This window comes from Protopterus annectens, chromosome 6.part0 (assembly GCF_019279795.1).
Source record: "Protopterus annectens isolate FY-2018-M chromosome 6.part0, PAN1.0, whole genome shotgun sequence".
Classification (NCBI taxonomy): Eukaryota; Metazoa; Chordata; order Ceratodontiformes; family Protopteridae; genus Protopterus; species Protopterus annectens.
The window spans coordinates 1962025839-1962097927 of record NC_056737.1 but is presented as its reverse complement, the minus strand read 5'-3'; positions in this window follow the sequence as shown (position 1 = coordinate 1962097927).

The window sequence follows — 72089 nt, the reverse complement described above, 5'->3', positions numbered from 1 at the left end:
TATACAATGACCGCCCCCCCCATTAATATTCCAAAACATGCATGCTGATTGGTCAGCGTGCATGTTGTAAATCAGAGTTATAGTAATGGAAAAAAGGTCCGGTCGCCCAGACTTTTTCCATTAGTATAACTTTTTTTTTTTTTTTTTTTTTTTACAGCAACGGAGAACGCAAGATCTCAGTTGCTTTTTACAACCTGTCTCACTATGTTAAGAGAGAGTATAACATAGCGAGACAGCTTTTAAAAAAAAGCAGCGGAGCATCTCTTGGGTCTTCTTGGTAGGGTCTTAGATTCCTCCATGGCACACACAAAATCTTCTCTGGTTCACTGGCCACATATCTGTTGGCATCTTTTTCTGGAAGGTTCTCTGCCCAGATAAAGATAGGGAATTTAGGAAACAAAGTGAAGAGAGATGCAAAGAGAGAAGCTTTAGAGACATTCTTTGTTAAGATGTCGAGGTCTTCACCTTGGAATTATTTCTAATGTGAAGGTACTCCCAAGAGCCACCTCAAGCATTCGATTTAAAAAAACAAAGCTCCACAGATTACATTCAGGACTTGCACTCTAGGATTTTCACAGTAATAAACCTTTATAACAGCTACTGAACACACATCACAGCATGTTTTGTATACACAAACTGGCATAGGAAGAGTATAATCGAGTTATTCTTTTTCTAGTAATATATGGGATCTGGTTGCGCTGACTGTAGGGGGTTGCATAAGATGGATAAATCCTGGAGGCATCCATATTCCCCTGCCATATACAGTATAATTACATGGTGTGAAAACCCACTGGTGAAAAGTAAAACATGTCATTAATTCTGTAACAGCAGCTCTGTAGAAGACGGTGGTGCCTGGCTGCTAGTCAACTCCCCATAAATGGCAAACCTCACCAGTGTGATTAAAATGTAGCGGGTTGTTCAAGATGGATAAATCCTGTTGGTATCCATATTCCCCCTACCATATATAATTGCACGGTATGAAAACTTGGAAAAAGTGAAAACCCACTGGTGAAAGGTAAAACATGTCATTAATTCTGTATCAGCAGCTCTGTAGAAGACGGTGGTGCCTGGCTGCTAGTCCATTCCCCATTGACTCTTCTTTAAACAGAAACATGAAGTTGGATCACATGGGTTCTGTTTCTTGCAATTGCTTTACTTTTTAATGTGAAAAAAATGTTCATATATGGCATCACTAAAGAAGTATTTGTACAAGAACACGATGGAGGGCAGGGAGACTAGAAGAAATGAGGAGTTCAAAGGCCATACTTGTTTTTAGAAGATTTTTCTATTTGCTCAGAATGTACTGTATTTGCAGGAGTTATAAATAAATACTTTTAGACAGTCTTCTGTGTGTCGACATGCGTGAATGGGCGTTCCTTCGTTGAAGGCTGTGCGTTCGGCCCGGCAAGCCAGCACGTAAAAATCGACTGCCAATCATTAGTAGATCGGAGTTCTGCTGTGGTGACCCCTAACCGGGAAAAGCCGAAAGAAAGACAGACATCTAGGTTACGAAAGAATCAGCAACAAAGCCCAAAACAGTCAGATACAAAATTTTAAATCAGGGTCACTTTCTAAATGTTTTACTGGCCACATTTGATTACTGCAATCATTACTGTTTTCACAAAATCAGGAATTTTAACAAGGATGGAGCAAAAACTTAAAATCCAACATCAGGGCCAGTTGATAGGAATGGGTGCAGTCGTAGTCCCAACGTTTTGGCTCCCTGGGATGATCTGTAGCTATATCTCCTACGATAGCTCAGCAGAAACTTAGAAAATGCTGTAAAGATGACATTTTAATTCATTTTGCTACTTGCTTCTAAACTATTGCTAGAATGCAATGTATGCCTCAGTAATTCAGAAGAGCTCACTCAGGTTTGATTTGATAGGTCAAGTTACCAGCAAAATAGAACCCTGCAGCATTTCACCTACCTCTGTTTAGAAAAGCACCTTTAGTTATCCATTCTGCAAGGAAACAGCAATTCACTGCATTTTCCCCCTCTTTGTGCTTTTTACCACCATGCATGCAAAGCATAAGTATTCACTTTAATTACTAAGCCATTTAGTTTCCATACCCTTTTTCTCATAGGTAGGGACAACATTTTGAATGGAGAGGTCATCATCTAGGTTGTTATGGCAGTGTCTGGCTCCTCTGTACCATGTCTTCCCATCAACATTGCCCAGCTCAGAGAGATTCCCACACCCCAGCAGCTGGACGGTCTGACCTTATCTCTGCCAGATGGGGGTACCTGCATTTAAGGGTGGCACAACTGCCCTGGTCTATTTTAAACTGTGCAACTGGCCTACTCTTCCCTGATGTCTTGTTTGAGGTGGTGTGCAACAGGCATCCCCATATAATTCTTAAATACATCCATTCACAGCAGAACGAATAAACAAATTTCCACAATCCAAACCTCACTGGCATTCATGCTTTCACTTATGCACAGCACCAGTTACAGCATGTACACTATTTGGTGGGTACTCATTGCCAGTCCTAACACTGGAGGTCATTACTAACAATCTCATGAGTAGCCAATCATTACAGTAGACCAAGTTGTCATGCTAAACCACACTGTGGGTGGGACAGCATTAGCTGCTCACTCCCAACCTCCACATCCACTACTGGCATGTTTGAGCCACTAATGAAATGGTCTAGGACAATGGATCAAATACACTAAATATCGAATGGCTGGAAAATCAAACATGCTGGTGATAAAAATCGGGAAATTTGCCCTTTCCTCACTGTAGGAACTGGTTTCTATCACCTGTGTTTTCGATTTTCCGACTGTTCGATATTTTAGCGTATTCGATCCGTTGTCATAGACCCTAATGAAATCAGGTCAGGTGGGTTGTGGTCAGGATTTTATCCCTCTACACCACAGAGCCAGCTAAAAACATACCTCATTGGGATACCACTATCTGAAAAATAAATCTATTCACGTCTACCCCCACATTACTAAAATGTGCCAGGGAATACATAAAGGTGCACAAACTGCATTGCATTTAAAATGATGGCCTGTCATTGTATTTCTATAACCAATCACATGTAATACATTCAAATAGCTAGACACCACTTTTCTTAGCATTAAAAAGTGTAGGTTGGAATGGATTTGGGTTGTAGAAGTTTGTCTACTGGAAACTACACCATATAAAAGCACCTATCTTAATGCTGCCTTTTTTCAATATTACAGCTAGACTTTTGCTACCTATCCACTAGGTGAGCACAAATTTGAAGGTAGAATAAATAAATGTCATCATAACTGTATCCACAGTTGATTTATAAAATTATACTAAAGAACTGTACAACAGAGCAACCCTTGTGATATCCCCCCCCCCCCCAATCTTCCACAGAACGTGATTCACAGCTGCTCAGGCTGTACACTATGATATTTATTAAGCTGAAGTGTACATTTTCTAATATATTGAACATTAATGTGCAAACCTAACTGAAATGTTATCTGTTTTAATGAATCAGCCAACATGCATACCCCACATCTGTATAGGATACAAAACATAACAATGAAAATTACATCAGATAACTGAACAAAGAGGAATCTGGGTGAAGCAATGCTTCCACTGTAAAAAGGTATCTAGAAATGTCAACTTTTTATATTCATGTGTACATAATGTTGTACATTCATACCATGTCCCAGTCACCTAGCCAATTAGTGTCAATACTGAAAACAAAACACAGATACACAACCGAACAGAATTAATCCCAGTATTCATGCTGTGGTTATCATTAAGTGATAGTCTATACTAATGCAAAATGAGTTAAATCCAGTTTTGTGGTACCTTGCCACGAGCTGGTCCATAAACAACATGACAAACAAAAATGAGAACTGCCAAAGCTCTAACAAATACAATACTGCAAAATCCACATTGACAGATGCATCTTGCCTCAATAGTTTCATCATTTTGCATCATCTGGGGACCACAATAACTGAAAATGATAGTGGCCATCACAATTTTCCTTAGAAAAAAAATATATATATATATATATATTTGCATGCTCCTATTGATGTTTTTATTAATACAACAACCAGATTCTAGCAGACATGGTTTTTGAGTCCCATTACCTCCATTATACTATTATTTTGTTTTGTTTTTAAAACAGAAGCACAAATATTTCTCTTGGTTGTACTTTGATCTCTCTGGAATGATTTAAAGTCAGTGCCATATAGTATACAAAGAAATGAATATCTGAAATACTGTATGTTCTCTTTTTAAAATCAGCAGTTCTTTCATATTTGTTGTTAGCTTGGACCATGCACAATCAGAAATTATTCACTGAGCCAGCAAGAGCATTAACCTCTGTACTCTACAGTTAATCAGTTTTAAAAGCATCACCTTTGTATTCAGTTCCATAAGAGCACTAGTATCTTATGTACCACACTAGGGGCATTAGCTTGCCTAAAGCTGTCATGCTTTATAAATCAATATTTTTTGTTTTGTTTATTTTTTTTATCATGCTTCATTCTTCACTGAATGAATGTGCGTGTATATGGGGGGGGGCATGTGTCCATGCCCAAGTAACAGCCAGAAGAGAGAGAGAAATTCAGACTGTGCATTTATTTAGTTTGTCAGAAGCTTAATAAGATTTCTGTCAGCTTCTGACCCCTGGTCAGGTCCCATAATATATCCACATGTGGTGGCGGCCTGCACTATTGCTGAAATGTCAGAGGCATGATGTATGCATTTAGGACACATTTCCCACAGATAATATTCAAATGAACTATCACATTTTAAACCAAGGAAGTCAGAAAGTAATCTAATGGAGTGTCTCTCTTAAAAACACACAGCTAGAAAACAGAATATACATATAATCAGGGTAGCAGTGCTGTTTTGCTCAAACACATGTGCCCTCTTTGGTTAGAGGTGAAATCAGAAGGATAACTGCTGCTCACTCGAGAAAGCAATTAAGATGATGATGCAAGTAAAACTGGGGTCCAACAAAAAAAAAACATTAAAATCTCATTTTTATACCTTAATGGTCATTTTATTTCCTCCCGTCCATTTCACCTAGATGGTCCCATAGAATTTATCACTGCAGCAGAAAAAGTTAGTGATTATTTATTAAGAATTGCAAATAAATTTTCACCTGACAAATTTAGAATTGGAAACCCCAGCTTTTTTTTTTCTCAAAATTAACGTGATATGATATACAATTCAGCATACCATGTGCCAAGCCTGACAAATGAACTAAATGCGTCAGAGCCTATGTAGTTACCAGCATCTCATGAAAACACCTCTCTGGATTATTCTTCATATCAAAATCACCTTGTCACAATGGCATGCAACAACCTCATCACTCCTGGTGAAGGCATGCAGGATACAGCATGCAAAACCTTAGTGTTGTGCATTTGGGGACACAATTGGACAGGACCGCTAATCACTAGTTTCTATGAGCTCACACAGTTGCATAGAATGATTACACATCCCAGCCATCCCACAATCCCAAAGTGTCACTTATATCCATCAGCCACAGCCTGTTATCTCAGCACAGCAAATGTCTCACTGAATTACTGCCTAGTATATATATATATATATATATATATATATATATATATATATATATATTAATTAGACAGGGCAAAGACAGCATCCATCTTCTCAAAGATGGATGCATTCACAGCATATGTAAAAGCAGAGAAGTATAATATCTCTAAAACAACAGTCCCATACTCATGCATGAAGCAGCTGTCATGCAAACAAAAGCAAACATGTTGCTGCTATTATTTCTGCTAGAAACACGGTAAAGATTTATTATACGGGTTGTGTAGCCTTAATCACATATACATTTGTTAGAACAAGGCTAAACGATGGTTTTACTGAAGGTCTGTTACCATGACTGGCACTTTTGTCATAAGCATGCTCATATTGGTGTGTGGGTGCAGGGTACTTAAGGGCATAAATTCAGTGTGTGTACATGTGCCAGTATATGCAAGTTAGTGAAGGGTAAAGTGAGGGAACAGCTCTAGAGCAGGTTGGTACTTGTCAGTGTATCCGAGCCTATCTGGTGGTAATTTTATTTCATAGGTTCATTCATAGGTTCATACTAGGCTATCTGCCCAAGGGCATTTATAAGCCTAGCCCATAGTTATGCGGCTTTCGCCACCCCTTTAGTTTGAATAAAAACTATGCCTATCATTTTTCTGTGCCTCTGTCAAGCAGTGACACTGAAGTAATCCCTGGGGTATATCTGGCTGAATAATTACACAAAGGATTTTTAAGGTAAGGTGTAGGGTTATGGTTAGTAGCAGGGCTAGGGTTAGCACATATTATTATGATGGTGCAGTGGAGCAAAGCAAACACCTTACCCAAAGAACTTTCCATAGCACTACGATTATTCAGCCAGATTAGGGCTAGTATTATGGAGGAGTTTTATTCTAATGATCACAAATGGAAATTGTTCTCCTGTAACTTGTGTGTTAGGGGTTTTCAGTAATATGAATGTTCAATCTGTTTTTGCCAGAGTTTCTGTGACATTTAAACAGTTAGATTCATACTTCACTCTTCACAAAAATGTGGACTGTTACCTTTTTCATGTTGTCTCTTTCGGGGCAGCTTGCTTTTCCATACTGCTCACAGTGAGCGGCTCAGTTTTTTGTTTTCACATTTTCTGTTTTGGGGCAGCTTACTTGTTACTTTATTTTAAATGCACTGGTCCATACAATATGTAGGAATGAATCTTATTCTGTTAGGATACAATACTCTCAAGTTGTTAGCTGCAGTTTATGCATTTTTTTAACCCGATTTCTATACACTGGTGCCACAAAAAGTGCACACAGGCTTACTTTGATATGTATATACATCACTGCACATGATGTACTTTATCTGAGTCCTACACAAATTCTACAAACATTTACTATCTGGGGACTACACAAATTCTACAAACATTTACTATATGCTGGCATTTTACCTTTGTATTATGCACTTATGGAATCTATTGGATTGATGTGCATGGATACTATTGTGGATTTAGTTCTTGTCGTTACTCACTCGCCTCGTTACAAAGTTGTTGTACAGGTGCCAGATATAGGTAACCTGTAGGCTAAATATGCTCCCTAATCTCCGATGGACACTTTGAATAGTTTGTGCTACGCATGGTTGTCCATCTTATTAGGGCGTTATTATTATTTTCATATGTATTTGAGCGTGTTTAGATTCCATTTTTCTCTATTTACTGCTGTATGTTTGCAAATAATTATGCAATGCATTACAAACACTATGCAACTGCTGTTTTGATTAGGTTATACACACTTTTTAGAACTTTGAAATATTCCTCTGTTCTTCCATAACTTTAGTATTTTACAAGGATTGTCTAAAGATTTTGGTGTAGTGTCAGGATATTTGGGGGGGACAGCAGTGTCACAATGATACTATATTCTATCTGCCCCATTTCCATCAAGATATGCTTCACAGTTTTGCATCCGCATTAGATTTTTGGAGTCATTTACACGTTGGAGCTGTGCCCTTGTTGTTTATGTGCACTATGCTACAATGATGTCATGGAATTTTACTTTATACCTGAGGTGTATTTAATGTACATCTAAAAGAGGTCACAATATTTTAAAATGGAGGCGTAGCAAACCAGTAGACAAATTCATTGTCCAAGAAGTATCAGGTTCACAGAAATGGTCATTTAAAAATGGAAAAAGATCCAGCACTCAGAAACATGGTCATCAACATCAGCACTCAGAAACATGGCCATCAACATTATGATTTTAATAAACCAGCAAATTAGTTCTATATTACAAAAACAATGTTTTCCCACCATTTGGCTCCTCATCTACAACACACTTACCATTCCCAAGGCTGATCTAGGACAGTAAATCAGCAAGACACAAGTGATGAAAGATTAACTTAACAAGTATGCAGTGCAGCATTCTGACATGAACCTGGAGACATATCTTTCAGCCTCTTAACACAATAAATCTGTACAAAGCCAAAAATAATGGTGGAACAATGGCCTTAAATAGGGACAATTTTTAAATATTGCTTTTATTAACTTAGAAAGTTGACAGAATAACAGACTTTGTATTAGCACACATTTTCTGATGGGCATGAAGTCTGAAACTCTTTCTTTACTGACTTCAAACCTGGATAATTTACCAGAACACCACAAATTTTATGAGGAATAGACCAAAAATATCTGGACAGTTGAGAGGTATGCCAATATTAAGCAAAAATCTGGACAGTTGAGAGGTATGCCTGGACAGTAGATCAGTAATAAAAATATGCAAACATACTATACTACAGCAAGAACAATTTAATTGAAACACCACTTGCGAAGATAATTCTAAGCCATTGAGTCATATGACAAATGCAGTAAGATTCTTTCCTTTTCTGTCTTGAGTAATGCAAACTGTCCTAGAGTTAAACAAGATTAAGGTAATCATTTTACCATTTTACTGCAGATCATGGGCATTGACACTAGAAACTGAAGCACATAAAACAGCCCCTGCATAATTAAAGCATTCACAATACACAAAAACAGAACAAATTACTGCATCCATGATGTGTTTATGCAGATTGCCATTATTAAAGTAAGCCCAAAATCTTCCCATGTAACCATGGCTCATTTGCATCACAGAACTAGAATACCTCATTTGCATCACAGAACTAGAATACAGCTCATAACTATGTACATGATAAAAAGCATACAATACATCATGCACAGAATACAGAGCAAACCATTTCTGGACCAGTTTTTCAAAGTCAAAAAGAGGTGGATGATATGTATGAATTATATGATATACTGTAGAACTAAAAAGACACATAGGAAAGGCAAAGCTTGGTTTGAGGGAAGCAAACACCTACTAATACAGAAGGCAAAGGGAAGAGTCACCAGGCCTTTACTAGAGAAGAAAAAACAGTTACTTCAAGGAGGAATAGTGTATCAGTTTAAAATACTTGTTTTCCTTTCTGTTAAGTGGTCCTTTACTAAATGTTCTGCAAAACGGACTTCTGCACAATGCTGATATAAGTCTTATGGGCTCTTTAGGACTTTTATCCATTTGTTGCCATCCACAATAAAAGCCAGCACTGTCTGTGCTCTTTTTTTTTTTTGTTTAAAAAAAAAAAAACCTGCTCACACTCAATTGCCCCATCTTCAAGTGTGCAGTAAATTGATTATAGAAGTTTATTATTTAGACAAAAAAACTGATTTTACATCATTTGTGAGATTGTTACCAATATTTGAATATACTGGTTATTCATCTTAAGATGATGCCTTCCCTACAGATGCAAGCAGCTAAGTAAAAATTATGGTAGATAATTGTGTCTTAAGGAATTCATCTCAATAGCATCATTTGTTGCAGGGCTCATAATTTTATAACTTGGTATAAACTTCTTAAACTATTTCATAGGCTTAATAAATAGTCTGCACATCAAGAGAATAGTGCCACTACCTAAAACAGGAGTGCACAGCTCCAAAAATATTTGATTGCAGTACACAGTGATAAGCAATGAGGACTAATGACTCATAATTGACACTACTCACAACTTTGTTTTAGTTGTACCTTTACTTACAAGTGGAACATCTAAGCTTAACCAAATCAAGGAGCACCAGCCAAAATGAAACCAAAAACAAAACACATTATGACTGGTAACAGACCAAACCACACAAGTAAAATATCAAGAAGCCAAATTTAATAGTCCCAGTTAAGTGCTTTCATTCTAAACCATAATGACTTAATCAGAGCCTTAGTTCACTGTGCAGCATGTTGGTTGAATGTTTGAGTCTGCATTGCCCAGTGTTTCTTCTAAACCTTTTTACAGCCATGTAGTTTTTATATCCCTTTTCTCAGCAATTTGTGAACATGCTACCCCTCTGACTGATTGTCCTTATTTTATTGTATTTTTAGGTTCTTCCATTAAGTCCCAGTTTGCAGTTTGTATTCTGTGGCTTTCCTCATCTATTTCCTATGTAATGGTAAACACTCAAAATAGATGAGAAAAAAATAAATACTTATGCGGAGCATTCTTTAATTTTTTAGGCTTTTAACAGGTTGTTGGGCCTCCCTCCATTTGTTTGCTTGACTCAGACTACCCTGGAAAGCTTCAATTAGAGCGTCAACCTCAACATAATCTTCTCCAGCAACTCTAAACAAAGACATCACTTAAGAAGATTTTTCTGATTACTCTCCAGTAAGCCAGCAGAGAAGTCGGGTACAAATTTTGTGGGTCTGGGAGGGGAACCTTTTGTGTTGTATCTACTGTTTTCACGTCAGCAAGGAATTATGGCTATGCTGAAGCAGAAGTAATGGGGCAGTCAAACCACAAATTATGATGGCCTTTTACAGTATCAGTAACGAAGCAAGCAGTGATTTTCCAATGCCCCTGCTCCCCACGTTGCTCACACACTCATTTAGGACAATGTTGTATCAAAAGACTCTGATCTCAACAGAAAGAGAAAAAAAAAAAAAAAAAGATTTGGGCTTCATATAATATTGCAGTAAGATCTTAGACACAACACTAGGCAAATACACAACTTTGCCAATATGCACTTTGAATTCAATCAGAGCTTCCCACCCTAAATCCTTAAGCACCTCAAGTCTGTTATTGGAAGAATGTCAATTATCTTTGCATACTGCTCTTCTAAGAAGGGCAAATCTTCTTGTTCTAAAACATGAGGGTGAAACTGGACACTCAGATGGAATTTCCATTATCAGTAGTATAAAAGAGCCTCAGAATTACCCCAAGGTAACACATTTCATTTAGATTCAAACACATTAAGAAACTTGATACAATGTAAATGACACACTCAAAAAAGTCTGCTCCAAGGTGAATAAGGGGCTTCACTTGAACAAAATAAAACAGTTCAATAACAGAATCATGCACAAAATCTCTAAAATAAGAGTACCTGCTTTGAAGAACAGCATGCTGATGTACATAGACCACTAGGAGCTTGCATAGTCCTGAGACAGCTTTTTAGCAGCAGTAACAACAGTAGAAGGCCTGAATGTTGGATCACCAGTAAAATCAGGACAAACAGAGGGCCCAGCTTACAAGGCCTGGTTGCTAAAGTAGTAGAAGATGAAAGCGAGTTTTTGATCAAGGTTTCCATAACATGGTCACAGATTTTTGTTAATGTTGTCCCATGCATCTGCAGTATTCAACATTTCTAAAAATTCTGAATCACCAAGGCTTCCACCTTGCACCCCATTTTCCTGAGCAGACTAAACAATATCCACAACCATTATTTTTTCCAGTTTGGGAAGCAAAATCAACTCTACTACGCTCCACAATTACAACTGAAGGCCTTGAAAAAAATTATCTAAGAATTCAGCACTGTACTCTCAATTATAACTCTAGCACGGAACACAACAATACCACCTAGTGGCCACAGGAAGTCAGCATGAATACTTCCATCTGTCTCCCCTGAAAACAGGCTGCAGGTCTAGTGGCATTAACACAGTCAATAAATGTTAAATAAGGAAGTAAATATTTATTCTCATTTTGGATCAGGTATTTTATGAGAGCAATTGTTGTTTATTACTAAACACATGATAATGTTTTATTTTACAAATTGGAGCTCAGATGTTGATATGTTTTAAGTAATTATGAGTGTATTTTCTTTATGTATTATTTGTAAAGCCATTTTGATTTTTGTCTTTTGGGGTTTGATGGAGTTTAAGTTATTTATTTACTGATGTGTTCATAGGTTTATAGGTGTGTACTAGGCTAATGGCCCTGCAGCCTTCACAAGTCTAGCTCATAGAAGTGACCTGGCATTGTGCTGCCAGACGTTAGTTCTCAGTGGCTCTATCAAGTAGAGCCACTGGAGTGATCCCCAGGATGAACTTTCTATTTCTCATCCACTCATCAAGATTTCTCTTGAAGAGGCCCAATGAGGTGCTCTGGCTTGACATGCAAGGGAAGTCGATTCCAGAACATGGGCAGTCTCTGGGTTATGAACCTGTCCCTCCAGCATGTTCTTTTGATTGTGGTAATGAGATTGAGGTCTCTGGAGCATGTGGTGTGGAGGGATTGGGAATTCTTTAGATGTAGCATTTCTAACAGAGTTGGGTCAGACATGGCTTTGTAAGTCAAGCAGAGATCGCCTCCTAGTAGATAACATGAGACAGATCATAGCTGGAGGTTTTTGAGTCTATGTAGGACATGTGTTTAAGGGCTAGGATCCTCTTTGTGGCCTCTCCAGCTGTTGCAGGTGTCTAGTGAGGTACATGCCAAATATGGCATTATACTCAATGATTGGTAATGAGGGAACAGTAGAGAGAAATGATGACCTCTTTCTTCCTGGATGCAAAACCCTTGGTAATGACATGTGCCACATAGAATGACTTTCTGACCACAGTGGCAATGTGGTGGCAAAGGAGAGGTTGCTGTCAACCTGTGTCCCCAGAGCTCTTATAATGCCTTCAGTGAGCTCCCATCAATGTGGTAATTAGTGGGAACTGAGTTTTTCCCAAAGGGGATGACGATGCATTTTTTGGCATTAAGCTTAAGGCCATGGTTTCAACACCAGTCATTGGTCTCAGAGAGACCTTTCTGTCAGATGTCTGCATCACTTGGGGTGTTAATAATAGCTCCCAGCTTGCAGTCATCTGCGAACTTGGTCAGCCAGCGTCCCTCCGTGTTGGCCTGGACTTCTGAGAAGTAGATGCCAAACAGGAGTGGACCCAGGACCGATCCCTGTGTGACTCCACTCATGATTGGTCGGCAGTCTGACTTGGAGTCCACTACTTTCACACTGTGGGTTCTATCTGTGAGCCAGTTTGCAACCCACCTAATGGTATAGGGGTTGATGCCTAGTTTGGTGAGTTTATCAATAATTCCTGAGTGAGGAATGGTATCAAAGGCCTTGGCCAGATCGAGGTAGGCTGTATGAACTGCCTTACCCTCATCCACATCTCTGGTGAATGACTCAAAAAAGTCAACCAGGTAGAGCAGATATGATCTACCTTTCACAAAACCAAATTGCATGGCATCTAGAGTTTGGAGATTCCCTATATCCTTGTTAATTAGATCCATGATGATGCACTTCATAGCCTTACATATCAGACTCATCAGGCTAATGGGGCAATAATTTTCAGGGTCTGTAGTCGCTCCTCCTTTATGAAGAGGGATAACTGTAGCAATGCGCCATTTGGTAGGGACAAAGCCTGAGGTGAGGCTGTGAGTGAACAGAGCACACAGATGTGGTGCCAGTTCACTTTGTAATTCATGTAGAACACTGCCAGTGATATTATCAGGTCCCATGGAAGATGTATTCTTAGCCTTGGACAATGCAGCTTTAACCTGTGCTGCAGTAATGCTGGGTACCTGGCATTCTTCCGGTATTCAAATTGGTCCTTTGGGGAAGTAAAGCTGGAACTGAATCTGTCGGCCAGTATGTTGGCAATATCTGTTGGCTCAGTATAGGAGATACCATTGTGCAGTAGCTCAGAGCAAATGTGGGTATTGCTGTGGAGATTCTTGATATAAATATAGAAGGCTTTGTGGTTGTTTTTAGTGTCTGCAGCAATTCTGCCTTCACAACTGGCTTTGGAGGTTTTGATGGGGGAATCTCAACTTTTTGTTGAGGCTAATAAGGGAATTTTTCCAGTCTTGGGACTTCACCTTTTTCTGCAACAGTTTCTTCCTTCTGTTGTAGAGTTTATTAATGGCAGGGGACCACCAGATTGGCTTCCTTTTTTTTTTGAGGAGAGCTTCTTGGTTCTCTTGGGTATGGCTAGTTCCATGCATTTATGTACATGTTCGTACAGTGCATTGGTGTATGATTCGGCAGTCATGCATCTATTTTCCATTGGCATGGGTGCTGTGAAGTCAGCCACCTCTGTTTTTAGGAGTCCAAAGTCAGCTTTGGAGAAGTTCTTCATGGTGGATACCTTTGTGGGGGGTGTAGGTGAGATGTGGATTTCCATGGTGATTAGTTTGTAGTCGGAGCTAACCAGGGAGGAATTGACTATTGGTGTAGAGGAACCATTGCCCATGTTAGTAATAACCAGGTCAAGGATGTTGCTTCCTCTAGTGGGGGTAAGAATGAGCTGGTCCAGGACACTGGAATTGATGAGTTCCATGAAGTGTTGGGCCAGTGCATTGCTGTATGAGTAGTTTTCCCAGTTGATGGAGGAGTAGTTGAAGTCACCTAGTATGAGAGTGTTGGTTTGGATCTTAATAGATTCCAGAGTGCTTAGGAATGTGGAGTGAGAGTCTTGGGACATGGTTGGGGACCTATAGCAGGCTACAACCTGAATCACCATCTTACCCAGTGTTAGTTGCACCTGGAGTATCTCAGATGCGTTATGCTGGACTACTAGTCTGGAGGTGTGCATATCCTTTATGAATATGGTGACACCACCACCTTTGGAGCTTTGGTCCATGTTCTGGGGCCGAAAGGTGTGGAATGAGTTATAGTCTGATAGGGCAGGGGTGCTTTCTGCTTCTTTAAACCAGGTCTCTGTTACAGCACAAACCTCGATGTTCTCCATTCTGAGGAGTGCTAAAAAAGGCACTACAGGGGTGGCAAGAGCCTTTGAGAGTACCTGGAAACCCAGGAGTGACAGATGCAAGCTATCTCTGGCAAAGCATCGAGGTCTGTCAATCATGTCATCCCAAGCAGACAGATACTGGATTCCCTTAGAATGACACTAGAAACTTAGCCAATTGTTGAAGTCAATCATTTTCTGTTTGTACTACGGTATCATTCTGGATGACGGAAGGATGCTGCTCAGGGCTAGGGTCATACCTGCCTGGGCCACATAATCTGAAAACTCCACCATGTCCCATTTCATGTTGTCCAGGGTGGTGTGTCTCAGGTGATTCACACCCACATGGACAATGACAGAATCATACTTGTACTTGCTGTGGAGTGACCTGAATGAGTGTATGTGTCGGATTCTGGCACCTGAATGACAGCTGACTGTTACCTTCTCCTTATTCAACCTAGTGAGTGTGACATCAATGTGCCTCACTATTGAGTCACCTATGATTATTGTATTGGGCAAGCTGTTTTGCCTTAGGGGCTTAGGTTGAGTGGCACACTGTGTAGGTGAGCTGTGTGTCTTGTGGTTTGTGCTGTGTTGTGGTGGTTGAGTGCATTTCTGCCTTGCAGGTCTCTGCTGTTTGGGTTGATTAAGTTTAATATTATTACGAGTAGGCAATATCATCATGCATGTTTAGTAGGTGCTGGCATGCTATGATATTGTGGGACAGTTCTGATTTAAAACTTTTTCTGTCACTGCTTGCATCAGCTACAATTAGGACATAAAATGCCCTGGATTTTTCATACTCCTTGAGGGTTTTTTTTTTTTCTTTAGGCAGGACTGCTGTTAAACAGCCATAGTATTTTTGCAGGCAACATTTTAAAGTTTTGTTTAGCTGATGATAAACTATGGTTGCCACAGCAACGGGAAGTTATAAGAGGTCAGTAACCTGTCACCATGAGTCTGAAAGTGTAAATCTGCTTTTTTCATATATAGAGAAGCTTAGAGGTCCTGGTCTAATTGCACCATTTTTTAAACATGATGCCCACCAAGCAGTGGACTGTTTGTGTATTTCATAATGGAATGGGATTTGATATACAATTGTCAGCATTGCTGCTCAGATAAGGCTACAGCAGTGCAGGTGACTGTACTAAAAGGAGGTACAGGGTGGCTGAAGAGATTCAGCACAAACTGCAAGACTGCAGGATTGAAGATGCAGCTGAGAAGTTTTTTTTTTCTCATTAAAGGTGGTTAAATCAGCATAAGTCCATATAAAGAAATATGCCCAAAAAATGCTGAATGATTTATTGCAGACAGTCTGAAATTGCACTAAATTTTTCAGATTTGTATTTTTAGATTTTAGCAACAGGGAAATAGGTGTGAAACACATGTGATCTGAAAAAGCAATCTGCATTAAATCAGTTGACTCTGGATGAAGAATCTAATTTGAATTTCTGGCATGCTGAACTTGTAATTGCTAGTAAGAACATGCCCTTTCAGACTTTCTTTAACTTTACCCAATACAATTAAGCTAAGGCTGAAGCTACATCACAAGCAACAACAGTAAAACAAAACAAAGTCTTTAAGCTTACTTGTAAAAAGATTTGTGATTTTAGATTGTGCTAAACAAAGCAAGCACAAAATTATAAACTGAGCTGACAAATCCATTTATGTGACAGTGTGTTTTTTTTAATTCTCATAATGGGTTTAGAGTAAGAGTCAGTTCACAGATGAATTCAGGCATACAGCAATAAGCAAATCTAATGAAATCTCTTCATTTTATGTAACTCATTCAAAAAAAAAAAAGAATGAAATAATGCAGATTATTACATCAAGAGTTTTCTTTATGAATTTCTAGTTACACAGAAAATATGCATATTCAGAGAAAGTAGGTATGTTCCTCTAAATCCAAAGGTCAACCTTACAGAAAGGTGAGTCTGCTATATAGCACCCCTTCATCGAATATCTCCTCCTCTAGATGGTTCCCCTTCTTACAGGGATGATTTTTGTACACCTAATATTCTGCGTCAGCATGAACAAAAACACCTTTTTGTGCAGTTCTGTGTTCTGAAAGGGCTTTCTGTTCTAGATGCACTTTATTCTGTGAAAGCCCCCCCCCCCCAGATGCTTGCACATTGGGGATTTCTAAAACACTGTTTCTTTTTATTGTGTGATATATGGCTACATAGCATAGTCTTTGACAGGGCTTTTTCTCCTGGTTGCATAGCACATTCATACATACAGATTTTATAATACAGCAGTGGGAAACAGTTTCCTTGATCGGTAACTTGGAGCATTCTAAAATATCTTTAGTTAGATATTATTAACTAGTCAAAAAGGGCCCTTAGACTACATCACCCAGGTTGACAAATTAATGAACGCAAATAAAAATTACATGGATGACTATATCAAACATCATCATTTATGTGGCAAGGTATTTATGCATTTACAGCAACCCATATTATCTGCTTTGCTGTATATTATATAAGTTTTGCTCTGATTAACATTATAGGTTCATAGGTTCATAGATTAGTGCTAAACTAACTGCCCTTGCGAGCCATTTTAAGCCTAGCAAATTATCCCTTGTGAGACTCAAACCCTGCACCTTGTGTTTGTAAAATGTATATATATATATATATATATATATATATATATATATATATATATATATATATATCAATATAAAGTACTTCTACCATAATCCAAAATATGAAGATAAACTTAAAATATCCCTCAGAAGTCTTTTGATGAACAGTACATTTCATACATCGATCAAAAGACTGGGAAAAAAGCTCTGAAATGTACCTATCAAACGTACAGAACCTCCACAGTTTCTGGTGGTCCTGCTGGACCCCAGGCCCCTTGCTTAATTCAATGATTTCATCCAGAGTTACTATGACATAATCTCGGCCATACCCTCAATGATATTATATGTTTGGCCATCCCACCCTATGTCTCACTGCGGACATTTGAAAAGATGGTGAACCTTTTGGGAAGTGGTTTGTTAGTCTACATGTCTGTGGTGTTATTTCAGAAGTAAGTTATTTAAAGTCTGTACAGTAATAATACAGTTTCATTACAGCTAGTAATTTAGGAGGGCTTCATGACTAAACTTTAAGTGTGCTAACTGGGTCAATAAAGAGTAAATAAATAAATTATATCATTTGAAATTCATAGTCATGGATTTGGCTTTGGAAGTTTATCCTGCTTCATAATAAGACTGTATTATCCCAGAGGTGGGTAGGGTGAGACCAATAAAGGTATCACTCATATCGGTAAAAGACAATCAGTAAAGTGAGAAACAGAAGTCTGGCTGATAAGCTAAGTGCTTCTGACAGTTGAATTGCCTGATAGTGGTAGCATCCTGGTTTTGGTGCGCATTCTCCTGTTCTACTGTCAAGCAGTGCTGTGAGTGTTATAGCACAAATGGGCTCATTCTCCTGTTCTACTGGCAAGCAGTGCTGTGAGTGTTATAGCACAAATGGGCCCATTCTCCTGTTCTACTGGCAAGCAGTGCTGTGTGTGTTATAGCACAAATGGGCTCATTCCCCTGTTCTACTAACAAGCAGTGGTGTGAGTGTTATAGCACAAATGGGCCCATTCTCCTGTTCTACTGGCAAGCAGTGCTGTGTGTGTTATAGCACAAATGGGCCCATTCTCCTGTTCTACTGGCAAGCAGTGCTGTGTGTGTTATAGCACAAATGGGCCCATTCACCTGTTCTACTGGCAAGCAGTGCTGTGAGTGTTATAGCATAAACTGGCCCATTCTCCTGTTCTACTGGCAAGTAGTGCTGTGAGTGTTATAGCACAAATGAGCCCATTCTCCTGTTCTACTGGCAAGAAGTGCTGTGTGTGTTATAGCACAAATGGGCCCATTCTCCTGTTCTACTGGCAAGCAGTGCTGTGTGTGTTATAGCACAAATGGGCCCATTCTCCTGTTCTACTGGCAAGCAGTGCTGTGCATGTTATAGCACAAATGACTGTCACTTTTCCATAAATCATGATAACATGAGACCATTCAGTCAAGCAGGTTTGACTATATAATTATTTTTTTTATGTGGTGGGGAAAGCCTCAACAATTCCATATATGGTTCTTCACCACTGCATGTCCTTTCTTAATATAGTCTAATACACCCAGCTCTGAGGATGCACATCCTCAGAATCAGTTTTACTGCAGACAGAGAACAACGATCCTGTGACTCATTCTATGAGTGTGATATAGGATCCAGGCCTGCTGAATCTAGCTTTGTTTGTATAACTTGAGCACTAATCCAGGCATTCTTTAAAGTATTCAATTGTATATATTACTGCTTGGTAGTAACTTGATTAAAGTGTAGCTATCATTCTAAGTCTTTTGGATTAAGCACTTGGGCTTCAGACCAGTTGTTTTACATTAGGAAGGTTTGTGGCCTGCACTGTGGTGGCAGGGCAGGTAGCTTACATCCTTCTAAGTTGGGAACTGCTGATTGAGGGCTCAGTGTCTGTTATTCTAAAAGTGTATTAATTCTGGTTTAAGCACTCGGGCTTCAGGCCAGTTGTTTTACATTAAGAAGGTTTGTGGTCTGCACTGTAGTGGCAGAACAGGTAGCTTACATCCTTCTAAGTTGGGAACTGCTGATTGAGGGCTCAGTGTCTGTTATTCTAAAAGTGTATTAATTCTGGTTTAAGCACTTGGGCTTTAGGCCAGTTATTTTACATTAAAAGGGTTCGTGGTCTGCACTCTTGTGGGAGGAGAGGCTGGACTCTGCCCTTCTGAGCTGGGAATTTCTGGTTAAAGGCTTATAGTGCCTGCATATTTGAACTGCTTCTTACTGAAATTGGTACACCTTGTTTGCTGTAGCATAGACTAGATCCAGGCCTGCTGAATCTAGCTTTGTATAACTTGAGCACTAATCCAGGCATTCTTTAAAGTATTCAATTGTATTTATTACTGCTTGGTAGTAACTTGATTAAAGTGTAGCTATCATTCTAAGTCTTTTGGATTAAGTACTTGGGCTTCAGACCAGTTGTTTTACATTAGGAAGGTTTGCGGCCTGCACTGTGGTGGCAGGACAGGTAGCTTACATCCTTCTAAGTTGTGAACTGCTGATTGAGGGCTCAGTGTCTGTTATTCTAAAAGTGTATTAGTTCTGGTTTAAACACTTGGGCTTCAGGCCAGTTATTTTACATTAAGAAGGTTCGTGGTCTGCACTCTTGTGGGAGGAGAGGCTGGACTCTGCCCTTCTGAGCTGGGAATTTCTGGTTAAAGGCTTATAGTACCTGCATATTTGAACTGTTTCTTACTGAAATTGGTACACCTTGTTTGCTGTAGCATAGACTAGATCCAGGCCTGCTGAATCTAGCTTTATTTGTATGCTTGTTGTTTGTTTGCTTGTTATTTCCCTGAAATGCTAATTCCACCTAAAACGCAGCTTTTCAGCACTTCTGTGGATCCCTAGTGATATCTGCATTGCTTACTGTACTTATTTCCTTGTTTTACTTGAAAGAAAGTTACTGTTTGTCGTTTTTGCATTTAAGTTACCTGTAACACATTGCATTTAAGTTACCTGGCACTTGCTCGCTAAAGCAATTATATAGGTCAGCACTAAAATATTAAAAGCAGTACACCCTCACAAACTCCCCTTGAGTACCTCATTCCCCATTGGCCCTTTTTTTTCAATTATAAAGGAATTCCCAATACTATTCTAGCATGTCCAAAAGTCAGTTGTCAATCTCCTGTCTGGTCCAGCTGGTGAATCTGGGAATCTTGAGGCAATGTTACAACTGCCTCATATACACAGACAACCCTCTCCTCCTCCCAACAAATTCCAACACATGTGAGAGATGCAACCATATAGCCATTCTGGAGGCTAAGCTCTCTCAACTCAGTACTGGCGAAACCAGTCAGGAGGAGAAGGAAACCACACTCACTACAATTCCACTCTCACATAGACCTACCACAACAGCAAACCAAACACATAAACACACAAAAACATACTCGGAGGCTCTAAATAAAAATCTGCCTAAGCAGCAGAGACCTCCAAAGCAGACACCCAAGCAACTGCTACCCCAAAACAAAACACGTGCAACACATAGCTCAAAAAGCCAGTGTGCCAAACAGTCACAGCTCTTAAGGCTAAACAACACACCTGATACACTTGTAATAGGTGACTCTATCATCAGGCACACTGACGTCCCGCTCACCAGGCTGAACAAGGAAAAGGTCACGGTGAGCTGCCTGTCTGGCGCTAGGATCCGCCACATAACACAAGCACTCAGGTCACTCCAAGGCAAGTACAAATATGACTCAGTCATTGTCCATGCTGGTGTGAATGACCTGAGAAGTACCTCCCTGGACTACATGAAAAGAGACATAGAGGAGCTCTCTGAGCATGTAGCCCAGGCTGGTATGACCCTGACCTTGAGTAGCATCTTACCCTCACCAAGAATGATGCCACAATATGAAGACAAGATGATCAATTTCAACAATTGGCTTAAGTATTGGTGTCATTCAAAGGGGATCCAATGCCTGTCAGCCTGGGATGACATGCTCGACAAGCCACGATGCTTCGCTAGGGACGGCTTGCACCTGTCACCCTTGGGCTTTTGGATATTGGCAAAGGCTCTTGCTACCCCCATAGTGCCTTTTTTAGGCAAGGCTCAAAAACAAACCCACCTCCATAGGTATCACAAGGGATAAGAAACTAAGAGTAATGCTACTCAATGCCAGAAGTCTAAACCTCAAGATGCACGCACTCGAAACTCTCCTTAGCATGGAAAACATCGATATCTGTGCAGTAACAGAAACCTGGTTCAAGGCTCCTGAGAGCACCCCAGCACTACCAGGTTATACCTCATACCATGCTTTTCGGCCCCAAAACTTGGACCGAACCACAAAAGGAGGGGGAGTATCAATATTCATCAAAGATACCCACACCTCCAGGTTGGTGGCACAGCACGAAGCATCAGAGACTATCCATGTGCAACTAACAGTGGGTAAAACTGCCTACCAGTTTATAGCCTGCTCAGACCACCCTCCCAAACCCAGGAACCCCACTCGGCCTTCCTGAGAACACTGGAAAATATGAGGATCTCTCCAAAAAACATTATATTGGGTGACTTCAACTACCCAAACATAGACTGGGAGCATTACTCTAGCTCCAACACCCTACCCCAAAGGTTCCTAGAATTTATAAACTCAAATGCTATGGAGCAACTTGTTACCACTCCCACAAGAGGGGAAAACATACTGGACCTGATCATCACCAACATGGGGACTCTATGCTCCAGACCAGAAGTGTATCCCTCACTGGTAAGATCAGACCATAAACTAATCTCACTGGATATTCACATCCCGACTCCACCCCCTGCCCTGAAAACCACAGTGAAAAACTTCTCTAAAGCAAATTTCACACTCCTCAAAACCAAGGTGGAATCCTTCAAAGCCCCCAGGCCTGTGGAAAATACGGCCCAGACCGCAGAATCCTTTATAAATGCATTCTATGAACACCTTCAGGAATGCATGGATCATGCAATCCCAAATAAAACCAAGACCCAATCCTGTCTGGTGGACCCCATCCATAAACAAACTATACAATAGAAGGAGGAAGCTACTACATGATAGAGCAAAATCCCAAAAAGGGAAGGCATCTCTGATCAGTATTAGCAAAAAACTACGGGCACTCATAAAATTGTCTAAGGCCAGCTTCAAGAGAAAAATTACACAGGACACTAAGGATAATCACAAGGCTTTCTTTAGTTATGTTAGGAACCTGGGTGGGTATTCCCGGATATGCTCAGAATTAGTCCAAAATGACAAAAAATACACCGAACCCACAGACATTGCCAACATCCTAGCTGACAGGTTCAGCGCAAACTTCTCCCCCCCTCCCCACCAAAAGGGCAAATATCTATCCCAGCAGAGTGCTGCCCCCCTGACATCTCAGATGCTCAGGTAAGAGCTGCCCTCTCCAAAGCAAAAAACACAGCATCAATGGGACCAGACGGTGTTCCGGGCTGCATCCTACATGAACTCCAAGAAGAGCTAAACCCAAACATAAAACTACTGTTCAATCTCAGCCTTACTACAGGATATGTACCCAAAGAGTGGCGTACAGCAAAAGTGGTCCCTCTCCACAAAGGTGGTGCCTCAACGGATCCTGGAAACTATAGCCCCATAAGCCTGACTAGCTTGGTCTGCAAAGCTATGGAAAGGATCATCATGGACCTCATAAATAAAGATATTGGGGACCTACAGACACTGGATCCTACCCAGTTCGGCTTTGTTAAGGGCATATCCTGCCTCTTAAACCTGGTTGATTTCTTTGAAACAGTCACCAAGGCCATTGACGAGGGGAAGGTGGTCCACACAGCCTACCTGGACTTCACAAAAGCCTTCGATACAATACCCCACTCGGGCATTATAGATAAGCTCACCAGCTAAAATATAAACCCCTATGTCACTAGATGGGTTGCAAACTGGCTCAAGGACAGAACCCATATAGAATTGCTGGAGCCATGTCAGACTCCAAACCAGTTACAAGTGGCGTCCCACAAGGCTCAGTCCTGGGACCTCTCTTATTCAGTATATATTTCTCAGAGGTACAGGCCAACATGGAAGGACTGTGGCTGACCAAGTTCGCAGATGACTGCAAACTGGGTGCCATAATTGACTCTCCAGCCGACACAAGCATCCTCCAAAAGGGCCTCATAGAAACAGACAACTGGTGCCAGAGCCATGGCCTCAAGCTAAATGCCAAAAAGTGTATAGTCATCCCCTTTGGCAAAAATAAAGTGCCCACAAATTACCACATAGGTGGTAATCCATTAAGTACAGAAGAAGTAATTAGGGACCTGGAGACCCAAGTTGATAACAATCTGTCATTTGACAACCACGTGGCCAAAGTGGTTAGAAAAACATTTTATATAGCCCACGTAATCATGAAGGGATTCACATCTAGATCAGGGGAGGTCATCGTGCCTCTTTACTCATCCCTCATCAGGCCCATAATTGAGTACAATGCCCCTTTTGGGATGTACCTTACCAGACACATGCAGCAACTGGAAAGACCCCAAAAGTACCTCACCAAGAGGATCAAATGGCACAAACAGATGCCATATGCTGCCCGGTTAAAGAAACTCCAGCTCTACTCAGTGGCATACCGCCTGCTCAGAGGCAATCTGTGCCCGACGTATAAAGCCATGTCCAACCAGGAATTAATGGACATGCTGCACCTCAGAAAATCCAAATCCCATCGAGCTACGCGCTCGAGAGACTTGAACCTCAGCACTGAAATAAATAGGACATGCTGGAGGGACAGATTCATAACCCAGAGGCTCCCTTCACTCTGGAATAAAATCCCAGTCCAGGTTAGGCAGAGTCCCTCATTGACTCTCTTCAAGAGGAATCTTGATGAGTGGATGGGAGATCGTAGGTTTACCCCGGGTATCACTTCTGCGTCACTGTTAGACAGAGGCACAGTATACTAACCTCGATAAAGGGCATAGCAAAATTAATTTAAAATGGGTGGCGAAAGCCAAACACACTCTGGCTAGGCTTATAAATGCCCTAGGGCAGATAGCCTAGTATGAACCTATAAACCTATGAGAAGCAGCATGATTGGGTAAATGAAGGCGACAATGTAGCACTGACGGTCTGCACAGAGGATCTGTAGACATCTATACTGCAGAAACACAGGTTATAAACGACATTGCTCTATGGCGCCAGGCCTTTATGCAGGGCACTGAAAGATGTAAAGGAGTAAACACTGCTAGGGAATGGGATTTGGTCAGTCCTGTTCTACAAACTGCCACATGCTATAATCCCTACACATATCCCTTTATAAAAAATTGGCACAGCTACTGTCATAGATACTCAAAATGTAGTGTTCATCCCTAATAAGTACCCAAGGTCATCACTGCTGTTCATAAAAGACAGGCAGAAACTATGCACATGATACAGCAGTTATGCATAATGAAGCTTTCAGACCTATGAGTACCTGAGATCAAAACTGGGTATTTATGTGGAATCTTGCAAGGCAGGTATTCTGCTGCATGACAATGATTGTTTCAGAATATTTGTAACAGACCTGCTGACTCTGATTCTAGATCTAGCAAAGGAACATAATGCACCTTTGTCCACAGTAATAGGTCAGTTTACGAGTGAAGGGGGTCAGGATACATCCAGAATTCTTGCTTTACGTCTTTGAACTGCAGTTTGTGTGTTCCATTTCATAACCTGTGTGTGTTGTAAGTAAGTACCATATATACTGGATCATCTTTTAGAGAAATGTAGATCTAAACTATATTTTTGGCTGGCCTTTGCTTTAGCATAACCACCTTTTTGAGGCAGTTACAGCTTGTATTCTACTGCAATGTAACAACTTGGAGTGCACATTAGGGATGTACTGAATGAAATACTGTTACTTAATATGCACACCTAGCAGTTTTGCAGCATATTTGATATCTTACAGGCAGCGATTTAACTATGTTACTTTGCAACAGAAAATTGCTTTTTATGTTACTGGTCTCATTTTCATGTCTGCTTAACACTTTTCATAAAACAGATTATGCTCCATTACCACTGACAATTTTATAACATGGCATCGCAGTTCTGGCAATCTGTTCCACCTCAGGTTTGTGCACTCAGCTCTGCATTACTTAAATGTTTTATATTTTAGCCCTTAACTTCCCATAATCATCTGTTTCTAATACACGTAGAATTATCTCAGTCACAGGTGACAAACACCACTGCAGCCATAAGCTTAATACAGAATGGGATCCAAATAAATTGAATGCAGTTTAGTTTGCTAGTGAACCCATATTTGCTCCAGAGCAGTGGCAGGTGGAATGCATAATGCATATCAGTATCATAATTGAAAAACACAATGTAAGAAAGAAAGCGTTTAGTGGCAGACTTGCAGACTCATGCAATGCTAGACTTGTGTGTTATTCTTTGAAACTAAAGTGTTACATTCTTAATTATGAAAAGGTTCATGAAACATTCATGAGAGTCTGAAGGTCATATATAATTGTAGCTTGGGTATGTTAATATTTATTAAATGCAGTGTATCTAAACTGAAATCTGAAAATTGTTAAAATAAAGACCTCACCCATTGGTTATGGAATGTGCATTAGCTGCTACAGATATAGGACATCTGTAGTTTACCATATCTAAAATATGCAAAGTAAAAGCTGTTGATAATTTTGTGGTGATATTTGACCTTTGTTTCCATGCATATTATTTTATCCTAAGACACCATCTGTAGGGGGCTAAAAGGTTCCCACTGTATGTCTGAGGACCATAACTACAATCCTCACTTTGATGACTTTATCAGCTAATATATTCAGTCTGCAGTATCTCAGAATTTTCCCCTACTCAGAGGTACAGTGACCTCAGAGTTGGTATGTACATGTGTGTGTGTGTGTGTGTGTGTGTGTGTGTGTGTGTGTGTGTGTGTGTGTGTGTGTGTGTGTGTGTGTGTGTGTAAATAAATGTACAGATGTCCGACAAAACTTCAAACCATCAAACAGCAACTGATCAAGCACAACTTATCAACCAGCAGCTGATTGAAAAAAGTCAAAAGACAAACAGAACCTTCTTTTTTGCAGGGGGAGAGATTCCCCTGCACCCTCCATAACCCCTGCTAATTATATATACTAATTCTGAGATCACACTACAGTGGGGAAAGGGCAAATTCTCCAATCCCCACTGTACCATGATCTTGCACAGAACAACTGCTGGCACATTCATTCTATCATCTCTACTGGCAGTTTTGTGGAGTCGGCAAGTTGCCATTCGACAGCTTGTAGGTAAACACATATACACACACACACATACACACACACACACACACACACACACACACATATATATATATATATATATATATATGTGTGTGTGTGTGTGTGTGTGTGTGTGTGTGTGTGTGTGATTGCAGAAGTTAGGGAGATTGCTGCAATAATTTTAGAATTTTTTGATTAGGCATGTGTATCACTATTCATTTTTCACTGTTGCCCTTTTTTACTGATTGTAATTCTGGTTATAACTGTTCTGATGGAAAGCCCAAAACACTATATGCTTTTTTCCACACCTTACTTTTAACTAGTCCATTAATGTTTAATGTTGTTCTTCAGTATCCCACCACCATTTGGACTTGACTCATATGTCAGACAATCATGAACTCAGTTCAAGTACATTTTCAGTAGTGATGCCTTAAAGATAATCTCCAACACTTATTCATCCCCAGTGGGCATAGCCAGCATATTAGTGGATACTTTACTCCCCTAGCTCTCCCTAACTTTCCCCAGCTTATTATCATCCCAACACTACCTCCTCTGTTCACCTCTGAGCAGGTCCTAAATGCTGTCTCCAAGGTCAAGAACACTTTGCTGCATAGGTCCTAATAGTGTGTCAGGTTGCCTTCTTGTCAGCAGCATATGTTCTCTGGAGACTCGCTCCTAAATCTATTCAACCTCAGCTTCTCTGCTGTGGTAGTCATCCTTCTCCACAAGGTGGAATCCACTACTGGTCCAGGAAACTAGAGACTTGTATGCCTCACCAACCTTATCTGTAAAGCAAAGGAATGCAAATGCATCATTATGGAACTTATTAACAAGAACATATGCAGTCTGCAAGCCCTGGTTCCAAGCCAGTTTGGTTTTATTAGAAGCAGATCTTGCCTCTTGAACCTGGTGGGCTTTTTGAGAAAGTCACTGATGCATTAGACTAGGGCAAATTGGTTCACACTGCTTATTTGGATCTGGAAAAGGCCTTTGATACCATCCCACATTCTGGCATTATCAAAAAGCTAATCAAACTAAATGTAAACCTCTGTGTTACCCACGGGATAGCAAACTGGCTAAGTAACATAGTCCAATGTATTAGTGTGGGAGGCACACTCTCTTAAGAAAGCGTAGTTACCAGGGGTGTTCCCCAGGGATCAGTCCTTTAATAACGTTTCATTGATATTTTTTTCCCTGATGTCAAGACTTACAAGGGTCTGTGACTGACCAAGATGACTGCAGACTTGGCGGTATCATTAACTTCCAGTCCAACTTCATAATTCTTGAAACGGGACTAACAACCATCAATAACTTGTGCCTGGACCATGACCTAAAACTAAATGTCACAAAATGCAGCATCATGTCCTAAGGCAAAGCTGAGCATTCAGGCACATACCACATAGCTGACACCTGAGCACTCATGCACATACCACATAGCTGACACCTCTCTGAAAGTTGTCTAAGCCTTCTGACAACAAACTAACATTTGATTGCCATGTGTCCACTGTTTTTTAGGAAATTATTTTACCTTGCCAGACTAAACACCAGGAATATTGCTTCCACATCCAAGAAAATGATCCTTTCTCTTTCCACTCCTCCATCATAAGGCCAGTAATATAGTATATTGGCCCCTTTGATGTGTACCTGGCTGAGCTTATGACCCAGCTTCAGAGACTGCAGCATTTCATCACTAAGATAAACAAGGGCATGACTTCCTTGAGCTACCTAGATTGCCTTAAAATGCTGTCTCTCTGTCTGTCTCACTGTTTCACTCTTTTCCATTTCCTACATACTCTTGAAAGGTGATCTCAGTCTAGCCTACAAAGGCTCAAAGGATCCAGTCTTAAGTGACCTCCTGCACATCCACAAAACTAATAACAGACTCATCACCATCAACTCCTGACCCACTTTAAGTGTAACTCAAATGAATGGATGGGCAGCTGTAAATACACCCCAGGTCTGGCTCCCTCAAACCTTCACCAAAAGGGGTTAAAACAAAGTATAAAGTAGTCATGTCAGCAGGTACCAACGATCTGTGTTATTGTGTCTAGGGTACTAGTGGTCCTCTGGATCAACTGCCTAGTATTGGCCTATGAACCAGTAATACAAAATAACTACTATTATAAGCAGAATGCCATCATGCTTATATTAAGCTAACTTATGTATAACTAACATATAAGCACTGTACTTCATGTTTTTTCCTTTAATGTCATACAGCTACAGAATCCATCATGTGCTTTGCTGTACAACATGATTCTTTTTTTTTTAAACAAGTTTATTGTTTTTAACATACAAAATAAATATCATAACATTTTTATACAAGTAATTAAAATGGAAATGGTTATAACATTCAATAAAATAACCAAAGTATTTACAAAGACATCCACTACAATCAAATCAATTAATTAAACTAAAATACCATGCTATTGAAGTTAAGATTTTTTTAACAAATTTTGTAAAGTATCCCATATAATATAGTAAGATGTTTTTCTAGTAGTTCTTGATTTTATTGTTATCAATTCCATATGGCACACTACAGTCATAACATTTTTAAATTCATTAAACGAAGGAGGTGTATCTGAAATCCAATTTCTGGTTATTATTTTCTAGCTACTGCTAGAATAGACCATAACAAGGGAAGCTTAACCTTTTTAACACTTTGAGGTACAGGAGTGTTGAATAATATAAGAGATTTAGAAATAATGAAATTATCTGTAAAAAGAGCTTGCAAAAAATCATTGATTGACTTCCAATATTCTTTCAATTTTATACAGTCATAAAACATATGTGCCCAATCAGCATTAATTTCTACATTACATCTTTTACATAGATTGTCTTTATTATTTATTTTATTCATCATCAAAGGTGTATAAAAGGATCTATGTAAAAATTTCCAAGTAAAAAGTCTCCAGATAATGGAAGAAGAAGTTTTATAGGCAGATTCCAATATATATTGTTTATCTTGTTGATTTGGTAATTCACCATTAATGGAAGTGAAATAGTTCCAATAGGTATCTACATTGTAATAAGTTTCTTCTCTAATAATTTTATGTATGTATGAAAGCTTACCTTTATCAGAAACTTTATGTTGTAAATTTAATATCAAGTAATCAATCAGTGTTGGAATAGATTCTTTAACTGTTATAGACATTAAATCAATTTTATTAATGAGATGTTGTCTAAAGGTCTGAACTTCTAACCAACAAGTTTCTCTCAGATCAAATTCTTGTTTTAAGAAGTCTAAATTTTTAACTTTATTATCAGATAGCAACTGATACCAGTACTTTAGATCATTTTCTGTGACTAAATGAGTTCTTTCAGAAGTGGATGACAAAAGCATACCTCGTGTATACATTATAGGAAATATAATAAAATTCCAGTCCTTATACTTAGGATGCATGAATATAAAATTACGATAACTAATAATAATGTTTAATAATGTTTAATGGATAACTAACTATATATTTTGGTGTAATAGGTGAAGTACAAAATTCTTTTAGTAACCATAGCATGGAGTTATTTACAATCATATTTTTATGTGTTAAAGAGATTTTCATGAAGTGAATACTAATTAGTTCCCAGTAATCTTTCCATTTTGCAACATATGACTGATCTATTAACAAAGTAATAACTTTTATAATAGAAGAGATAGTATATAAGTTAAAGTCTGGAAAAGAAATGCTCCCTTGAGACCAGCTATTAGTATGTTTCTTTAATGCAATCCTAGGTCTATTAGGTGCCCATAGGAAATTTAACATTAGTGTATTCAATTTCTTGATAATTATTTTTGTAGGTGGGAGTATTATTGATTGTATTAAGTATAATATCTTGGGGAATATTATCATTTTAATAATTGTAAGTATCTCTTCCATAGTAAAAAACATATTATTCCAGGTATTGAAAAGATTTTGTATATTAAGAAGACAGGTATTATAATTATTATGTATAATAGATTTGATATTTTTAGTTAATATTATACCTAGATAAGTTATCTGACCTGAATTGGGAATATATTTACTAAAATCACTAATGAGAACATTTTTCATGTATGTATAGGTAGTATTTTAGTTTTTTCTTCATTGAATATTAAACCAGAAACATTTTTAAAATTCATCATTTTATCAAATAGGGACTGCATAGAAGAATTAGATCCTGCTGATGTAATTAAAACATCATCTGCAAAAAGTTGAATTTTAGATGTTGTATTTTCATCTATTTCAAATCCCTCTATATCAGTACTGTTTCTGATCAGATTAGCCCAAGACTCCATTATTAAAGTAAATAATAATGGAGAGAGTGGACACCCTTGTTTTGTGCCTTTTAAAATGGGTATTTTTTGTGAGACATATGTTCCTATCTTAATGTAAGCCAATGCTCCTTTATATAAATGTTCAATCAGATTTACAAATGCATCTGAAAAGTTTGTGCACTTCAGTAAGATAAACAAGTAGTCCCAACTTACTGAATCAAATGCTGAACTTATGTCGAGACTAATAAGTGTTAAATCTTTCTTTCTCCTATTTGCAAAATCAATTAATGTTAGAGTTCTCCTTATACTATCAAAAGTGTTTCTATTTACAGTGAAGCCTGTCTGATCTATATCTATAATGCCTGGGATGATTGTCTTCAATCTATCAGCAAAAATACTCATAAACATTTTATAATCAACATTAAGTAATGAAATGGGTCGATATGAAGTGCATCTAGTTGGATCTTTATTGGGTTTAAAATTGGCGAAATAAATGTGTATTGCCAAGATGGGGGAGTTATTAGCTCATTTTGGGCCAAAATAAAAACCTTATGTATTAATGAGTATGTACTTTTAGAAAGAATTTTATATATCTCTGGTATAATACCATCATTACCTGGTGCTTTGTTTGATTTAAGCTTGTTTATTTGTGTAACAACCTCTGTATATGAAATACTTTTATCCAATAGTTTAGTCTGTTGTTTATTAAGTTTTTTATTCGTGTTTGTAGTTATAAATTCCTTTATTTTATCTTTAGGTTCCATGTTAATGTTATTATGATTAATTTTGTGAAAGTGATTTCTAAATTCATCTAATATTTCTGGTAGACTAGAAACATTCTTCTTTTCCTTAGAGAGAAAATTTCTTTGATATGATTTTGCTTATTCAACCTTTTTGTTTTATTTTTAAGTCTATGTAAGTATTTGGGACTTATTGAGTAAGACAAAACTTGTATTTCTCTAAAGTTATTTTAACTTTATGAGTTAAAATTTCTTTGTATTTCTCATTTAGTTTGTTTATTTCTTCAATGACTTTTTTGTCCATAATATTTTCTTTATTATTATGCTTATAAGAGTCTAGTTTACTTTGAATATCTAATAATTCCTTATCCCAAGATTTCCTTTTATTATTATACCATCTGATACTTTGTCCATATAGATATGATTTTAAAGCATCCCAAACATAAACAATGGAGACTTCAGGAGTATTATTTATTTCTAAAAAATGTTGCACTTCTGAAAGTATATAATCTTTATAGTCTTTTAGATGAGTTAAGTATGCTGGTATTCTTTTGATCTGAACATTGTAAGTACTTTTTATCATGAACTCAAAGACAATTGAATTATGATCTGATATAGGACACAAAATGATTTTAGAGTTAATTAATTCTGTTACCATCTGGTTAGAAATAAAGACTCTATCTATTTTTGAATAAGTTTTATATCTGTTAGAGAAAAAGGTGTATGGTAATGATTTTGAGTCTATCTGATTATTAATATCATTTAAATGATAAGAATTAACAAAATCCTTTAAATGTTTTGCATTAGATGTAATTTTCCTTTTCCCTATAGTAGTAGTATCTTTTTCATGTAGGATACAATTAAAGTCACCTGCTAAAATAATATCTCCTATAGAGAATGATATGATCTTATTAAGATGGTATTTCACTGTATTAATACCAATTCCTGGTATCCAATATACATTGATTAATGTGTATGTCTTTCCATTAATTTGTATTGTAACCATACAAAACATTCCTTTATCATCTTCATAAGACTTAATAGTTTTAGGAATGGGCATACTTTTATTCCATAAAATAGCCACTCCTCTTTTTCTGAGTGTGCTCTGAACTAACTAATACTGTATATTTATTTGTGGCTAATTTATCAATATCTTTTTCAGGAGATGTGTTTCTTGAAGGAATACTAAGTTGGCCTTATGTAAATTAATGTATCTCATTAAGCTTGCCCTTTTACATGGATTATTCAGTCCATTAATGTTTAAAGAAATTCCTTTTAGAGAAATCATTTGGCATTTTTAAAACATATAAAACTTATAATCAGAATAACAATTAACAAAATAAGTAATGTTATACCTCCTCCTTTAGGTGTACCTTTAAATATAGCTGTATTTATTGAAACTCTTGTGGGATTTTGTATAAGCTTCAATTTTGTTTGTAGTGACAATGAGCTTACAAAATGTATTGTGGATGTCAGAACTATATACAAACAACAGTAAACAGAAGAAAATAATATAAGGATTAAACCTTGCACCCAGCCTGGAGTTAAAAACTCCAACTTTGAGTAGCACATACCACTCAAGTTAACCCCCTACCCTAAGCAGCAGTACCTCAGCTGCCACCTTATCAATTTAATACTAATTATTATTAACTAAAGTTAACATCTTTCAATTAGATTATCTAGTAAGACAAAGCTAAACATTTGATAAATCAGCATCATATAAACAAATAGAAACTTTTAAAAACAATTCATACTGCTATGTACATCTATTTAATATAATACATTTATAATAAAATAGCATTCAAATAAACTTGATGTTAGGAACCAAAAATAGAGAGAGAAATACAAGAAGTGAGAGGGAGAGAGAGAGAGAAAAAAAAAAAAGAGGGCATATCTACATATTAATTTATTCAAAGTTTGTAAAAATAAGTTCTGATGTTCATTTAAAGTCAATAACTTAGGCTATTATGGTTCAGACATTACATATATTAGGATGTACCTATTTTCTGTCATAGAAATGCAGTTAACAGCTTCTAAAAGACTTTAAATTACTTGCATCAAAGCTTTTTTTTTCTCATACTTATTATTGCCAGTAAAATAAAATATTTATGTTCATAAAAATGGTTACAAATCATACTGCATAGCTATGTAAATTCCCAGATATACTTGCATTATTGTGAAGAAAGCCATCTGTATTTTATATATCTGAACTGCTGCTTTAAAATATATCACATGACAACTTCTTCTAAGATAAAATCATAATGATATTTATGCTTGTCAGTTAGATAAGTCAAATGAATTGTAGCATTGTATATGTTCAAATCATAAGTATTTACATACATTAATATGTTGCAGTCAAGTAAACTTTCAAAAACATATATATACATGTTTTACTTTCTATGCCTTCTAAAATATCACATTTGCTTACTATGGGATACTGAATCATTTAAAATCATTATAACTTTCATAATTTATAAATTGTAACATGAATAAGTAAGTAGTTATAAAAAATAACTCACATTTAAATGTTATAGAGTTCATTTTCCATCGCAGAGTCGCATTTGCAGCAGTTCTACTTCCTGGTAGATCCTGGTAGAGTGTTCTTGAATCTGCGATGTGTCAGTGTGAATTCAGGGGTCAAAGTTCAAACTGACTGCATTCAGCTTCTCTGCGTGAATTCTGAGTGTTGAAGCTTTTAAAACAACTCGAGGACACTATTCACGAGGTAACCCACATCCCAAATTGTCTCCCTTAACATTCTGGCGGGAATTTTGATAAATGCAAGTGACTGACATTCATTTAGCAATATAAATGAAACTAAACAGAGCAAAACCTTCGCAAAGTATTTTACAAATTATTACAGTCTCTATGACAGTGAAACTAAGCCCACAGTTATTAATATATAATGCAACTAATTTTTTATGCCCCTATTCAATTTTTTATACAAATCTTATTATATACCTGTATCAGTATTATCAAAAGCATGTAAATGTACTTATATGAAAGAAAAAGAGAGAGAGAGAGAAAAGAAAAAAAAAGAGAGTAGAAAATAAAAAGAGAGTAAGAGAAGAAATAGAAAAATAAAAAAGGAAGCTATAAAAAGTATCTACAGTGGAATATTACTTGCTGTTTATATTAATAAAGATAGATATGAAACATATTATTTACTACTATTTAGTTCTAATTATTAGTAATTAAAGCATGACAGATTATTTGTAAACAAGTATAAGCAATAGAATCATGGCAAAATAATTAGCAACAGTATTTAAACAGCATATATACTTTTTTTACAAGGAATTAATAAGTTATTATTCCACTTATCATATTTTCATTACACTTCTCTCCCTGCCCTCCCCCACCCCTTACTGAATGCATAATCTAAAAAGAATGTCATTATTTAAAACAAAAGAGAAAAGAAAAAAATGTATCAAATTACTAACCTTGGGTCTCTTTGTCACAAAGAGAAACAGGTTGATTGATAGCTTGTTATTAGTTCCTCAGATATTTTGACTATTTATGAAACAAAAACAGTTCTTTGTATACAGAAAATAACTTTGATTAAATCTTTTTCAGAATATTTGTGGCTTTCTGAAAATGCAGTAACTGTATTTAAAAAGACTAATAGTGAAGAAAAAAGAGAGAGAGAGAGAAAAAAGAAAAAACATAGAACAAGTCATTTGTTTTTTAGTATTTTTTTCTTCTCTGAAGTCTTCCATGAAGCTTTTGTTGCCAACCTCTTTAATGAAGGACTAGCCCATTCCATTTCCTCTATTTTATCCAAAATCTTATTTTTTTTGATAAACAGCAATGCAGAGTCTAAGTCTTCAAAAATTCTAGGGCCATCAGGAAGAAAGATTTTTAGTTTGGCAGGAAACAGAAGGTAGGTTTTAAACTGTGCTTTCTTAAGCTCTCTTATTAATGGCAGAAAAACTTTTCTTTTAGTTATTACCAAGGAAGAATAGTCATTGTCAAAATGCACAGTTGCCTCATTCATTTTAACAGGTGCTTTAGCCCAAGCAGATTTAAGTACCATCTCTTTATCAAAAGATGATAGAAATCTAACTATAACTGATCTAGGATACTTTTTGTTAGAGTTAGAATTAGATATGGATCTATGGGCTCTTTCGATACCAAAAGAAAATGCTTCTGGCAAGTCTAAAGTTTTAGTGAGCCATGTATTTAAAAAAGAAGTAATATTGTTACCTTCTATATTTTCTGGCAGTCCAAAAATCCTAATGTTATTGCGCCTAAATCTATTTTCCAGGTCATCAAGTTTAGTTTGTAGATGTGTGTTCTGTTTCAGCAAAAACTCAATGTTGATTTCTTCTTCTTGGATTCTATTCTCCATGTCATTTACAGTCTCTTCTATGCCTGTAATCTGAGTCTTCTGTTGTTGCAAGTCTATATGTAACAAATCTATTTGTTTTGTAGTTTTTTCTATGAAGGTATCAATTTTAGTATCCAGTTTATCCATTTTGGCAGTAAGCTGCTGGATTGTAGATATCAGAGACTGAAGTTCTTTCTTGATGCTGGAATCTTGAGAATTTGTCTTACTGGAACTCATTTCAAACAGAGGAGCTGACAGAAAAATTTCCAAGGTGTTTTCTGACAGGAATATTATTAAAATTTTCTTTCTTTTTTAGATATTATTCAAGAAATAGATATTCCAAACATATTTAGAAAGAAAATTACTTCATAAATTAATTTTTAAAGTAATTATTTCCTGTCAGTGCTGTGAAATTGGTGGAGCTGAAGAAATCTGCTGCTATCCTGTGTTCATCCTTGGCCACGCCCCCCTGTACAACATGATTCTAACTGCTGCAAAATACTTAAATCTCTAATGCAACCACAAATTAACAAACAACGTTCAACATTTTTCATGGCTCCTGAATGCAAATAGAAATAATGATGATATGGTATACAAGAGTATGAGAAATTTGCAAGGCAATAAGCAAAGGCGTCCCCCCATTGTATTTAGCTATTGCCAATAAGGCACTGAGCTGCAGGAAATGAGTTTGTTTTGACTGTATATTTTGGGACAGTACCAAAATGTACATTTATAAATTCACACTCACTATAATATGCATGAATATTTTTGACAAATGAAGCTCCCTTGTATTAGTGACATATAAATGCATCATTTATAAGATTGTAGAAAACTTATTCACAGTGTATTAGTCAAGCCATATGAGGTCCTGGTTGTGAATATTGCAATGTTTTCTGAAATAAGCCATCCCCATATACATTTCTGTTTACAATTTTATTTGCAGAGAAATAGAACAGTACAAAGTCACTTAGAATGGTTGACTTAGAACTATCCAATAAGTAAAAAGGTGGAATACAAACAACCCAACAAATGCAGTATACTTAACCCCCATCCTGGAGAATGTACAGCTTGAAGGAGATTATAGTTAGATCAAAATATGTGAAAGCACTCATCCTGCCCAGGTTGCTTGTGTCCTACTACATCACTTAAGCAAACAGAAAGGGTGGTGGGGGTTGTTTGTTTATTGTAGGTAACAGTCACATAAGATCACTGAACAAATACTGTTCCCAAACAGGGGCGATTTGTGTGCACTGTCTGCTGGGCTGTAGCCCCTCCAGCAAAACACAGCTCAAATAAATATTTTATTCACTTTTTATTATATAATTTTTAAGTTAACAATATAGACAATGAATGGAGTTCTGCACTCTGTTTACAAAAAGAAAATACATACACGGGCTTATTCAGTGCAGCTAATTTGAAAACCAATGTCAGTTGTGTCAACAACAGAGATTCTTGTACTTCTGAATTGCTGAAATGCCACTTTAGAAGAGGTTGACTGGGCTGATGTATGAAGCAGTGAGGGCTTCTTCTGTGACTAAGAAGGGGGGAGTAGATGGGGACTTGAACTTTTTGCACAGAAATATTATTCATTTATTTATTTATTTATTTATAAGTTTTATTTATTTATTTTAAGAGATATGTTTGGCATGGTGCCGGAAAGGACTGTAAGAGCTGCTCTTCAGTCAAGGACAAATACGTACACTTTTTAAGATATACCTGAAAAGCTCAGTGAATAAGAGAGTGTGAATTAACACCATGCACTTACTGAAGTAAAAGTATGTAATCCTAATAGTGATCGTCATTATTTATTAAATGTAAGTAATGCACCTTTTCTCCACAAATCTTTGGTTTTAATAGGGACTGAGAGGGATAGATCAATTCTTGGCCTTTTGACTAAGAGCAAGTGTATATTTTAAACCAGAATCAGGGACAGCTGAGCAATGTTTTGTGTGTGTGTGTGTGTGTGTGCGCACGCGCATGTGTAGAGGGGATTTCAGTGGGTTACACTGCATGTTTCTGACAACAAAAAGCAGAAATTAATTCCTGATCCAATCTTTGTGTATTTATTCATTCATTTGATTGCCAGCAGATATCTGATATGTTCACAGTTATGCAAGTGTGACTATGTGTGTGTGTGTGTGTGTGTGTGTGTGTGTGTGTGTGTGTGTGTGTGTGTGTGTGTGTGTGTGTGTGTGCACCACCAGCTCATCTAGATATGTGTGTGCTTGCGAGATAGACCTTGTTTCTATTTTTTTAATAATATTACAGATGCTTTTTTAATCTATGGATACACAAAATATTGTTGCCATATACATAACTCTCTTCTTGTAGCAGTATAAAAAGTTAACAAGTCATTATCTTTTGGAAATAAGGCATAAATGCTTCACAGAACAGCCAGACCCTCAGAGCTTCTGGTGTCTTTGTGGCCCCCACACCCGAGACTGTGTAAGTGGATTTTGACACAGACTTAATAGTGGCCTTTGCCCTGAACCTCCTCTAAACTAGCCCTGCCCATAGATGTTCACAAACGGTCATGTTGCTATTTTGTCAGACACATTTTAAAAGAAAAGATGGAATTTCTTTCCTTGCTCATGTTTATTGCTCAGGACATCATTGAATCAAAAGGCTGTAAAATAGCTGTAAAACGCAGCTCAGAGCATCTATGACCTCATGGCTACTAGAGGACCTAATGGTCCTCAGACCCCTGGCTAATTTCAGTACTGATTCTGAAGTTATTATACTGCACTCTTGGCCAGTTAAGGTGAATGGAAAGGCTGCGGGTAAAAGGAAAGTGAAAAAGAAGGCTGTATTTCTTCCTAGTCATGATTTCTATTTGGGCTTCAATGAATCAAAGGGTTAGAAAACTAAAATCTACTTCTCAGCATCTAGAAAAAAACTTGGCTTCTCGGATCATAGCAGGACCCCTGGCTTATTTCAGTTACTTTTTCAACTGCTATTATAGTGCAGTTATCCCAATTGAATGGGGCAAAGCAAAGTTAAAGAGTAAGATTGGATAGCTTTCCATAGTCATCATTTTTCTACAGGGCATCACTGAATCAAAAAGATCAGGGGAGACACTCTAAAATACACCTCAGTATATCTAAACACCCTGTGGCCTCTGGGTCCTGGAAGCCCACAGCTTAGTTCAATTATTTTTGGCCCAGTTGGGGTGTGTCAAAAGGATGAGAGATAAAGCTGAAGAATAGTGCAAAATGTCTAAAAGTGTAGAAAAAAGTAAACTGGACAATGTGGGGAGACACTGAATGGGGTATTGGGGTACACTAAAGGATGTGAGTATGTGGAAGAATGGGAAGGCAGTGGGGGATGCCTTGCATTTCAGCCAAATCAGGGACACTTTCACAGTTTTAATACTATTAAATCGAGACAATGACAGAGTAATAGGTTGATTATTATATACATTTTCTGAAGTAAAATAGGTCCTTAACTCTAATTAATGTCATTATTTATTAACTGTAATTCACCACAGTTTCTCTAAATGTCACCAAATTTGAGTTAAAATCAGGGACAGTGAAAAAAGTGTGATGCCATATAGCTCTTCACCCAGGCTACTGACACTAATCACAGATAAAAGGGTATTGATCTGCCATAATATAGCACCCCCCCCTCCATTTGGTTGAAGTCACCAGCCTCCACTACCCCTCTTAATTAGTAAATTGATATTTTCTGTTGTGACTCTCCTGGTGATGGGGTTTAACTCTATGTTACCAAGGGTTTAACTCTGTGTTACCAGGTATTCATTTCCAAATATGCCCTTTTGGGATGTGGCAGTAAAATCACAGACCTAGAGCAGTGCACTCTCTTAATAAAATATGTTATGCTTTGCATGAGTGTTGTGTGCATTATATGATATCATGAGGGTAGCAGCCACACTAATTCTTGTTTCTAATCTAAGATGAAGTGTTCTTTTGCATTGTTTGTCACACATGTACTGATTCTCTCACTGCTCCATATTTCTGTTTTAATTTAATACTGATAATAACAATGTCAATAACATTTAAAAACATTTCTTCAGTTACTGAGAGAATTGAAGTAAATAAGATAGCACTGCTTCTAGAGGTGTGCACAGACGACATTCTTTGCTGTGGCCTTGCTTTGTCATGTGCTTTGCAGAAAGTTAAACTGATACAAATAGAGTATCCCTATGCTCAGAGCTGGATACAGTTAGAATGAGAAGCTGGTTAGTACAACCATTGTTGTTCAATTGGTTAATGGTTATAATTTCATGTATTACTGATTTTTCAGCCAGGACTTGCCTTGGAGCCATTGATCATCTTTTTTTTAGCTCATCGTTTATTGAAAACTAAATCTCAAAATTGGTGAGCCAAAATAACCTAAAAAATCACGTAAAATATTTTTCCTCCAGGGAACAACCCCCTGTACCCTTGATGTTGGGAGTAATCCCACCACACCCATGAAATTATATATAGCAACTCTACAGTTGCACTACAGAGAAAAAAGGGGGAAATGCACCACTGGCTTGCATGGTTACATACCTCTCAAGTGTACCTCATTACGAGGAACGTACCTCATTTGGGGTCTTAAAAAGTTCATGTTCCTCGAAGTTCCTCAAAGTTCCACATTGAAAGAGTCTGTCACACATTCAGTGTTAGGAATTTTTTAAGTGAAATCCATGGTAAATGGAAATCAATCATATTAATTCATTAAAGGATCTTTTTTATAAGTAAAACCAGCATATTTTAACCATCCCATGACCTTCCTAGTTGAAGTTGTTAGTATGCCATTAGTATGTGTTCAACATTTTGCCCATTTGTTCCACATTATGAAGGCGAGTGATCCTCATTTTGGAGATGGAAGGTTGAGAGCTATGCATGGTTCAATACATTGCAGCGAAACTCGCCATGACATTAAATTCTCACACTTAAGCTGCTCGACCGCCATTAAAGCAAACATCCATAGGTAAACTCTTTATCAGGGATGGGTCCAGTTTTATTTAGAATATACTTTTCCTGTACTAGTGTGCCAAACTGTCCCCATTTAAATATCAGGATTATGAGAATATTCAGGCTTTTGTAACCGTTTTTGTCCAAAGAGATTTATTTCTTTCACAGTATGACTTCTGTTTTGTCAGAATAGCTCAGTGGATGTCTTATAAAATTGCCAAAAACAGAATGTTCTGTCTTATACTTTTCACCATTAATTCCAAGAATGTGCCATCTCCAGTCAGCTAATGTACAAGTTCATGACTATGGCACACATGTCACTCTATATGGAGCCGTCAGTCATTGTCACTGATGGTTACATCCATATTGAAATCCCTTTTCTCAGTCAGAGAAATAACAAACTTTGGGAATTATAATCAGTTGCTAAAACTGTGCTTTAAGCTTCAGTGCTTACAATAGAAGAAGGAGAGAGGACTAGAACCCAGTGCTTTAATTCCAGTTCAGATGTGGGAAGCAGCATCACCAATCTGGGCTTGCAATTTGCGTATTAAGTATAAGAGAATACAGTTGAAAGCTTGGTTCTAACAAAAAAACAAAAAAAAAATGATTCCCCATCACCCATTGTTGTCTTACTCCCACATTTTTATCCCTATCAATTATTTTGCCATATGCATCCCTCAACTTAAAGAAAGTACCTACCACTACTAATTACTCTATGTACTTCTTTACAAATCTCCAAATAGACAAACTACTATGCAAATTTAAGAATATAGTCTTTAACATATCTTGTATTAGAATAAAAGTTTATGTGCTGCATTGTAAAACATAATTTGACCCACCCAAAAGCTGCAATTTATTTTGTCACATTCCACTTTAATAAAACAACCAAACACCAAAATATTTTTGACAATCTTTATTGCTTGAACATGATAATAAATTATTTGAGTGGTGAGGGACATGTTTGTATGGTCTGAAGAAGCTGATAGTGAAAGCGCTTACCTCTTTGATATTCTGTTCCTGATTAAAATTTGTTTTTATGGTTCCTTGTGCTGTGGTTTGCTCTGTTATCAATTTTATTGTGATATAATAATAAATGCATCAAACTTTATTAAACATAACTTCTCTTCATTGAACAGTGAAAACATTAAATGACCATCCATAAGGGCAGTGTACCACCACTCACCCTTGGAATAAGCAGTGTCCCCATCTGCTCACTTATCCTCACACTTTCAATGCAGAATTCCACTGCTCGCCTTCATCCCAACACCTCCTTTCCAACCAAACCACCAAGTCCAAGCAGCATCCACAATACACTCTTCCACCACTCCAAAGTCCGTCAACAAATTATGCACCAGAAAGGGAACAGAAGACAGGCAAGCCTGTCCCTCTTCTCCACCTACCAGCCTAACAGGCTGCTCCCCCTCACTCCCTCCAAACACTAGCCAGCCCCTCCAAAAACAATCCTAGATTTAAATTAAATAAGTCAAGCCCCAAATCACTAAGATGAACCCTATCTGCCCTGAACTACATAGGAGCCCTATCAGCAAACTCCTTGTGCTGTATAGTACTCACCCCCACCCCCCCCAACTATTTTGACAGATAAAAGTTCACAAACCTCCATGCCCTCTCAACTGCAGAAAACTTTCTAGCATCCCGCCAAACTAACTGAGGAATAATCTCCAACCATACCAGACATACCATTGGATAAAGCCTCCTTAAAGCTAAAAAATCCTCATTTATTTGATAAACTAATTGCCACCCAAATCATTACCCGCTAGGTGCGCCAATAAATTTTGAGGCAACCCCAGTTGACTCTGCATCATTGTAAATACCTGAAGCAGCCAGTTACACTTCAGCCCTCTAATGCCATGCCAGATGACCTTCCATCCAAATCGATGTAACCCCAAGTCAGTACCATTACTACTAACCGCAGCCCGCCTTGCTGCCAAATACACATCTAAGATGACAATTCTTCTCCCTTAAAAAAAAAAAAAAAAAAAATATATATATATATATATATATATATATATATATATATATATCTAATACTAACAATAGAATAAGCGACACCCACCCTCATCCGATATAAGCCAAAAATGCCTTGGAAAACCACCAACCCACCCTTTTAATGACTTTGATCGAGCTTCCCCTTTTAGCCAGATCTGACGCTCCATCCGTAAAGAATGAGTAGAAAATTTACCTCCATCAATACCCATACTTCAAAAGGTCCTTCTCATGACTAAAATCAACTGCCCCCCATTAATGTCCTACCTCCTACCGACCTAAAAACTAAGCCATGTAATCTATCTTCTTGAGCTGTGCGCAATCTCCTTCCCCATGCCACAAGACACATCAGCTGCAGTCTGTCTTCCCCCAAAACTATTGTTGCCCCTTTCCCTGCTTGATCAGTCTTAGATGACCTTAACCTAATATGAACTGCCCCTGGCAGCATCATAGCATCATCCCATACCAATGGCCCCAACAACTCTGACACTCAAAAAGCTCCAAAGTACATTTATTTTATTTATTTATTTATTTACATTTGTTGACCAGGAGTGTCCGACTGGACGTAGGTCCATTTTCAGCGGCGGCCCAAGGAGAAAAGCTCCACAGTTAAAATAAACAGACAGAAGTTACATTGGATTACATAGCGATTAACAATTTAACATAGCAATTAATTACAAACATATTTACAGATGAAGAACATAGTACATCAGTAGACAACTAGAATCTTTATCTGCGAAGTACATAACAGACATTAACAAATGTTACAAGAAGTTCCTGCTGTATAATAAGTACTAGGCTTATGAGCATCTGAGCTTGCTATAATCAAGGTAGTTAGTGGGGTGGAAAGAAAGGTAGCGGTTGGATGGGGTGGGTGATATTAGAGTGGGAGTTGCAAGGGCATAGCCAGCATGTTTTTGGGTGCACTTTTAGTAAAGTTTTGAAGTGGGTGCATGATGGTACAGAGGTAATTGTGGGTGGGAGGGAGTTCCATAATTTGGCTATGGCGCAAGAGAATAGTGCTTCACCTGCAGAGTTATTGGCTTTAGTGATCTGCAAGTGATTTTTGTTGCTGGATCTTAGTGGTCTGGTGGTGCGATAGGGTTGGAGTAGATTCTGGAGGGATGGGACATTTAGTGGATTGCTTACTAGTTTGTGGGCGAGTGATAGTTGATACCATTGAAGGAGTTGAGGGAGTTCAAGCCAGTCCAGTTCAGCAAGTGAGAGACAGTGGTGACTACGGTAGGATGCCCCTGTGGCAAATTTGGCGATTTTGTTGTAGCAGGTCTCTAGCTTGTTTAGATCACATTGCCTTAGGTTGGTATATATTGGAGAGGCATAAAGTAGGGTGGAGATAAGGTGGGAATTTGCTATTGAAATCTTTGCTGCTTTGGTGAGAAGTTGCTTATTTCTGTATAACGCTCCTAGTTTTTTGTGGAATTTTTTTATGGTCATGGATATGTGAATGTCAAATTTTAGTTTATTGTCTATTTCCACTCATAGCAATTTGGTGTGTTCAGTTGACTATATAGTGGTGTTGTCTTTTGCTGTGATGTTAAAGTGAGAGTTGTTTTGAGTATGTTTGGTGGGTTGGAAGATGAGTAGTTTAGTTTTGTTTGGGTTGAGTATTAATTGGGCATCGGATAACCAAGCTTCAACAGAGGAAAAGGCTTCTTGTGTGACTTTTTGCAGTTTGGGTAGGGACTGGGCTGAGAAGATGATGGTTGAGTCATCTGCGTATTGTATGAGTGTGCCATGTTTGGTGGCAGAGGCTAGATTATTGGTGAAAACAGAGAAGAGTAGGGGTCCAAGGATGGATCCTTGGGGAACCCCTATGGAGACAGGTAGTTGGGGAGATATGTCATTCTGCCATACAAAGGATTGTTGGCGGTCAGACAGGTAACTCTGAAACCAGTTGGTGACTGATTGAGAAAATGATAGGTTATTGATGACAGAGATGAGTTGTTTGTGTGGGACCATGTCAAATGCTTTAGATAGGTCTAGGAAAGTAGCAGAGGAGAGATAGCCATTGTTTTTATGCTGAAGGATAGTGTTAGTAAAGGAGAGTAAGGCAATGGTGGTGCTATGGTTTGGTCAGAAACCATGCTGAGTATTGGAAAGGAGGTTGTTAGTAAGGAGGTAGTCTGAGACCTGAGAATGTATGCATCTCTTTAGTATTTTGGAGAGTGTAGAGAGAATATCTATGGGATGGTAATTGGTTAGTTCTGTGGAGGGGCCACCTTTGTGGAGGGGAATTTTATGTGATACTTTCCACAGTGTGGGAACGTAACTTTCTGACAGAGATCGGTTAAGCAAGATGGATACTGGGCAGGCCAGAGCATCAGCTGCGATTTGTAGGTATTCACTTGGGAGGTTGTCTGCTGCTAATTTGGTGGGCTTAAGTTTAGTTAAGAGTTTTTTTATGTTGGAGGTAGGTACAGGAGAAAAAGAGAAGGCATTGGGGAGATTACTAGTTGAAGGTGTGGGTTGGAGGGGAGGGGGGTTGTATTGTTTAGCTAATGATAGTATGGTTTGTGTGAAGTGTGTGTTGAATGAGGTAGCAATAATTTTGGAGGAGTGAGGGATGTTAGTAGGAGGGGTACTGACTTTACCTGGGTGGAGGATGGAGTTTATGGAGGACCAGAATTGTTTGGGGCTGTGTTGGGAGGAGTCTAGGGCAGACTGGTAGTATTGGAATTTGTCCTGTTTTATTAGCTTTTTAACTCTATTGCGTAGTTCTAGGAATTTCTGTCTAGTTGAGGGGGTTTTGGTTTTGCACCAGTGCTCCTAGGCTTTATCCCTGTTTTTCATTTCTGACTTAGTAGTTTTCTGTAGCCATGGGGAGGGTTGTGCTTTCGTTCTGGAAAGTCTTATGGGTGCATGGTAATTAAAGATGCTCAGGAAGGTAGTATTAAAAAATTCAACTGCGTCATCAAGACTGAGGTACTTTAGGGGATGCCAGTTACATTCTTTGAGGGATGAGATGAACGTGAGTGGGTTAAAGTTTAGTTTTTTTACGTATTTGACGGTAGATGACAGGTTTAGCTTGGTATAGGTATTTTTTGAGTAGGAATGTTGGGGAGTGATCACTGAGTACATCTGATAAGCAGCCTGTTATATATGACTTGGGGCTCTTACTGACTAGTATCCAATCCAGGGTAGTGTGCTTGCTGGAGTTTTTATTTATACTGGTTGGCGACTGGACTAGTTGGGTGAAGCCATGAAGGTTTATATGATAGGTTGGATTTTTGCCAGAACGGGATTGCCAGTCAATATTGAAATCACCTAAAATGATAGTTTCTTAGGGGAGATGGTGGGTAGACCAGCTGAGGAGGTTTTCTAGTGGAGGGATGTTTTGGCCAGGTGGGAAGTAGCATCCAATTATGTTGATGGTTTTGGTTTATTTTGAAGCTGGTATATATTATTTTTTCATTGCCTATTTGTGGAACTGATGATTTTAAGATCTGGATGTTTAAATGCTGTTTAAATATTATAGCTACAAAACCTCCTTTCTTGTTTAGCTGGTCTACTCTTAGTATGCTGTAACCGGTAGGGAGTATTTGCTCACTGGTAATGTACATCCATACACTCAGCATTCCCCAAACAACATAGTCTTCTAAATCACCAAATATCCTACCCACACCCTGCAACAACACCTTTAAAATTCCCCTCATCACCGGCCATCGCCTATCCCTGTTCAAGCCTTCCTCCCTGCCCCATCCTTTCAACACTCACCCAACTGTCAGGATTTAATAAAATCCTCCAGTCTTGCCTTCTGGGAAAACACTCCAATTGCTGCCACATCCACTCTCACCGATCTCACCGCCTTGTCCTGTGCCCTAAACACCACTAAATATCGCAACAGCAACTCTTCCAACCACATACATTCCTCCTCTGGTAGCTGCCTAACAAAACTGTAAAAATCATGCAAAGCTTTGTTGTAAGCCTTCCTGGTGGACACTGCTCAAGGCTGCTGAACCACCCTGCTGATCACTGCTGCCCAATCTGCCACACCTCATCTTGTACCACCATGGGGTTCCATGCTGCCATCAGAGCCACCTGCCAAAACCTGGAAAACTGAAAATGAGACAGGCTTTCAGCAATCTCATTCTTAACCCTTGGGACATGTACCCCTATAAAAGAAAAAAATTAATCAACAAGCTCTGAAGAACTAATTTACTCAATTACATGAACAAACCTTCAGATTTAGCCATCTTAGTTTGTAACTCTCACAACTGCAATATTGTCTGAGTTAAACACAACCCTCCTACCCTTCAAATTATCTTGACACACCACTGATGCCACCCAGATTGGCATCAGTTCCAGAAAAGCAGCATGACGCTTCCATTCCTATGGCCACTGAAGAGGCCATGGCACTGCAAACCATTGTCCCACAAAGAATGCTCCCATAGCCAACCCACCGGCTGCATCTGTAAGCAGCTGTAAATCTCCCTGGCCTACCCAATCTATCTGCCAAAAAATGACTCCATTAAACTGTTGTAAAAACTGTAGCCATAAGATTAAGTCCTCATGTGTTAATTTGCTAACTCTGACCCAATGGTGGTTACCCTTACTCACTTTCAAAAGAAATGCCACTGACCTACAAAATGTATACCCTGGATGCACTGCCCTACAGGCAAAATTCAACAACCCCAACAGCTCCATAGCATCCCTCACCCACACCTTATCTCTAGACTTCATCCATACTATCTTCTCTTGTAGCCTAGCTACCTTCTCTCCCAGCAGGTGAAATAATCCTAGTCCCGCATCCACATTCAACCCCAAGAAGTCTAACACATTTGCTGGGCCCTCCAACTTATGAGTAGCCAATGGAACTCCCAACTCCTCGCACATCCCCAAAAACTCCCACATCACCACTAATGCTCCCTCTTTCCCTTCACCCATTAGTAGGAATTCATCTAAGTAATATACTGCTCTCTGGTCTTCCACCCGCTATTGCCATATCCAATGTAAGGCCGTACTAAACTTTTCAAAAGTGGAGCAAACCACTGCACATCCCATCGGCATAGCTGTGTCAGAATAAAACTTATCCCCCACTACCATGCCTAACAATGGCCAATCCTCCTCACATAACGGCAAAAGGCAGACTCAATGTCCACCTTCACGAGCCAGGGGTCCTCAAAACTCCAAATGATGTGGACCGCATCATCCAACGACACATAAGTCACCTTAACCTCCTCCCTTGGGATAAAATCATTGACAACCTTCCCTTCTGGGTAAGATAAATGGTGTATCAAATGGAACTCACCTGGTCTCTTTTTGGGAACCAAACCCAAGGGCAATGCCTTGAAATGGGTAAATGAAGGGCCATCAAACAGGCCAAGTAACCTGCCCACCTGATGCTCCTTCTCAACCAAACCCCAAAAACATCTTCCCTCCGCCGCACTGACTTCAAATTTTCCCCCATCTTACCATCCCCCACAAAGCCTGACTTGATCAAAAACCCCTTTGAAAAACCTTCAATCAATTCCCATGCCGCTGCCGGCTGCAGATACCACAACAGCAGGTCCTGCAGGACATGCACTTTAATAGGCGAATGAGTCTCCCGGTTGTCCCCTGAAAGGACCCTCCCCTCTGGCCATGAAAACTGGCCCTGCCCCGTACCCCTTGCAACCCCATAGAAAGACTGCCTAATCCCCTCTGACCAGGAAAGGATGATGTCTGACTCCCAAATTGACCCTCACTCCTACTGCACTGCACTGCCATACACTTCAAACAAGCATGGAAAAATCTGCAAGCTGTCCAAGCACATCTCCCCGCATTGAAAGACCAACATACTCTGACAACATCTTCTGCGAACTTACTATCTCTTTTGCCACCAGCAAAGCTGTCAATCATGGTGGACAACCAGATATCAGCCGTGTCTTACCTCCCAGCACATTGCCCTATTGACTGACTTCCTCTTGCGGAATTTCTGATCATACCAAAGCCAAGCATTACCTGGCCATATCCTTTGTGCCTCCCATATCATCAGAAAATAAGCCAAGAGCAGAAAGTCCAAAGTACCATCCCTCTCCAACTATACCGCCATGTAGTACACAAATCCCAAAACCCAATTCTCCCACGTTCTCTACTGAAGCTTCCCCACTTGCCTACTACCTAGAGCAGCCAAGGCTGCCACTAGGTCTTTCCCATTCACCCTCTCAGCTTCCAGCAGGCACTGAACACCAAATGCATTAACTAACTCGAAAATGTCCACATACTTTCCCTTCCAGATCTTCTCCTTTACTATAAGAGGTATGTGCGGAGTCAGAAGGACTGCTGCACCCTCCTGTCCCAACACCTGCATAATCAACCATTCTCCCGGTCAAGTCCCAAAGTCTGACCCTAACTCCTCTAAACAAGGGTTGATCTCTTCCTCTAGCAACAAAAGACTACCATCCATGCTAAAATCCTGGCCCAATAAGGTCTGCAGAACCCCACTGCCACCCCTAGAATCCTGCAAAAACATAGGCAGTCCACTAACCCTGTCACCCAATCTCTGGTCCCCAGTCTGTGTTACTCTACTTCAGCCCCCCCCCCCAACAGGGACTGTAGGATCATTACCTGTCAGAGCAGCAAGTGTTGACTCCGATGATATGACCTCTGCTGTCCTGTTCTCAGCTGGCTGCACCTGGCGTTCTCTCTTGCCTCTGGTTACTTGTTTACCCTTCACCATTTGTTGTCTCTTCCGAGTGTTGGGGCTCTGCTTGCTGGTCGTCACAGTGTCCTTATTCGGCATCCCCCAGAACAGGTCCTCTGCTTGGGCAATGATGCTTTCCCACCTCTGTCGCAACTCCTGGATATCTGCCATATTGCACCTTGAAACCTGAAACAACAGAAGAACATTATAAGCCAAAGCCTGTGAGGACACACGGACACAAACACACACACACACACACACACACACACACACACACACACACACACACACACACACTCTGACATGAACCTACGCTGAAACCGCCCTGCACTAATCCAGCACACCACTTGGGCCTCCAGTCATATTAATAGCTCCCCTTTGCCTGCTATTCCTCCTATCCAACGAATGTACACCCATGTGCATTTCTCTTTTTTTTTTCTTTTTGAAAACATATGCCCAGTGCTTGCCATGACAGTACTGAAATAGAGTGTATAGTCTTGCTAAGTATTGAACCAGGACCTTATCAAGCCAGCAACGTGCAGAAACCCTCTCAACCAACATGGTTCTGATACCCCCCAAAAGACAACTCTGCCAAGTCGCAAAACCAGGACCACCTGAACTGCAGTCAGAGCAACACACCAATATGCCAAATCAGCTCTAAGTAAAATCTCTGCAGTGACCTTGCTTGTCTTACTCTGAGTTGTTTGTATGAATGGCTAACTAGCCGTAATTCTGTTTTGTCCCTTAATACTTCCCCGAAAGAGAGTAATAAAATGTAAATTATTGTATTACTCATACACCCAGATCATACCTCACGATGGTGCAACGGTCGCACAGATAACCTTGGTTACCCTGCGTTATGGTTTCTCTTTTTTTTTTTGTATTTTTATTACTGCCTAGCACCAGAGACATTCCTCTAGCACACACAACCTGCACCACAGAGCTCCCCTCTTCCAGGCAAGCAGCCAAACCGTGTTTCCTTTTCTTTTAATTTATTTATTTATTTAGTAATATTATTTTGTCTCCCACTGAACGCATTCCTCCAGTGAAAGCAACCTGTATCCTGATCACAAGGCACCTAGGTTATGTATTTTATATAACCCAGCCAAGACAATGCAGGTGCTACCGTGCATGCTCGGAAATTACCTTTACCAGCAAATGAACAAGCCTGCGAAAACCATCACACTGTCACTGCCTGTCCCACTGTCCACCAATAAACATATCATGCAACCACATGGCATGTCTGACTGGCCAGACCCAGCCACCACAAACTCTCTGACTGCAAGTTCTAGCTCGAAAGTCATCCTGATTCTGACCAACACCCCGAAAACATAGACACCACAGACACCACCACTGAGAATAGCACGGGCCTACAACCGAATCACCCAGACCATTCACCACCTCACCTCGAATCACCAGCAAAATACGTCATCCAGTAGGTGCAGCAACTATTACCAAGAAAAGGACTAGTAGAGGAAAAGACGTGAAGCATCACTTAATCCGGGCCCTGCACTGGTGAACCAACCATGAACGGCCAATGCAACTTCAGAAAGGGCAAAATACTGACATACTACTTGATTTTTCAAGGTGATAGAAACCACACCAGTCTGGCAAATGTAAGTTCAACTATTTTAAGGCTCTAGGATAACTGATTTCTGAAATTATTGCTTTCTTAGTTAAACTATAAATCAGTTTAAAACTTGTCAGACATACAGATACGTAAGCACATGTCCAAATATACTATGGTACTATAAAAATATTCCATCTTTTTCATTATTTATTTATTTTTTTAATACTGTGAACTAGTTCATTCTCTCTCTGTGTAAGCTATATTCTGCCTTACTTATAAATTGCATTGTATAACGTATATTCTACCTTGTACAAGAAAAAAAAAAATAAAAAAATATATATATATATATATATATATATATATATATATATATATATAATTCATACTCTACCTAGGGAAACTGTACTCACCCTTTTGTTCAATATAATCACCAAAGGCCTACCTTACTACCACCACCTCAGGTCTTCTAGGATATGATTCTGCTTCAACAAAACCACGCCAAAATGTGGATCTCAGCAAGCAATTCCCCACCTCAAGAGACCTAAGCTCCTTCCCTCTCCTTACCTCACTTCCTCCCTTCCTTTCCCAAACTACTTAACCCTTTCTTGCCTACTCCCCTTCTAACTTACTTCGTCTACCCATCCTACCTACCTCCCTTCCCTTAACCACCCAACAACACCCTCCCTTTCCCACTAAAGATGCCCCGTGACAAATTTGCCTGTTCCAAACTTCATTTACCAGAAAAAACAAAAAAGTTACTCCTGGACTTAAGTTATTGGCTTAGATAATCTAATGATGAACAGATTTAAGATTCATAAACTAAGGGCATACTAAAATCATGTATTTAACTGAACATTTAACTTCAGATGTTTGTGATGTTAATATAATTTAATGCCAAATGCAATCACAATTAGACATATAGAGTGATAATTTATGTCATTTACAATAATTCTAATAAGTGCTTTTGGACTTTTTGTGCAATCTTTTTGTTGCCAGTCATATGTAACTGAGGACGAGTTAGCTCACAGAATTTATGGTATGCATCACAGAGTTTTACTTTGTAAAATAACTTCTGGTGATAATAGGTACATTCAGCTAATTATATATTCAGATAATTAACAGTTGGCTGCTTATAATGAGTGATTTGCTTAAGAAAAAATGAAGAAGAAATATTTAAATGCAGGCAGCAAAATCTACTGCAGCATATCACTGTAATCCTAAAATAGTTCAATGCTGGTTTAAGCTTTTAATTAGAACACTAATAAGAGAACAGAATTCAGTAAAATATAGAGGACTGAAATTAAATGTCCATTTAATTCAAGGCATAATCACTACTCAACACAGATAATTATCACGGAAGAAACACTAAGAAACTTATACAAATCCTAGGTTAGCTCAGTGATTCCATGCCATACCCATTTTACAGAATGTAATTTGTGATTCCTGACTGTGACATTCTAGGGCTACTGTACAGGTGCTAATCAGTTTCTGTATTTGCAAAGACTTCTCAAACTGATATTAAGTCCTAGCCTTGCTACATTTCTTTCAGTAATGTCAAACAGTGGCTTCAGCATCCATGGTCTTGAGATTCAGAGTACATATCCTTTTCTTCATGACAACCGGCATCTAGTTATTTAGTTCAAAACATTGCCTACTTCTGGTTCTTTCTTTTATTAAGTTTTCGTGCCAACTAACATAAATTCATTGCTAGCCTTTCCGGGCAGAATGGATATCATAGGTGTGTCACAAGCTTATGCTTACTGATGTGCAGTGACCATGCTGATCAAGTCCTATATTTACGTAAGGAAGGTGATAACTTCACAGAGAAATATTGACTTACATTGTAAGCAGCTCTGAGTTTTTGAATCCATCTTACCTATTGCAATATATAACACCTACTATGTCTGCAGCTGGCATGTGCGGGAAAAAAGTCTGCTTACTATATTAAGACCTAATTCCTTAAATACAATCCTGGGACAGGTTTTTTTTTACAGCCCATAATTTAGTAACTAAATTACTTACTATATCCCTAAATATGGAATAAAAAGAAGTTATGTCTTACCATAATGTTCCATCTGTGTTGTTCATCTTCATTCATTCATAACTGATGGGCACGGAAACGATGTTCGGTTCCGACTCCCCCACTGTACCAAGCTCATGTTAGCCAAAAAACTCTCATGCTAAGATTACCCATAGTGCCTCTCTCCCCATTACCTCAGATCGAGTTTGCACAAGAACATAAAAGCGGAGGCTTTTTCTGCTCAGAATACCCTAAACCAGGTAAAGGACCATACCCAAAAATCCTCAAGGAGCCTACTGGAGGGGGATGGTGGGAGGGACTTAATGAATGAATGAAGATGAACAACACATATGGAACATTATGGTAAGACATAACTTCTTTATCTGATGTTGTTAATCTTCATTCATTCCTTACTGATGAGACAGAGTCCCTAACTACCTTGTTTCCTGTGAGGTCCTATGGAAGAATATACCTGAGCAACATTAAGCCAAAGACAGCTCTCCCCCTGGAGAGCAAGTCCAATTTGTAATGATTAATAAAGGTATGTGGAGAGGCCCACATTGCTGCTGCACAAATATTGTCCATGGTAGCCCTAGAATGAAAGGCCACTGAGGTTGCCACAGATCTGGTTGAATGCACTCTAATTTTGTTAGGCAGAGGCAATTTACTATGATGGTAATCAAAACATATGAAATCTCTTAGCCATTTTGACAACGTAATCTTGGAAACTGACTCTCCTATTTTAGTCCCAGAGTAAGAGATAAAAAGTTGTTCGGATTTTCTAAAAGATTTTGTCCTGTCCAGGTAGAACCATAATTGTCTGTGAACATCTAGTAAGTGGAGACAGTACTCCCCTTTATTTGAAAAATTAGGGAAGAACACTGGTAAATCGATAGTCTGGTTCATGGTTAACTCTGAAATTACTTTGGGCAGGAAAGAAGGATTAGTCCGAAGCAATAGTCTGTCCTTGTGAAAACTTAAGTAGGTACGTTTGATACATAAGGCCTGAAGTTCAGATATCCTACATGCTGAAGTGATAGCCACCAGAAAAAGAGACTTCCATGAGAGAAATTTCATGTCATAATTGGCTGCAGGTTCAAAGGGAGGTTTAGTTAGTGTTTGCAACATGAGAGTGAGATTCCAAGGTTCAATACGTTCTCTAATGGGGGGGGGGTCTGATGTGAGAAACCCCTTTCAGAAAAGTTTGGCAGAGGCGATGAGAAATCAAGGAGGTGTCCCCGAAGCCATCATGAAAATTGGAAATAGCAGCCAGGTAAACCTGAATCATAGAAGCTGCTACTCCAGATTGTAATAGTCCAGAGAGAATAAAGTACATCAGGGACTGAGGCTGAATCAGGATCCATGTTATTATCACGAGCCCATAAACCAAATCTCTTCCATTTATGATGGTACAATTTTCTGGTGGAAGGTTTATGAGAAGCCAGAAGAATGTCACGAACAGGTGAGGAGAGATTCTTCTGCCTGGCAATTATTGGAAGTGGAGAAACCAAGCCATCAGTTCGAGGCTGGAGAGATTTGGGTAGATCATCTCTTGAGGGTGTAACAGTAATTCCTGAGGTGGATCCAGAATCCATGGTTTGCATACTAGATGAGGCCATAGGAAGGGGAACCAAACTTGTTGGGGCAAATAAGAAGCAATGAGGATTACGTTGCTTCTCAACTGAATTGCTTTCTTCAAGAAATGCAGGATCAATGGTATCGGGGGGAAAAGCGTAGAGCAGTCCCATGAGCCAATTGTGCATGAGTGCATCCCTCGGGGGTTCCCCCGAGGGGGATTAGGGCAAAGTAGCTTCTGCACTTGTGATTTATGGGTGAGGCAAACAAGTCGCACCAAGGCTGGCCCCAGTGATTAAAAATCATCGACGATATTGCAGGATTGAGGGACCTCTCCTGAGGCAGGAGAATGCACCTGCTCAATTTGTCTGCAATCACGTTGGAATCCCCAGGAATGTGCATTGCTATTAGAAAGTGGTTGAAAACTATCGCCCATTGCTAAATTCCCATGGCTTCCCAGCACAGAGGATAGGATTTGGTTCTCCCTTGTTTGTTAATGTACCAGATCACTGACATGTTGTCTGTCTGAATAGCAACAGTCCCTGATGGAAGGGCATAGTGGAATGCTGGCAATGCTAGAAACACCACCCTTAGATACAGGATATTGATATGCAAATTGGCCTCTGCTGATGACCAAGTGCCTTAGACTGTCTGTCCCTGAACCCCCCCCCCCCACCCAGTCTGGGAAGCATCCGTGGTTACTGTGGCCTTGGGCTGCGGGGGGGGGGGTCAGCTCCATAGGGATATGTCTTACTGCATCCACTAAAGTAAGTCCTTCTTGCATAGATTCATTAAACAAATTTGGAAAGATAGTGGGTGAGTTAATATTGACCATTATGTTAATATGAGCCACTGAAGTATTCTCATATGTAGCATTGCTAGCGGGACAATTGTTATTGTTGAAGCCATTGACTCCAAGACTTGAAGGACTGCCTGAGTGGGCACCTTGTCTCAGGGGAGAATCACTCAGATCTGAAAAGCAAGTCTTTCCAATCTGTGACGAGGAAGGGAGACCATGCAAGATAACATGTTCAACATTGCCCCTATCAATGCCAATGACTAGGCTGGGGTCAGCTGACTCTTCTCCATATTTATAGAAATCCCTAAACACTGTGCCTGTAGTAGAGTGTACCATTGTGCCATTATCAGTAGATGCTTGGTGGGAGCAGTGAGGAGCCAATTGTCCAAGTATGGAAACACCCGGATCCCTGCAGTCTCAGGTGAACTGCTACCACTGCCATGCATTTGGTAAACACTCTGGGGGCTGTAAAGAGGCCAAAGGGCAGTGCAGAAAACTGGTAATGATTTGCTCCCAGACAGAAGCAGAGGAATCTTCTGGATCTCTTGTCCATCTTTATGTGGTAATACACATCCCGAAGATCTATAGAGCACATCCAATCATCTTTTTCCAGGAAAGGAAGGATAGACTGAACCATGACCATCTAGAACTTTGTATGCTTGACAAACGTGTTTAAGATACTGAGTTCCAAAATGGGTTTCCAGTCTCCTGTCTTTTTGGGCACTAAAAATAACCTGGAGTAGAACCCGGATCCTATCTGGTCTGGTGGGACCATTTGGATGACTCTTTTTTTGAAGCAGCTTTAAAAGCTCTTGAACTGCAGATTCCCTTTGACCGGGTGGTACATCAGGAATATGTTTTGGAGGTTTGGGGTGAAGACTGAAGGGGATGTGATAACCTCTGGTAATAATCTGCTGCACCCAGGAGTCTGAGGTGATATTTTTACAGGCGTGTTGGTACAGTGAGAAATGCCCCCTGACTGCATCCAGAGGAAAGCAATCAGGCTGCTCTTCAGGAGCGCTGGTAGCATTGGCCAGAGAAAGAATCTCTGGATCCCTGATTGTATGGACCCCTGCCTCAAAAGGGGCATCTTCCAGAAGAGTTAGCCCCTCTGCCCCATGGGGTATGCTCATGACGTGTGTCATGGAAAGGACTCTGGGACTTTTTGTGCCACATTTTTGTGCTCCTCTGATTCCTAATGAAGTATCATTGGGGAATGGAAAAATGGACACCTAAGGCAGACAGGGTCTTATCGTCCTGCTCACACCTGGTTAGTGTGTCTTTCACTATGGATCCAAAAAGGGAGGAAGACTTGACTGGAGCATTGAGGAAGGAAGCCTTGAAAGGGTTCATGAAGTCACAGAGGCGCATCCAGGTATGACGTCTCATGACAACGCCTGCACCCGCCAATCTTGCCACCCCTTCAGTTGCATGGGAGACCAACCTCATGGATGAGTTAGAGATGGATTCTAGGGTTGTGAGCTGTGAGGTCACCTTATCCTGGACCTTGTCAGATACAGTTCATGCTAATGTTCAAGAAAGCTCCATGATAAGATCCCTCTAGAGCCTAGTGAAATATGCCAGGTAATTCAATGACTGACTGGTAAAGGTTGCAGAGGCGAACGTCCGCTTCTCTAGTCTGTCCAATGTCCGGGACTCCTTGTTCAAGGGATGAACAGTGTGGCTCTCCTCAGTGAGCTCTTTCTTCATTGCCTCTGCTGCCACCATAGTGTCTACAGGCAATCCTTTAGACCAATGAGGGCTATCTTCAGGGGGACATATTTTATCCAGTCTCCGAGGAATAGGCTCAATGGAGTCTGGCGTCTTCTAGGCACGCTGCAGAAGACCTGCAAGAACACAGACTCCTCGGGGGATGAGTTCAACGACTTCCAATCTCCTCGCTGTTTTAAAATTTCAAGGACTTCTCCGAAGGAGACATCTTCAGGAGGAGATTATGGGGGCCTTTCCCCTTCATCATAGTCCATGTCATCTGTGAGAGACTCTTCCAGGGAGTCTATGTGCTTCCTCTTGCATGTTTTCTTCCTCTGAACCTCCTCGGCGGGGGCTTCCAAAGACCACTCGGGAGAGAGGGTGCCCTGTTCAAGGGTATCTTGTGGGTCCCATACCCGGTGTTCTGAAATGGCAGACTGTGTCAACTGAGGCCTAGCAGGAATGTACATATGGTGTTCTGATGCCTGTGGGCCAACTGTGTGCCTGCATAGGCCAGTGCCCTTTCCATCACCTGAAAAGCAGGTCTGCCTGAAGAGGGATGGGAGCCCAGAACTGAGAGGGACAACCTTGGAACCGGGGTCACATCCCGCTCCGACAGACTCACCGCCAGGAGAGAAACCTCAAGAGGACTTGGTGCTACTGTGGTCATCGGGGCCATAGCACATGGTGATGTATAAAAAATTTGCACTGGGCTAGGACCCTCAATGCTGACAGGCCAGTTACGACCTTGAGGATGGCTCAGCTCCGAAGGAGTTAACATCTATAAGGAGATCATCGGTGCCACAGACGAGGATGCTGCTAAAACCGGAAAAGGCATCAAAGCTGACGGCTTCAAACCCAGAGAGATCAAAGGAGGAGTATCAGATGGAGTCTGTGAGGAAAACTCCTCTGCTCCAAATGGGATAAAGGGTTTACTAAGGGAAGTCAACTCCCTAACCATCAACAGTTGATCCACAAGTCTGACCATGTCTAGTTCTGATAGGCTCCTGGAGGATCTGGTGGATATCCATGAAGGGGAGTCTGAACATTCCAAAAAGGGGCTATACGGCTGTCCTGAGAATGGATCCATCGACAGGGAGTATCTGGTCTGTGGTATGGGCTCTCCTTTCAACACTGAGGTCAATGGACCTGTAGCAAATGCAGTAGGTAGGGGAGAAGTAACCTGAATTGGAGACTCTATTGTTTGGGTCGAAGGGAGAGTCTGGACAGGTGTAGTTATGGCCAGTACCATGGTAATCGGAGCCATGGTAGTCCATACCAAAAAAGTCGTATCAGGCTTCAGTTCAGTAGTCGGCACCAAAGTAGGAGACTCAAGCCCCAGTGCCGATGTAAAAGGAGGCAGTTTAGCAGTCATAATCAAGGTTGGTTCCACTGTCAGCACTGAGGAAGGGGTTTTGAGCCCTGCAACTGAGGGAACTGAAGACAATTTTGGTAATTTAGGTCTAGATTCTAAAGACTTAGATTCTGGATCTTTAGGAGAAGATGGAACTGAATGGCTCCTCTTCTTATGATCTTTTCTGGGAGGGGGAGAACCCTCCGATGCAGAAAGAGCCTCCGAGAAAGGAGACTTGAGTAGCCCTTTAAGAATGAGTTTATTGGGTCTCTCATTGAGAGTACGAGTACTAAAGCCCGCACAAATATTACAAGGAGGCTGAACAGTCAGATGAGGCACATTCAAGCAATAAACACAAGAGGAATGTGCATCAGAATTCGGCATTTTACGGGGGAACACTGGTCACAAGCTTTAAACCCAGTGGTCCCTTTCTTGTCCGCCATACCCACACAAAAAACAAGGCCACTACATCTGCAAAACCCATAATATCAACAACAACAAACCTACAAGGTGTATAACAATGCAGCAATCAAAACACAAACTTTTTTTTTTTGAAAATATAAAGAGAGAGATGAAAAAAGGTATCAACAATGGTATCCCAAGAATACCAGAGAGGGTAAGGGCAGGAGCTACCAATGATGGTAGGAAGGAATTCCAGAAAAAAATGGTAAAGAGGAGGAAGAACGAGGCATTTTTCCAGAAAAGGGGTAGCAAGAGGTAAATAAGCACAAACGACAAAGATTCAACCACAATACAAAGTTTTAACAAGCAAAAAACACTTAGATGAGAGTGAAAGGCTTGACACATCCTGATCAGTACATGGCAAACGAGATCTGAGGTAATGGGGAGAGAGGCACCATGGATAATCTTAGCATGAGAGTTTTTTGGCTGATGCGAGCTTGGTACAGTGGCCAAGTCGAGCCCATCAGTAAGGAATGAATGAAGATTAACATCAGCTCACCTACTCATACCTTACATCTCCTTACTCTCCCTACTTCGCTCACTTCCTTAATTCTATCAATTTCTCTCCCCCTGGCTTTCTCTCTAAATATACCATAAGCCTGCTTTCCTCTCCCTTCATATTGCAATTCCTGTTTGTATTACATTAATTTAACTTTAATTTCTCTACAAACTGGTGGCTAAAATTTCTCTAACTATGAAATCAATGTCATATAACTTTCTTAACTAATGTTTTCATGTTACGTCTAATCTGGTATAATTATTTGAACTTTATTTGTTTTTGTATTATCATTGAAGACTGTAAAATTATTATTCTTAAAATGTTTTGTAATACTTTGGAGCTTTTCACTCCAGGGCTCTGATGAAAATGGGCTCCTACCCAGTTGGAGTTTCCCAGTAATTAAATGTCACTAAATAAATAAATTAAATTAAATTGCACCATGATACCACATTACACAAAGATGGTGACAGCCACTGTGCCACATCCAATACTCCAGAAAAACATCCATATATTATCAGTGTCAAAGATTTTCTTTTCATCAGACTCTGCTAACAAACCTGAGAACATCTTCAACAGAGAGTGATCAACTGACTATATGTCTGCTTATCAGGTCTACTATGAGCTCGCCAGCAGAAGCTAAAGTCATATTAACCTCTACCCCATTTACCTGTCCCTCAGATTTCTTAAGATTCTGTTTCCCCAGTGTACCGGTAAGCTCTTTCAACATCTGACATAGTAGTAACCAGTTTGTTAGTATTCTCTACACATAAACACATATTCTGGGGTCACATAAGGACTACTTTCCTGATAGTCTCTCATTTCAGACTTAATGGATGAAATGGAAAGTTTAATTAACAAATATATAATCTCATCACACATGAAAAATGCTTTAAGTTTGACCCATAGTATGCTTAAATTCTGCTTCAGTTTTTAATGCACTATTCCTTCATGTGAAATATTCCAGCTTTGATAATCAAGTTTATGGGAGAGGGGTAGCATGTGCTTTGTCTGGTGTGCAGTGCATGCTTATGCCACTGTGCTGAAGTGTGTTACAGCATGAAGGAAATCCTGCATGCTGCTACAGTCACACTTTGCTCCAGCATGTGTCTTAGGCAATATTTCCTAAGCACTGCAAAGGGGGTAATGATCTGCACACACCATTAGTAAAGGCACCACCCATTGTACAGTGTGTTTCACTGCCAGTAACATGCTCACTGGGCATCTTGCTGCTATTGCTTGACACACTGCTTGTTGTCTGTAGGTGTTTTAGGGGTCATAGACATTATTTCACCACATTGCACTTGTTTAGTGAAGCTGTGAGCAGAGTATAACATGCTTCTCAGTACCTGTGGTGAATCTGCCACAGCCGTTAAGTCTCTGCAGCTGAAATTCACTTCCACTATGTATCCACAACCAAATGTATGTACAGGAAATGTCTCACTGCCTAATAGCTTGAACTTTTGCAAGCTTTACCATAAAAGAGGCATTATAATCATGATGTCCACAGACCCAAGAGTTCTGTCCATAAAATCCACCATGACATTATGGACCCGCATGACTATACTTACAGTAATTACAAAATCCACAGGGGTACATTCCCTCTGGTTTCTGTATAGTCAGGCCGCTCTGTTGGTATTTTGATTTGCTCTCCAGATTCATTTTCAGACTCATTTTTTTATTTTTTTAAGTAAAGCAAGACATATTGCTAATACTTATTAAACAAATCTGAATGGCCCTGCAAAATGTTCCAGTTGTTAGTGATAAGCTGTGTTCCATTGAAAAAGAGTTATTAAATGGGTTGTTAAACTTCTGAGAAAAATTCATCTCAATGTCATCCCTATTCAAAGTAGGTTTACTGATGGTCTGTTTATCAGTTCCACTATGGCTCCCCAATGAGCATTTCATCATGGAACTATAGCCTAAGCTGTTATGCCCAAAGCATGCATATACTGTAGGTCACATTCTTTGATGAAGAGTTCCCAGGCAGGGGGCATAACTCGTGAGGTGATGCCCATCTGTGTTAAGGCGCACCTCTCATGCCTGAGAGGTGTACAAGGCAGGGCACTCCAATCCTCACATCACTCAGCACCCCACGTCTGAGGTGGTACATATACCCAGGCCATTGAGTCCAGAGGGGATAATGAATCCTCTCTTCAACACAGGAGAAGGTGTTGTATCAATCTCTCCTTGTGCACTATATATGTAGGTAGGCAGCACTGCTACTCATCACCTATATAGCTAAAAGTCCACAATTTTCTGGAATGCCAAGATTTTTGCCTCAAATATTTGACATGTTCCTCATCAAATATGTGTTGTTTGGAAAAATCATTACAGCTGAAGTCACAACATTAAAAGGGGTGCCATAAGTGAAGCTAGTATGTGGTAAAGGGGGCAGCCATCCCATTCGCAAGGTGGTGGCACAGTAATGGCATTTCCACTGCTGCATGTACTGTCGTTGTTGTAGCAAGAATTGTTCTACAGATAGTAACAGTAGGAGATTTCTGTTATTTATTCTGGTCTTCAAGGTAGAACTGAGGAATGCCAGCTTGGGGTGAGGCAGTGACTGACAGCTGAGCCATCTTTGGATCTGAATGACAGACATTTGCTTTTCAAATGATAATATCCTACAGAAAATGTATGCAAATGCTGTTAGTCTATCAACTTTCTACATTTATATGGATTTAAAATCTGTCTATGCTTTTCTGCTTCTGTACCCCCATTAGGTTTTCTTTGTTCAAAATGTTGTCTCTACAGGTCAGAGAGCTGTGCAGGAGAAAAAATGGAGGAAAAGTGAACCAAACGCCACATATCAGGAAGCTACAAAGTAATGATATATACAGTGTCAGCCCCCTGCCCTAACTGATATGCAGTGATGTTTCAGGACAGGACAGAAGTAGTATGCAGCTCTCGCCTACTTCTGTAATATGATGCATGTCTGCAGTGGTCTCACACAGCTATCCTGTTCTTCTGCCATTCCCAAAAATCATGTTGTGGCTAAGTGGCACTTAACAGATTGTTTTTTTTTTTACTATTTTGTCTTTGATACTGCCTCGTATTCCTCCTCCTCTATATTCTTCCTTGTAACATCCTCCTTCCACCTCCTCATCCCTTTTGGTAACCCCTCCTCCCCTTCATGCAGTTAATTTTGCTGATTAGTCTGTCAGTGACTGACCCATGTTGGCCAAAGGCACTTGGCCATTCAATGAACAGTCAGTGGCGTTTCTCCGATCAGTAGGACACCATTGTTTACCAGACAGCATTTCAGAAAACATTCAGTCTATCACTTCTTTATTGTATCCTCTGTGCAAAACGAATTCTTTCAACATTCACATCATCACCATCATGTTAATCAAACCATTTTGCCCATTTTATATGGGGTCTGCGGGCTGCATCAACTACGCAGTTCTCGCTGAAAGTTTCTTATCTGAGATTAACTTAGATAGTTGGATATTTGTCTAATCAGGGATAAATGATGCAATAAATACAAAATGCAATTAAAATGGAAGGCAGCTAAACTGCAGGTATTACTCAAAGGTAATAATATACTTATATTTCTGATGTACATTTGTGACTGTTTCATGCTTATTTATAAAACAGATGGGTCTATATTATATCCTCGAACGCTTAAAAAAGCGAACGCTGATTGATCAAACTTATTTTCGCAAAACTGCAAAATATCGAAGCAGCAGAAACTCGAATTTTTTCCTAGGGAAAGAATTCGGTTGTCCGTTTCTGTTGCTTTGGTATTTTCAGTGTTATGGTGGAAAGTTACCGGTCGGATTCAGGTAAGTGTGCGATTGTGTGGATGTGAGTTTTAGGGTGATTTAGGTGAGTTAGGGTTAGGGCTCGGGTTAGGTGTGTGTGCGATTGAGTGGACATGAGGGTTAGGGCGGATTTAAGTGAGTTAGGGTTAGGAAGCGAGTGAGGTGAGTGTGCGATAGTGACGGACCTTAGGGTTAGGGTTTGGGTTAAGGTAAGTGGGTAGTTAGTGGTGTGTGCATAGTTTAGTGTAGGGTTAGGTATCAGATTTTAGGTGTATGTGTGTGGATTTCTGTTTGTTTGGTGTGCTTGTGTTGTGTGTATGTGTTTTGGATCAGCAATTTTTTTCCCTGGGAAAAAAATCGCTGATCTGACAGTTCGAGATTGTAGGCTTTCGCTTAAATTAGGTCAATCAATCAGTGTTCGCTTTTTTAAGCGTTCGATGATATAATATAGACCCAAACAGACTGTATATATTGGCTAGATAAAAGTTATGTGATAAGGGATGTAGATTTTTTTAATTTTATTTTTTATTTATTTATCCTTTTGTTGACTGGGTTACTGAGTTGCTATGAGTCTGTATATATTACAAATATGGGTCCATTTTGTAATTTCGAAATTCCACAATTTCAAAGCTGTAAATACCGACACTCAGAACTTCAAAGTTGTGGAATCTCGAAACCTGTCAATGGAGATTGCCGTACAGTGCAGAACAGAACTTTACCATTCTCTTCACTGTAGTGCGATCTCGGAGTTGGTATATCACATTTTTGAAAGGGGCAAGCCTCCCTGCAACCCCCATGTGGGGGGGCAGGCCCCCCCCAAACCCCCTGCAACTTAAATATACCAACTCCAAGATCGCACTACAGTGAAGAGAATGGTAAAGTTCCTGTTCCTGTTCCGCACTGTATGGCAATCTCCACTGACAGGTTTTGAGATTCCACAACTTCGAAGTTCTGAGCATCGGTATTTAGAGCTTCCAAATTGTAGAATTTTGAAATTTCAAAGTGGTCTCTATGAATTTGTATGATAGCATTGCCACTTTAAGATGAATGTACAGCAATGCTGTTTTAAGAAGTACTGTATCTTACTGTGTATTGAGACTAATACCAGCTGTAGAGATGTATTCATGATGAGCAAACTGTGAACATCATTCTTTCTGTATAGCCATTTTGTACTACATTAAAATTAGTGTTTTATTTGCAAAATTCTGGTGTTTCCTGATGTTACTGACACTAACATTCAAGATGCTTGGGTATTCAGAGGTACACATTATGATATGGTTTTAGAGCCAAGATCTTTTTCAGAAAATAAAAACAAAACAATATCACTCCTGTCAGAGAAACCACACCAATAATTTGAGCGGTGTTCACCAAGCTCCCAGTAAGCCATTCTTACTGAAAGTGAATATTTTCACCTCACAAGGTGATCATTTTACCAATTTAAACTGTTTACTCCTTAAAAACTGATTTTATCTCGAATATGATGAAGTATAACCCACAGAGCTGTTTGAGTGCCCAAAGCCATTTGCCCAGTCAGTATGGATAATAAACAACATTCTGTTATAAACTATGGGAAAATTTGAATGCAATATTCAATTCATTTTCATTCTCAGAGGACCAGATTTTTACATATGAGTCGGTAATTAGTAAACACAATGAACATACTGTGCCAAAGAGAAACATTATACACGAAAGTGCATGCTTTCAAAGATATATACAACTAAATGTCAATGTGTTGAAACTTTTGTAAGGCACTTATATGAACTGCATGAAAATTGTAGGTTTAATGAAAAAAAAAGGTAAACAAACTAGAAACAAAACTGTAATTGGGATAGTCGGTGTTGGAAGTATCTCAAAAGTTACAGTTAGAATTGAATTTAACTTTGGAAAGACAAATAAAAATTGCCAGAGAGGCCAAAGTATAATAGAAACAAAATGCTAACATGAATATGGCAGATGATGTGTGTAAGATAAACATGCAGAGAAAATGGCAAGTTTAAAAAATATATTCCTGGCTAAAGTAAAGATCTGCAAGAGAAACAGTATTAGCTTATCAAAGGCACAGGGAGTAACCATTATTGTGCTGATTCAGAGCAGGTGTGCAGTATTAAGCAGACAGTGTAAGTGATGTAAAATGCAGTGGCAGTTTGCTGTCATTTACAAAAATAATTAAATCATTGGATTCTTAAGGCAGAGCTGAAAACAATGATCAGAAAGCATTTTTCCTTGGTTCAGCAACTACTATGTCTAATACTGTACCATAGCAGCAAGTCAAGCTTCCTATTCATAGAAGTCACAAGAGTTTAAAAATTGATACAGTGACTGATGTGACTGGGATATCATGCACAACGTCTAAAAATATCTCATTGTGACTGTGGTTGTGTGAAGTAGAGACTGAGATATGTAGCCCTGCAAGCAACTCAACAGTGTGTAAGTAAAGTTCTACCCATGACTGTGTGGAAAGAGCACAAGTCTGAATTCTGAGTTTATATGCTTGATAGTTGTACATAATAAGTTGCTCAGCAGAGTTGTATCATGCAAAATGGACTAAATGGCAGAACAAATGAAGGCAGTGAGTACATGCTCAGTAAACCAGGTCTGCCTGACTGTGAACTAGAAAGGAGTAAATTAAAAACAGATGATGTTCCATATCCCTTGACCACACCCAGAGAGTCATATGCTGTCTAAAGTAAGGACAGAACTCAAAATAATGCAAAAACTTGTTGGAACAGAACGTTTAAATGAACCGACTGAATGTTGTTTGTTAATAGTCCCAGTTTTACAAACAGTATATGAATACGAGATAATAAAAAAAAAAAAAAAAAGCTTAATAAAACAGTCATGTGAGAAAGGTTCAAATCCAGATTCATTAATGTCTACACTAAGTGTATGCAATCTGTATTCAAGAACATTCCCTACCACATTTTTGTGCTTTCTAATCACTCAGAAAGATTACACTGACTAGTTTCAGCACAAAAAGATTACACTGAGTGTACACGTAGTCTACACTTTGTGGTAGCCATTATAAATCCCCCTTGATATTTAAGGCTGCAAGAAAATCAGTAGGAAAACTAAAATTAGGAGGAAAAGGTGTGAGTTATGCTTGTGTTGTCTGTTCAGTCAGAACGGTGTACACTTAGTGTAGGCATCAATGAATCCCAAGGTTATTCTATCTACAATAGAAAACAGCACCAAAATTAGAAGATGTTAGTGTTTTCCTCATTCAATGTATCCAGTAGCTTATTGCAAATACTCCTAGAGGAAAATAGCCAAAAGCTGTCAACCTTCATTGCTCCAGTGGTAAGGTCTTAAGAGACTGCTATCTGGTATAGCATCAGCACCTGAAATATTTCAAATTAAAATAAGTCACTTGGTAAAAGAGCACGAAGATGGTGTTGTTGTTGTCATGGATGACATACTGGTGTTTGACTCTGAAAAAGAATCACATGATTCAAGGTTAAAATCAGTGCTCCAGATTATTACAAATTCAGTCTTGAAACTAAACCAAGATAATACAGCTTTGGAAAGACTGAGCTTCAGCATTTCAGTTACGGTACAGATGTTAGCAGAGGTGAGCCAGGTCAGAGCAATATCAGAAAGTACAGTTGTGTAAAATCTTACCATAACAGTAGATGTCCTTGCCTTCACCACTGCAGTATTCATAACAAATGGGATTCCCTGCAATGAACCAACCAGCCAGTTTACCAAAGTCTACCATTGCTGTAAGATATGCTGAATGTCACCTACATACTCCTTGCGTAGGGTAGGGCGTAAAGGTGACGTTCAGATGTACCATCCCCAGAACTGATTGCCCCAGTAGAAACAGCAGTCCAAGGAAAAACAAGGAGAACCTGCACATCCAAGAAGGAAAATAGACCACGGGGATGGAGGGAGGGAGTGAATACTGCAGCAGTGAAGGCAAGGACATCTACTGTTATGGTAAGATTTTACACAACTGTACTATGTCCTTACATTCATTGCTGCAGTAATCATAACTAATGGGAGAATGCCAAAGCACAAGAAGAAACTTGGGAGAAGGAAGCATCAGCAGAGCCATCTAAGAAGCCATGAAGAATGGCATCGGTAAAACCAGCTCTAGCTCTGGAAATACCATCCATCTGGTAATGTTTGGTAAAGGTATGCACAGATGTCCAGGTAGCAGCTTCAAGAATAGAATTAGCGTCTAAGGCCTGTGAAAAAAGCACCAGAAGAAGCCACAGCTCTAGTAGAATGAGCCTTTACAGAAGAAGGAATGGTCTCGCCATGAAAAGTGTAGCAAAAGGAAATAGCCTTTGAAATCCAAGTGGAAATAGTTTGCTTGGAAACAGCCAAACACAAAGACCTAAGATGAAAGAAAACAAATAACTGGTCAGATTTTCTGATAGCTTTAGTTTTATCCAAATAAAATTTGAGCTGTGTATGTACATCTAAGGTATGCAGCACACTCTCACTGTCAGACCGCAGAGAGGAGAAAAAAGGAGGCAAATTAATAGACTGATTAAGTGACAACTCATTAACCACCTTGGGCATGAAAGAAGAATTAGTACACAAGGAAATCCTATCCTCATGATATATCAGAAAAGATGGACTAGCCATAAGGGCTTGCAACTCAGACACCTGTCTGGCAGAAGTAAGAACTAACAAAAGGATTGTCTTCCAAGAACAATGTTGTAAGGAAGCTGAAACAGCAGGCTCAAAAGGAACCCGAGTCAGTTTGTCCAGAATGAAATTAAGATCCCAGAGAGGAGGAACAGGCTTCCTGGGAGGTCTAATATTAAGGACGCCTTTAAGAAAATGCTTAGCCTCAAATCTTGAAGCTAACGGGGAAGTCAAAGGCAGACAAGAAGAAAGAGCTGAAACATGGGCCTTAATAGAAGAATAGGCCAAACCAGCATTGAGCAACCCACACAAATAAGACAGAACCAAAGGAACATCCACAGAACGTGGGTCCAGGTCATGAGAAAGATACCAAATAGAAAACCTCTTCCATTTAGACAAGTAGGATTTCCCAGTAGTAGGTTTCTTGACCTCCTGCAGGACCTGCAGCACATCCTCAGAAAAAAAACATGTCTACAAGGGATAAAAACCCTATCACCCACAGTGTCAGTTGAAGCGTGGACAGGTGGGGATGGATGAGAGATCCCGTGTCTTGTGTGAGGAGATCCACCCTGTGAGGTAACTTATGATGATTGCCCTTGGTGAGATGCAGAAGTAGAGGGAACCAGTGCTGTCAGGGCCAAAAGGGGGTCACCAACAAGATTTTGGGAGCATCCCCTTGAATCTTGAACAGGACTCTCAGAATGAGAGGAAGAGGAGGGAATGCATAAAGAAACATTCCCTTCCAAAAAAATGAGAGGGTGTCCACCTTCCATACCAGAGGACCTGGGACTCTGGCACAAAACAGAGGAAGCTGCCTGTTCAGAGGGGAGGCAAAGAGATCTACTTGAGGACTACCCCACTGGTGAACAATGGCCAGAAACACATCCCTGTGAAGCATTCATTTGTGGGATTGAGTGAGGGACCTCCTCAGATTGTCTGCCACAACATTCTGATCTGAAGGAAGATAAACGGCCTGAAGAGTCACTTGGCATTGGATAGCCAGATCCCATACCAGAAGTACTAGCCAGCAAAGATGGTAAGATCTCGTACCCCCCCCCCCATTTGTTGATATACCACATGTCTGTGGTATTGTCTATGAATACCCTGAGAGGCCCTGGAGAGGAGAGGATGAAAGGCCTGAACAGCCAGCAGAAGAGCCCTCATCTCTTTGATGTTGATGTGGTCCTTCCGCTGAACCCTCAAGGAGCCGAACATTGATTTCCATCCCACATCTGAAGCATCTGTGAACAGATCCTAAGAGGGAAGAGGAGGTTGAAAAGGGAGCCTTGGATTCAGAGACAACTGCTGAATCCTCCACAGAAGTTCTTTCTTGAGACACGAGAGAAGAGGAAAATGAAAGTCTAGAGGATATGCATGCTGAAGCCACACCGACTTCAGAAACCACTGGAACTTCCACATGTGGAGTTTGGCCAGAGGGAGCATCAGAATGGTGGAAGCCATGAACCCCAGAGCTCTCAGAAATTCCCTGGCTGAAATGGAGGCTAGGGGAAGAAGAGTTTGAAAGAAAGACATGAGAATTAATGCCTTTGGAGGAGGCACGGATGCCAGCAGTGGCACGGTTTGAATCCTGCAACTCAGAAAGACATGATCCTGAGAAGGAGTCCCGGAAGACATTTTGAAGTTTATTGTGAACTACAGGTTCTGAAAAAGAGAAATGGTAAAATGAATATTTTGTAAAATGACCTCTGAAGAAGATGCCTAAATCAGCAGATCATCCAAATAAGGAAAGATTTGGATCCCTTGAAGCCTGCAAAAGGCAATCACAGGAGCAAGGCATTTGGTGAATACCCTTGGGGCAGTAGAAAGGCCAAAAGGCAAAGCACAGAACTGAAAATGACAAGAAACAACAGAGAAACGCAAAAATCTCTAGAAAAGAAGATGGATCGGAATATGAAGATAAGCATCTTTGAGGTCCAGAGATGCCAGAAAAGCCTGAGGGATCAAGAGAGGAAAAAGGGACGGAAGGGACAACATCCAAAAGGAAGGCACCTTCAGAAAAGTGATTAGATGAGAGAGGTCTAGAACAGTTATCCAAGTACCTTCTTTTCTGGGCACTAGAAACAGTCTTGAATAAAACCCTTTCCCCCTTTGGGACACAGACACCTCTTGAATAGTACCCTGAGACAAGAGATCTCAAAGAACCTCTGGGAAAAAAGGAAGTTGTTCCCAAGGAGGCTGAGGAATGCCCATAAAAAGGAGGGTGGGAAATCCAAGCCATGAACTACCAGGTGATTGACAGAACCCAAGAATCCTGGGTGATTCAGAGCCAAACAGGTAAAGAAAGAGAAAGGCGAAGAGAAAGAGGAATGTGGCAGGGGACATATGGATACCCAGGCAGTACCTGGTTTGTCAGGAAAGGAAGGCTTAAGAATCCATGCAGTCTGAGTGGCCTTAGCAGGAGGAATCCATTTACCACCCTTTTTACCTTTAGAAGGAGGGCGAGATTGCCAATGACCAAAGGCTCACTTGGGTTATTTTCACTGAAATTTAGGCACAGGAAAAACAAAGACATGCTTAAGCTCCTGTAAAGCCTACCCCTTGTCCTGAAGAGACTTAAACAAACCAGCAGCTACTTCACCAAAATAAAGAGTATTACCCAGAGGAGCATCCATCAACTTAGCCTTAATATCATCAGGCAAAGCTTGAAGCCTAAGCCAAGAATATCTCCTCCGAACTGAACCAAAAGCAGCAGCCCTAGAAGAGGCATTTGCCGCATCATAACTACATTTGGTAGAATGACGAACTATCTGAGAAGAAGTCCCAAGCAAGAAAAGAGCAGAAGATTTACTCTCAGGGTCTGGAAGATCAAAAAGAAGCTGATAAGCCTGAGAAAGAAGAGCCAAGACATACCTAGAGATATGGGTCTGATAATTAATAGCCCTAAAAGCTAGGGTAGACAAAGTATAAGCCTTCTTACCCAGCCTATCCATGGTTCTACTGTCCTTGTCAGAAGGCAGCAAGTTGGACAAAAGAAGCAATTGAGATGGCTTATCAGAGGCTACAGATACCACAGAGGGGTCAGCAGAAGGGCATTTAAACAAAAAGAAACAATCCTCAGGTACCCTATAAACCCTATCAGACTTCTTGGGAGCATGGGGCCAATAATCTGGTGCTTTAGAGGCACTGGAAAAAACAAAGCAGGCAAGACAGACAGTAACTCATATTACCTCTTATGGATATCCAAAACTGGGGCACAATCCCGCTTAAAAAAATTCCATCATCCTAGAGATTGTGTCCCCAAAGGAAATTTCCTCAGAAGGATTATCTAGAGTATGAGAGTCCTCCTCCTCAGACCTGTAGTGTAAAGGAGAAGGATTCTGGGTAGAATAAGCAAGGGAGTCATCATCAGAATCCACCTCAAAAGAATTCAATACTCTGGGCCTTTTAGGGGAAGAAGAGGACCAAGGAGGAGCAGGAACCAAAACTCCTTGAGGAGGTGTTAATGACAGTAAAGCATTAAATAACCCCCAAGTAAAGTGGATCCCTAGGAGCAGAAGAAACATGATTAGTTTTGTGTTTCCTTTTTAAGGGCACAGCCATCCTAGAAACCTGAGAAGGCCCAGACACAGGACAGCAGTTCACAACCGTAGTAGGAACCTCTACTCTAAAGAGAAACTGTGGTACCCCTCTAGATCCCTTGGAAACAGTCAGCTGTGGCTCCCCCTGAATGCCAAAAACAGATGCCTGCAAAGCCTCATCAGACATGCTGCCTGCCAGATCTTCACTGGCCCCCAACCCAGACATGGTAGAAGAATCTGACAAAATAACTGGGTGAGCCTCCAGGTTCATAATAACCTTGGGAGAATCTCCCGGCAGAGGCTGGACAGCGGAAGATTCCAGTCTTACCTTATGCACCTTCTTCTTCCCTGACAGCTGACCCAAGGGGCAGGAACTTCCATCCATAGTATCTGCAGCAAGAAGCTTAAGATGCTGGTCCTCAAGATACAATAAAAGGGAAGAAAGCCTACTATGAAGAGTTTTGGGGACAAACGCCTGACAAACTGAACAGGACATATGGTCGTGAGCAGCACCTAGGCAAAAAAGACACTTATTGTAGTGGTCTTTATGGGGGAATCCATCTCCCACACTGGCATTTACCCTTCTTGGATGACATTAACCCCAAACAGCACAAAACAAACAGAAAAAGTAACCAAAAACCCAACTGAGTACTTATCTGCAACTGTAAAGACTCCAGCAAACAGGAATAAGCACAGGAATGCCAACAAACAGAAAAACGGTAAAAAAATGGATGGAGGTAACAGACCGATGGTTAAAGCAGTGTTCAGACTGGCGGCAAAGAAGTTCTGAGGATGGTACACCTGAATGTCACCTTTATGCCCTACCCTATGGAAGGAGTGGGTAGGTGATGTTCAACATACCCTAAAGCAATGGTAGACTTTGGTAAACTGGCCAGTCAGTGGGCTTCATGGCAGGGAATTCCATTTGTTATGAATACTGCTGTGGTGAATGTAAGGACATCTACTTATTCCATCTTGTTTGACTGAATTAAAATAAGCACAGGATGACTAATTTATTGGGCAAGTTTGTGCCACATCTGTCAACTGTACTATCTCCTGTGACAGACCTTTTTTTAAAAAAAAAAAGCTTCACCCTGGTAA